The following is a 72,089-nucleotide window of genomic DNA, read 5'->3' as shown; positions in this document are numbered from 1 at the left end:
TAAACTTGAGATTGAATTTAAAGGTTCCATATATACTGTATATGGACTAAAAACTCATCTTTGTATAGAAATATCTTATAGAGTTTGTTGACAGTTTCTATCCATTTGACAAGTGTATCATCTCGTATCACCTGTGCCAACAGTTAAATGATGTAGGCAAAGAGGAGCAGTGATGGCAGGGCCACCTGGCGTGTTCGTCTGCCCAGACTAAGGGATGAGACATATGCCCATTACATGCTTTGCAGTGTACAGTAGCTGATGAAGTTTGAGCCAAATCCAAACCTATCCATGGTCGTTTACAAACGGCTGGACTGCATGTTTAAATGCTTTTTGGGCGTCAACCGCTAATGCCATGCAGGAATCTGGATGATTGCCACTATGCTGCACAACATTAAGCAGTCTCCGGATGTTATCTGGCAGATGGCGGCTGACTACGAAGCCTGTCTGCTCTGGGTGTATATATTCGCATGTCTCAAAATACATTTCATACTGTTAGATAACTAAGCTTGTGTGCGCGAGACATGCTAGTACTTCACTGTTCAGGGTAGACAGTGCCTGAAGACCAGGGCACTGGTACTTGGTGCAGTCGTTGATAATATGATCAGCAGTTTAGACTTGTTTAGAAGTTATGTGTAATTTGTCTGTAGTGATTCGTCTGTTATGAAGAGTGCAAATGGTCTGAAGGAGGCGCAATCCATGCAATCTTTATGCTTTTTAGATATCACCGAGACCACCGCCTCCCTCCAGGCCGGCAGAAGCTCTTCTTTCTCAAGAGGAAAGAGAATGCTCTCTCCAACCTAGGACTGATGAGATCAATGAAGATTCTATGAACGTCATTGGTGTATTTATCTGTGCCCGGACTTTTGTTATTCTTTAGGCTTGTAATCGCATCTTCAACTGAACTCTGATGAAATACAGTCTATTTTAGGGAGTTTGATGGATTTTTAGATAGGAATATATTATTTCTGGGATGCTTACAGTGTTGTTGTCTGAGTATGAGTCTTTGTAAAATGCTGCAAAAGCTTCCGAAATTTCTGTAGGCTTGTATAGGAATGGCTTGTCTTTTGACCGTTGTGAGGCTGCATTGTTTTCTCAAGTGAGATGCTGAGAGGTGGCCAGCTCTACTCCCATGCTCAAAGTAGTTTCATTTCAAGAATCTTTTTTTCAAGTTCCAGTTTATCTCCTTTAAGCTTGTGGAGAGTTTCAGCGAATGTATTTTCTTTTTTTGAGGTTTCGTTCGTTCCCCATCTACACTTTACTACCGTCTGCACTCACTGTGCTCATCAAGACAGCATACTGCAAAGTCATTCCCCTGTCATTGCTGGCCTATCTAGTATTTATCTGGCTCAAGAAGGGGAAGAGGGTCATCCTGGGGTTTTCTGTGCTTTGGAAAACCTTTCAATGTAACTGAACACACTTACTTTGGAATGTGTGTGAGTGTTATGCAAGTGTTCCTTCAAACATTTCATCAGTCAGGCCTGGTCTGTTCTCAGTTCAAACACTTAAACGGCAATTGGGCTTCTGCGCAAGAGTGTGTGCGTGTGTGAGTGTGTATATACCCACATTCCTCTTGGTCAAAATGAGTGGCTCATGTCCATATAAAACAAACCAGATGCTTTACGTTGGTTTTCCATGAACCATGCTGTATGCCATGTGGTGGGTGCATCCATTACATTAGTCCAGCCTCTACGGCTTTGTAAGAAATGCTGAACTTTTGTCGGCAGGTCCTCAATATCAAATCTCGATCCGGCTCTCACTTTTTTTTTCACTCCTGTTTTCTAATTCCCTCGTTCTCTCGTTCTTCTCCCTGAGCTTGGCTGTTCGGCTGTGCACAGCTGGAGTCTGAAGGGGAATTGAGAGAGGGAGAGATAAAGAGAGAAGCCAGGGAGAGACTGATACAGAGGGATAGAGAGAAAGACAGAAAAAGATAGAGAGAGAGGAAGAGACAGATACAGAGGGATAGAGAGCGAAAGAGAGAAACAGATAGAGAAAGAGAGATAGAGAAAGAGAGAGAGACTGAAATAGCGGAGGGCGGGGAGGCCAAGCCCTGACCACTGGCATGCATAGGGAAATAGCCTCTGCTCCGCTGGCAGGGATATGGTTTGTGAGCACAGAGGCTCTCAGAGTCACACGGGCCCACATGCAAGCCCACTGCTGTTGCTGCCACTGCCTCCCCACCCATTGCTATTCTGGGCCTCACTACCACTCGGGTGTTTTCACCGAACCACCACAAAGACAGAGAACACTGAGAGAGAAAGAGTGAGACAGAGAGGAAGAAAAAGTGAGAGACAGAGAGGGAGAGAAAGAAAGAGATTTGTGGAGGGGGGGGGGGGGGGCATGGGGTGTAAATGAATAATTTATTGTAAAATGAGTTAGAGTTGAGACCTTTGTTGATGTTCCAAGAATAATGAACAGCAACTCGTGCCCAGATTTTATACGTTTCCCACTCCATGATCTGTTTTGTTGGGACACTTCCCAACGTCTCTCTGTGTGTACCTTTAAGGGTGGTTGTAGTATTCCCCTTTATTGTATTTTCATAATAGATATGTTCTCACAGTAAAGTTGAAAGGCTGTTCTGAATAAACGAATATCTAATGAAGGCTCCAAATGGGAATATTGAAATGATTGTACAATCTTGCCCACACACTCTGGGATTCAAAGGAAGTCAAACAATAACAACCTTGAGAGCTTCAGTCTCTGTCACCTACGCACACAGAGCAGAAATGTCTGTATGCAGACGTGACTTTAATACCAGGTGTCTTGTGGAGGTTAACCAGTAATGCTGACACAAAGTCTCCATTGGTTTGACTAAAAACCGAATCTTTGTGTTTTCTTTATGTCAGCAGCGAAATGGATGGGTGATGGTATTGTCTAATTACACGCTGCAAACAGCCCATCCCAGCACTGAGGACACAAACTCTTTAGAATTACTAAACACTGAGCTCAATCACTCCACAACAAGTCTGAAGACCACAGAACATATAAACTACAGAAACAGACAGTAGAATTCACAAACACATGTTGAAATATCTACTTTGAGTGATTTGCGAAATTACCAGCATTATTTATCTGACGCAGATGTGTCATGATTAACTGGGATGACGACAGAAAGTACTCGAGGGAGTTAGGGATATGGCATTAGATACAATTTGTCAAGCAAAAGTCAGTAAAATGGATCACAGCAATTAGTAATTTACATGTTCTTTTACAGGCACTAACGTGTTGAGAGGGCAGACTCTGCACACTGCCGTTCTGGAGACAGCCTTCCATCCTGAACAAGAGAAGGTTCTCATACGCCACCTGCTGGCCAACTTGGCTTCATTCCAAATGATGCGAAATTCTGCTGAGAGAATTTATACCTGAATGATATTACTGTAACACAATGTGTAATAATATAATCACACAGTTAATAAAGGAAAACACAAGACAAATACCATTCCTAAGTAAATGTACAACAAATAAGTGTAAATGTTCAACAAATAAAGCAATGTGGGTTTTGCAATTATGTGCCTGTGTGTTTTCTAATGAAAACAAATGTCAATGTCAATGTGGACAAGGTTATAAATGTAATAACACGGACCTGTTTTGATGACTGGTGTTTGTTGCCTTTTGGAGATAGACGGTTCAGTTGTTGAATGCTTACTATTCTCTTCATAATACTTTGAGGGCAACAAAATTGTCTAAAATGTGTCATAGCGCCATCTGGCAAAGTTCCCTTAGAATCTCGTCAGATTGTGTGGTGAAATGTGCATACAAAGCGTGACCATCTCAAATCTGGTGAAAGGTCATTTTGAATTTTTTGAATTTATACATTAATTTAGACTATGACATTAGACTATCTATTTGCCCATTCTGAAAAATACAGACAGCCTCATGTTAGACAGCACTGATGAACAACACTCTCTCCTCGTCAGACAACAAGACCATGACATTCTGTCATACACGTCATCATACATTTTATCATCACAAGTCTTTGATAGGTAATTTATGATTAGCATAAAATAAATGAAAGACAATCTATAAACAAGGATCTGAATCTGCGGCCACATATAATTATAGGGGCTGGTTGCCTCACATGATTTGTGCTTTCCTTGATTGAAATCTAGTTAGTGATACCTTTAGGGAAATGTACTGTGCAGTTTGTGTAGTGAGTACGTGCACATGAAAGTGCTCTAAAAACACAGACACAGAAATGCAATGATGTTCAAATGGAATAACTGTGGTGCTGATAATCGGACTATCTGCCCGTCATCTCGTAGTGTCACTGCTGTGTGTCACGTAGTATCCCAGTGAGGCAGTCACAGGAGGCGTGGCACGGGTGGCATTGCCAGGTCAGCTTGTCAGCTGTTCACCAGTCTAGAAATGGTGCCAAGTAGAGAATAAGGGCTCTTCACTGTGTTATATCATCATGAGGGCACAGGATCAGGGAGATAACATCACATTTCACAGACTGCACACGAATCAACCCAGTTTTAAATACAGCCCATGCACAGAATGCACAGGAATAGGACAGACTGAACAATTAAACAATTATGACAGTCACATCTACACAAGGTCTCCTGATCCATCTTTGAAAACTAAAACTTTCATACGGGATGATATACGGTTCAGACAGTGTAAGTAGTGTAAGTACGATCCCGTATGAAAGTTTTAGTTTTCAAAGATGGATCAGGAGACCTTGTGGAGATGTGACTGTCATAATTGTTTCATTTATGAATCAATTTAATCACAGATATTTCTCCTAAACTTCATAAAATGAGATGAGGCACTACTATAACTGAGAAAATATCTTAGCTTTCCCTCTCCACAACAACTTTGAACAGTGTTCTTGTCATAGTTAAATGTACTGTATTATAAAAATGTGTGCCCAATCCCGACGCCAAAGTTATCATGAGAGATGAGGTAATATTAAGATGTCTAAACAATTATTAAAATCTTAGCAAGACTTGTGAGGGGATCTCTCCTTTAACTCCATGAGCATTTGGTCCACACAGAAATCTGAGAAGCAGGAGATTTTGAGTTCCTTTTAATCTAATTGTTGTCTGGGAGAAACTAAGGAGACAATAAGGAGATCTTTGTATAGATTTTCTTTTTTTATGGAATGGAAGTTTCTTGATGCTTAGGCATGTAGAACTGTGTTGGAACCATTGTTATGCTTATTTTTCCTGGTATGGGCAACATACTGTAAAATATCACTATTCTGAAATGTCTCTGTCACAAACTCTCAGTAGCAGAGTATGTGATTTCAGAGGATCTAGGAGGGTTTATTATTGTTGTTGTTTATTGTTTTCGCATCTGCCATTTAAATCCATTTGCTACTCAATAAGCTTGGACTGTCAGGTGTACTAATCCTCCGCAACTGCATCCCTGATCGATCACATACATGCAGTACCAGCTGTGACCAGACAGTAATTTAAGAGCAGCTTTTCTCATCATTTCAAGCCATGCTAAAAGTCACTGTTAACTCAGCATATAGTCAAATGATTAATGAACAATTGAATTTATCTGAGCATGTAGTTTCTGTCTTGACATTTTGTCAGTTCACTCAATATTTGAAAGATCAGACCCCTTCTCATACAATATGCTACTCAACTTCTTATACAGGCCCTGGTTATTTCTAAACTAGCCGATTGCAATGCATTGTTAGATAGACTTGCCTGCATGAGTGGTGAGACCATTGCAAATGATTCAGAATGTTGCTGTGCGTTTGGTCGTCCATCAGCCAAAATAGATAACTCTAGGTAATAGGTAACTCCTCAGCAAGTGACCCTTCACTGGCTCCCTGTAGCTGCTTGTATAATATTTAGATCTTTCACTCTCGCCAATAGCACAGCCACTGGACTATTTAAATGCTATGATTCAGCTCTATTCCCAACAGATCCATGTAACAACATCACAAAACACAAAAATGTTTGATGTGAATAAATCTGTTTCTATTAAACTTAGACACATTTTGTCCAATGCAAATCAGTGGTTAATACACCCCCTTCCAGTGAATATTATTATTCGACTCACAAGTTCACAACATTTCAAGCCTTTCTACTTACTTATCTAACACAATTGTGCACACAACTGCTTTTTATGCAGGGATGTAAGAACTATATTATCAATTTGACTGTAGGATACTGTCTAGACATGTGTTATCAAAAAGATCAGTATGTGCCCCTGTGTGTCTTCAGGCATCATAGGCCACAGCTGAGCATCTGGAAGGGGCCAGCTGTATCAGATTTAATCAAATACATTTCTATTTGGATTGTTCTCTACTCATACAAGGTTATTGAAATGAGCCTCCAAATGCAAGGTCCCTCACCACAAATTTGTCACTGAAATGAATAACTTTGCAAGCCATTTACTATTTCTATTACTTGGCCTCACTAATTAAAACATTGACAGTTTTTTGATTATAAAAAAAAGACCCCCTCTTCTGGAACAGGTGTGGTGATTTGATGATCGGAACCAGGTGTGCACATCTGTAAAGTAGGAGAATGAAAACAGGAGGAGACAGAACAACAACACGAACCAACAACACAAAACAGAACACAATACATGTAGGCCTACAACATGTCTACATACCAGACATACAAACAAATGCATATGTGCTGTTGGCCTATGGTAGAATAAACACATTCCTTCATGCAGAGTATGATGTCTCTCATAAAATCAGAGAATGGACTGAGACTCTTTCTTTAGCCCACAGCGATTTCCCGGAGAATGAATAACTGCTGTCATGGATACATGTTTAACATAACAAAATCATATTTTTGTAATTACATGGTTTATATGTTCAGTGCAATGGGTTCTTGGAATTCTTCAAAGCAGGTTGAATATTAAACACCCATAATAAAGTTTTTCTAAGCTTTAGTCACAACAAGATGACTTTAAATTCTCACCTCCCCTACTTGTGTTATTTTTACACTTGGTGGGTGGTTGAATTTTCCCCATTCATCAACAAAGGGTTTATGAAGACTTGTGCCAAAGTTTGTTTGTGTCATGTTGCTGTGACTACTGTAATACATTGAGAAATATTGAATGACTTGATAAAGACCCAGTGTTTAGTAACACTGAAACTAAAGTACTAAAACTAAACTAAAAAAAGTCTCCATATGAAATTACACTTCTTTTCAAATAGTCTCAATTTCTTTGTCTGGCTTGTCCGAAGGCCCCTGTTTGACGTTGAAAAAAATTGAGTCATCTACTGCATGACAATATATATTACTGGCTAAATTAGTGAACATGTGAAAAGATTCCACGGGCCATTGTGACTGCAGGCCAGTAATAGTTACTCATGGTGACAAGAGGACAGAATGTTTTCAGCAGTTTCACCCTCTCCAGCGTACTTCCAAGGGTAGGCCGTGGCCATGGCCTTCCCAGCTTTGCGAAGCTACAATCAGTCGTACACAGTTAGACAAACCGCAGGCAGCGACTCTAGGCACAGATGTAAACAACGTAAGTGCGCAATTTCCGTATTCGATATTTTACAGGCTAGCTGCTGACTGGAAAACATAAAGCTCGCAGCCAAACAGTTACGTTGTAAAAGTTCTTCTATGCATAACATGCGTTTTTCTGCGTCACCTCGGAGGTAATCTGATTATGTCATTTAATTGTAATGATTTCAACTTGATTTTCTTGTTTAGCGTAAAAAAGTGGCCGACCTAATGAACGAATTACCGAATAAATTGACTGCCTGACGCAAATATCTACGAAACCGCTTATCTGATCTGGGGTTGTGATATCAAAAAGTAGACTAACACCTTGATTGAATACGCTTTCGTGTTGACATGCCTAGATACACTAGAGCCATATGCCTGGTCAAGTATTAGCAGTGTGACTGTCTGTGCTGTGTAGCTCATCTCTCTTCTATCTCTAGGTGTATGCCAGCATGACATTTACTCTTCCATTTGTCACTGGCACTATGGCACTATCCACTGTGGAGTGAATACAGTTTCTCCATGTGTACTTGTATAGCTGTTGTGTAAGTGTTATGCTGAGACAGGTGCTATATTATCCTGTAGCAAGAAACCTGTTCAAAGTGGTTTTCTGTGGTCACAGATTGAGGTGATAGTTATGGGATACTTTCCCTACTGGTTTTTGTGTAACATGATAAACTGTTACAGCTCCTGCTTCTGTAAATGAGGTGAATTGAAGTCTTGCGGCCTAAAAGGTTGCTGTAATGCTCGGGCCATGCATTTGCTTTAGCCTCTAATCTGAAGGCTTTGAAATGATTCAAGCGAGGCCATGGCTGGATGCATAGGTGTTATCTGTCCCATCTCCCCCAGCACGGAGGAGTGGGGCAGGGTGAGCCCAAGGCTGGTGGCCAGCCCTGTTGTGGGTGTTCCTGCGGCTGGGAGCATGCAGGTTGTTGGCAGGGAACAATGGCGTGTACTCCACGAGAGGAGGGCACTGAGAAAACGGCACGTAGCCCGTGGGAACTCCCCCGCATCCTCCATCGCTTCTGGTGTAAGAATGAAAAATTAGGCCAGGGGTGGACTTTGTTCCCTGATGCGCTGCCAAAAACAAACAAAATACCACCATTCATTCCTCTTTCTTTTTTCCTTTTGATAAAATGGAAAAATAAATAAAAATAAGTTCTGCTTACAAGGAAATCAAAAGCATGACCTAAAACAGTGTTCATGGTAATTTCACACCTTTTGAATGACGCCTCATAGAGACATGCGCTATGTCATGGTGTTTCAATCTGTAGGCTTGATGTTGGCTGGTGGGACACATAAATGTACTGAATCGATTGTTCTGGAGATAAGACGCCTAAAGACATGTTTTGACATGACAAAGATGGGAATATAGCAGGTAGCTAAGAGAATTCAGAGCCTCCCACACTTATGTTTTGGGATTTTTAAACCACAAGGTGTCATACTTAAAGGATTAGTTACACACTTTTCAACCCATAACTTATTAAAATGGTCTTGTTACATCATTCATAATAGCCCCTCACAGGCACACCTATAGCAGAAAGGCAATGTAGTCTTTCAAAATCTTTTAAATATCCCTTTATTAAACAAAGAGCTAAGAGCAACCAAGATTATTTACTAAATGTGAAGAGGTTATGTCAAGAAATCCCCTACTTTGTAACTTCCTGTTGGACAAGATGACCCTGTTAATGAGGGTTACTGTGGAATACAGTAATAACTGAAAAGAAGTTTTGTTTGCTGCTCTTGAATAGAAAATCTTTCAACCTTGGAAACCCTGGCTGCAGAGATTTGGCTCGACCAGACACATATGTTGTTACACTCAACAATTAATATTCACAATCACAAATGTTATATATTTCTAATACTTTGTACTTTCGTAGTGACGATTGGTATAAGTGGTGATAAGAGTGGCACTATTGCTACAGATCTGTGTCAATAGTCTGCTAATAGTTTGCGCCACTTGGTACAATGGTTATCCTTTCATATATTAGATTATATATAGAGAAATATTTTGCTGAAAGTTTAAATTTTGACTTTTAGACGAGGCCCTCAAATAGCCTTTGCTATGAAATCAAGGTTGAAAGAAATGAGTGTTATGTCCGTTGGTGTAATCTAGGCTATTTAAGCGATGATCAGCTGACTTACATTTTATGCAGGAGCTGATATTAAAGGAAATTATATCATAGAAAAGGACCCCTGCCAGGCCTTAACTGCTGCATGCCAAATTTAGAAACTAAGTAAGTTAGTCACAAATCATTTGTAATTTTTTGCTTAGGAATGCTTAAGTTTACAATTCAAATGGTATTACCCCAGAAAATCATTCATCATATTTATAAGAATGAGTATTTACTTTTAAAAATATGTTTAACACAAGTGTCTACGATAATGCCTCTCAGATTTTGATTTAAATTGGTGTTTCAATGTTGATTTAAAAAAGAGGCCAATTTTGTAAAATATCAGTAGTTTATGATGCTGATTAAAGATGTAGTATAAACAGTAACATCTACTATTGAACATGGACAGCAGCTTTAAAACCCCTAAAACAAAAATTTAAGTTTACCTGTGTAGAATACAATTGATGATTGATTGATTGTTTCATAACTAATTCAATATAATAGACCTTTTTTTACCCCAATAGATGCCACTTTTAAGGAAGGAAAAGGTGGTTCATCACAGAGCATGAGTGAATGCTGATCCAGCTGCAAGAGCCACCTTGCCAAAAGACATGAATGATTGAAAGGTAGTTTTCACACACACACACACACACACACACACACACACACACACACACACACACACACACACACACACACACACACACACACACACACACACACACACACACACACACACACACATTTTTCCTGTAAAAGAAATTTTTAAGAGTGATGTAGTGATAGTGTAGTTTAGGTGTTCTGTGAGGTTAACCAGTTGAAATGTGAAGGTGAGGTGGTAATAAAGGAGGTAATTGGTTTTTTTAACAGTAGCCAGCAGGTTCAGTGCTGTGCAGTGAGTAATCTGATCGCTCCCTGACACCTTCAGAGATGTGCTAGCAACAGAACTCATGGGTTTGCTAGCTCGCCTGCCTCCCATGTCTATGCAGTGGTAGAGGAAGAACTGAAGTTTAGTACTTAAGTAAAAGTACAAGTACCCAGGAAAATAAAAGTGAAAGCACTACATCAACAATCCTACTTTAGTAAAAGTAAAAAGTACTTACTTTTAAATGTACTTTAAGTATTAAAAGTACTCACGCAATGGTTTGTCTCTCAATGTCTAGGCTGTGCCATTTTGATAAAGAAAGAGCTACTTGTAATAAATGCCTCTACAGATGTCACTACTAGTAATAATTATAAGCAACAACATTTGTTCACACTCTATCTTACAATTCTGCGGATGACAAGTTATCTACCAGGGTTTATTTGCAAAGTTAATACCATTAAGCCAAACCAGTAAAGACACAATGTTATATCTTTAAATCTTTTATTTAATTGTAAACGTGTAATAAAGGGAAACATGGAACATGAAAAACAAATGTAATTTAAAACTGGACACAACAAGGCACGTTAGCTTGACATAGCTAACCTACCAGCTTTATCTTACCACTACGTTAAATATATAATGAAGATACAATCATGTTTTTTGATGCTTTTGCTGTATGTCAACATACATTTTGCTAGATAACATTATAATATCATGTCAGTAAACAAATTAAATACATATATCAATATTCAAAAGTCAGGGACATTAACTTAGCATAGCAATCACTCTCGATATGCTACTTTAAATTTGAGGGGGAATTATTGGAGGCTAGCAACTCCTTTTTTGAGGGAGACAGGAAACACATTGAAACCTTGGGGCCTTAGAGCTCAAACATATATTTTAAATAGGGCCAAGGATGCCTCATATCGGAGGGCTCAGAGGGCTCAGTTCAGGCCGACTCTGGATCCATGTTGAATAGGCAGTTAGTCAGGCTGTCTGTTGAATGTTCAGGTATAACAGGCAAAGCTACCGCTAGTGCTGCTGCCAAACGCGCACTCTGATATCATTGGAGTTTATAGAGCCACCTGATTGGTTTTAACTTCCAAAACAGCAACGCAACCCAAAGTAAAAAATACTTTTTTTCATTCCACCACTGTGTCCGAGGTAGAGAGTTTAAGTCCAGTGCGTAAAAGCATGGTTGGCCAATTTGTTAGTTAGTTTCATTTGTAGTGATCAAAAGAGAAAAAGGGAGGGAAAGATTAAAAAAGTAGCTGAGCTTTAAAAAACAATAGCAGGAGATAAGGGAAAAGTGTAGGATTGAAGAAGCTCCTGATGGGGCTGTAAAATGTAATGCGGATACAGTTGTCCAAAGAGGCACTGACTTGTAAGCAGCTGAGGAAGTGTACAACTTCCTGAAGAATCAACCCTCTAACATCAAATACTATTGGATATCCAAGGAAGCCATAACAAAGTACAATTAATCAGCCCCAACCAATGTTCTAGCCTGAGAAAGGTTCACTGAACATTCACCAGGAGACCTCACAAGAGCCAGCAGCAGGTCAGTGGAGGGTAACTTCATGTTTCTGTGCAAGACCTGGTATCTGCTATGGTCCATCTGCAGTAGATTTCCGCAACCTATCAGAAAAATCCCCTCGAGATCTATCGACTGCCAGGATCTGAAAGGCAAGTCCATTCTGGTCAGGTATAAGAGTAAGCCTTTTGTGGAGCAGGTCAGCCAGTGAAGAAGTGGTTGCATGCAACAGCTGGGTGGGAAGAATGTTGAAAATTCTGATGTTCTGTCATACTGACATACACTTTTCCTTCATTGCAATGTAATATTGTGTTTTATTTTTACATAATTTGTAAGATTTAGAGATTTAGAGATTATCCTTTTAAAATATTTTTTGTCATGTGATATTTGAAAATGAAGTTATTATTTTTATGACTACTGTTACATACATTCTAGGTGAATAAAATATTTAATAGTTCTCATTCTTTTGTGGTTACACCACTTGACATTTCCAGGTGCGTTGAGGCTGAAATACAAAAAAAAAAACGTTAAAACTCACTCATATCCAGTACAGTACATGCCTGATAACATTGCCTGTACATAGGACATTTTTTATGCTTAATTGTTCTGTTCTACTATAAAAACATTTTGATTTTCAATCTGGTAAGAGTTTTTTCACCTGTTGAACCTAGCCACAACGTATGACCTCTCAAAAGACACCTAAATTAACTTCCTCGAGGCATTCTAAGGAAAACTATTTTCAAGAACCTGAAAGTGTAGCTGAGTCATTGACGTGGCACTGTGAGGTGTGGTTTTGTTCAATTTAAAAAGGGTTCAAATTTGACAGTGAACTTACAAATCACCTGCTTACATTTGTTTTTTAAGGATCTATAGTCTAAATGTTTTGTTTTATATAAATAAAAGTAATGGAACACCATTGTTCTGAACATTATAATTCATTTGCCGAATCAAGCCAGTCAAGTCTACTTCCGGAAGTGTCAGAGGTGTAACCACTGTCGCTGCACGATGTGAGTCAAAGTAGATGCGAGTCGTGCATGCATGAGCATGAAATGTTTATGGGACCACGCAAGGATATTTTAAGGTGCATTCAGTCTTACCTTTTGTAATAAAACATAAAACGGTGCAAATGTCATTTCAAAAACCTGGTGCATGCTTTTAAAACAAGTTTTTAAATTTAGTTTTGAATTGCTCATTTTGTCAATATGTCATTGACTCAGTCACCATTCACTTCATTTAGTACTTTCTTTGTCATTTCTTCTTTGTCATTTCACCAGTAAAATACACATACATGAAATGAGTACATCGGACACCATGGACATGATCTTGTATTTGAAGCTGGGAAAGGGAGGACAGTGAAGTGTGGACTGATAGCATAGTTCAAGGTCGATCAGATTATACTTATTATTCACTCCACCGCAGTGCATTGAACCTCAGTGCACTGGGAAGAGAACAGTTAGGAGTGAGGAGTACATTTTAAGTCCCAATTTGTGTAAGTTGATTTGCATGTTTGTCCTGTTTTGTATTCCTTCATTCCTGTTGATTCGATTCATAGATTCACACTTGGAGCCTGATGCTTATACAGTCCTGTAAGGTTTGCTATATTTTAGCAACACGATGAGTGTGAATGATATAATTCAGTTAATGTTTAGAAGACTTATTTTTCTTCCTTGTAAATCTGAAGTGAATATGCTCATTTCAAATCAAAATATAAAGAGACATCCCACTGAGTTATTTCACAAATAGTTTTTCTGTTAAGTAGCTGAGACTGAAGTTAATGAATGATAGTTATGAACTTTGCCTCTTTCCTTAGTTGTTGGTGTTCCATTATTGTGTTGATACAATTTGGCTGCTGAGTGTAGCTTCATTCTAGGTATGTATGACAAGTACCAGTGTAGTTTGTAGTTTTGTTTTTTAATTGAAAGAATCCCAAACTCCAATGCTCTAAATACAGCCTTTCCAACTCATTATATAATCAGTTGCAGCAAGGCTGAAAAATTGCAAAGACTTTAAGATGTTTTCTTGTTTTAGCGTTAACCTTGAAAGATTGCCTTTCAGCAAAGATATCTTTGTCTTGTGAAATTGAGAATATTTGCGTCTGAAATATAGCATATGGGCACTGATGGACACTTGCGAAAATGCGTTCTTGCTTTACAACAGCATGTTGAATTCGGGATGATGATAATGTAGGAAACATCAAGTGGTACTGTTAGTTACTTTTTGTTTTCATTTAGCACAGTGATTTATTATACTTTTTACCATATACGTATATCGAGGATTTTAGAGTGGTCTAGGAACCTACCTTACATAGCACGTGCTCGACCGACGGAATGTTTTTAGTGTAGCGCCTGAAGCTGTCAACGCCTGGGCAGGGTATCCCTCTAAGGACTGCGCTGTTTTACGCAGTAAGGTTTCTCTTCTACTTATTTCATCAAATAATGTACGTGTATGAAATTGTTCCAATAGTAATAACCTTAGTCACATCATAAAACCGGATGTGACATCCTTACCCGAGAGTTCTTCACGTTTAGGACTGACTCACCTTTAGAATGTCATGTGCGCGTTCGAAAAGGTGTAGACGAGCCCGCTATACATAGTGAATCGACGTCTTAAACATTGACAGGTGTAAAGTTGTGCCTTATATTTCCATTGAATGAAACGCTATATGGAAAACGATGGACCCAGACTAGACTATGGGTGATTCATTAAGGCCTCGTCCCCCACACCTCCACCCGCCGGTGCCGGTACGCTACTACTTGTCTGGTTAGTTTGAGTAATCTCATTAGGAGTGTTTGTCACACCCTGGAGAGATAAAGAGGACACGGCAAGTATAGCAAGTTAATCCAGGTCTGTTTTACCCATGTGGGCTCGTTTAGCAACGACTTAATTTACAGTGCCTAGTTTCTCTTGAATAGCTGTGATCTTTGCAGTGATGGGCAAACAGTTGTTGTAACTAAACTTGTCTTTACTCTTTAGATAGTTACCTAGCCAGCTAGCCAGCCAGTCAACGAGGGCACCTAATACAAGGTTCAAGTAACTGTTGATGCCCCGTATTATTTATCACTGAGAATGCATGGAAGGGTAAGGTCATTCTGTCGTTCCGTTTGTCCTGAATCTCTGCTCTTGACACTGACCCAGCGAAGACTCAAATATGCTAGCATGTTTTGTCCAGTTGCCAGGCATTGTGTTTATCATTGAAAACTGTAACTTGATGCAGAAAGTTATGTAGACAGGAAAGGATAAATCATGTTTAGAAACGGTAGAGGATAGCAGCGAATTGTCAGTGTTGTCATTGTCCTCTTCTTTTGTGCTTTGTAGCTTGGGTATGGCAACAGGTGATTTCTTTCTTTCTTTCTTTCTTTCTTTACTGTAGTGTACTGCATTCATCTTTGTGAACTGTATTTTATATTAAGCAAAGTCTACATTACAAACCTTTGATACTCAAATACCTATCAGGCCCGTAGACTGGTGTTTTGACTAGCAAATATAAGTGCATCAGTAACCATGTTAATCATGCTCTAATTAGTTTGCACTGCTTTGTTTACCCCAGGTTTTTGGGATGTCTCAGTCTGACAGCAGAGGGCTGGTGCTGGGGGCCCTGGCTGGGGCAGCGGGTCTGACCCTGGCTGTGGTGTGGTACCAGAGCCGCAGGGCGGGTGCCGGCAAGATGGTCGCCCAGGAGCTGTACCTGAACAACAACGACCGCCACGTGGGGGCCAGCGTGAGCATTGCTTGGGCTGGCCAGAGGGAGGTTCTGGACCGTCTCGGAGCACTCATACAGTGTGTGTCTGAGCTGAAAGAGGAGGTGTGTGTGTGTGTGTGTGGGTTTGTGACAGAGGTGACCTCTGTGCTAACATATTGTGTTTTGGGGATGATATTTACTACATCATATTACAGCACTGTCATGTCATCCACCAAACTCTACAATTGTAGTCAATGTGTCTCTGTAAACCCTAGACTGAAGCTAGAACATTGCACCAGTATTGTATGGTTGGTTCGACCTCGTCAAGACTTGAATGCAAAATTTCTGGTGGAGGAATTAGTCTGACTTTTTGACTAGTAATTTGCCATTGGTGGTGTGGTATTTGAGTTTTTACAAATTAAGTTTATGCCAATGTAGCTCACTCACTCACTCGCTTTTCCCCTGGGTCAGGACATCAGTGTGGGAAAAACAGTTCACCTACCTTGGTGATTAAATCCTTGACCTCAGAATTGGGAGTCTTGTGTGATCAAACTGTTGTGTGACCTATCCTGGCCATCTGGACGCTACCTTTGTTGGTAGAGCGCAGGCTGGTGACTCAGGAGGGACTTATAGCTGACATGTCTCCCTCTGCAGGTGCGCGCTCTGAAGGCGGCGCTGCCGCTGCTGCAGGAGCACGTCCGAGACGAGCTGCAGGGTGGTTCACGGCGGGGGGCAGAGTCACGCAGAGCCACTCCCACCCGGAGGAGGCGGACGGCAGGGCCCTCGGCGAGGCAAGATGGACAGAGCTCAGAGGATGCTGAGAGCGAGGGCGGGTGAGTGTGTGTGTGTGTGTGTGTGTGCGCGTTAGAATAGGAGGGAGAGTATGGCACATGTGTGTCTGAAAGACGGCTTAAAAGGCTGGTAAGTAGTGTGGGTGAGTGGAGATGCGCGTCGTGGAGTTCTTTGCCCCGCATCGTCCATTATCTTTGTAGAACTGTACAGCTCGTCGGCCGTTATCCCTTACATAATGTGCACCAATCAACTAAACATCTTATGAAACTCTTCATATAAAGTACATTCACATGATATATAATGCCTGTATAAAATGTCATTCGAAACCCATTCCTACTTCACCTACACAGCAGATCTCTGTGTGTGTATATCATTATAAGGTTGTGGTGGAGTGGTAGGTTACCTTTAAATCAGAGAGATTGCTTCACTCCCTCAACAAGTCAGCGACCATTTGGCAGACCCATTCACTCATGTTGGTTTTATTTATGCGCCAGTGCAATAACCATATCTAAAAACACACACCTCTTATTTGTTTGTGCCAGTTCAGCAGGTCTGGCTTTAATAAATCTGCATGTTGCCACGCTGCAGTTTCAACTGCACCACAGCACCTCTCACTATCTCCCTGGTCACGTTACTGAAGTTAGTTTACACGCTCCGTCTTATGGCGCAGCTCTGACGGAGAACTATGTAGGTTTGCCCAGGGCGCCTTTGGGTGAGCCTCAGTGGAATCCTGACATGCTGCACGCCCAGTCATCTTCTCCTACCCTCTGCCAAATACCTTGATCCAACGCCAGGCAGAAGTAACATAAACAACAGGTGGCTTTTTAAAATGGAGGCTATTCTGAAGAAAAAGTGCTTCTAAGGAAACAACACGTCAGAGAGTTAATGAGGAGTTAAGGCTTTTAAGGCCAGTAACTGTTTTCATTACATGGCCTCACTCAATGCACTTTGATCCCACTGTCACTCAGTTTATTTAATAATTTATTTATTTATTGTTTCATTCATTCATATATATCCAAAATCCGTGAAATGTACACTTACGCCTGTTTTTGTTATACATTGGCCTACAGGTGCCGTGAATGCATGCATTACTTGGTTGTCTAAACAAACCTTGATCCAGCTTTGTCAGTCTGACTTGTATTCCTTGATTCAACATCAGTGGCATCAGGACTGACTAGTGTTAAAGGGATTGGGGTGTGGATTGAATGTCCAAGGAGAGTACTTGTGTAGGACTCCTGTTGTAAGGGTGCACTATTTCTGCAGATTCTCATGTGCTTTTGCCACTGATGCTGCAATGCAGATTTAGTCACTTCCTGACCCTATCTGGTAGTTAACTCAACCAGAGTGACAGTTGATATTGCAGTCAGTTCTGTGAATAAGTAGTTTTCAAAAGCTTTCAGCACCAAGGTATGTTTTGACCCCAGGCTTTTGTCAGTGTTGATTTGAAAGTAATTTGTTGAACATCAGTAATATCAGTACGTAATACATGTGATCTTTTTTACATGTGGTCTGTTCTCTAGGCCAGGAAATAATTTAAACTACTTAGTCACAAATCCATTAGAAGTTTGCTCAGGGTGGGAGGAAATAAAAGAATAGAATAGGTAAGAGTAAGTAGAGGAAGTAAGAAGAAAGAAGGAACACGACAGCATCAGAATGGCATGCATTTGCAGCTGAAGATGAGCAGAGATGTTTGGAAGTTGCTGACATAGCAAGCAATGGCTGTGTATAAGTGAGTAAGTGTGTGTGTGCTCTTGTTCTGTCACGTGCTGGTGTTTTTATGCGTGCGTGTGTGTGTGTGTGTACCGAACGCTGTTTTGGAGAGTCCCTTGGCCATGTCGGAGCTGCCGTGGCTTGCCTCACACCAAAACACTCCATCCTGTCTTGACACGGATAGGCTAATTAGACGGGGGGGGGGGGGGCTGTCTGTCCCACTAGTAGGCGGAGCGTCACCTGGATTGACTCCCGTCCGTGGCGTGCCATGTTGTTTGCACACGGATCAAAGCCTGGATGCCTGTGATGTAGGTTAATATGCAGCACTCCAGTCAGTGTGTGCATGTATGCGTGCATGTTGAGGTATACGTGCGTGCACAGGGTGTTTTGGCACCTGTACTCGTGTGGGCATGGTGGTTGAGGAATCTCGGATAGAATGTTATTTCACATGAATGACTTGTTATGTTTTTTATAATGATAGAACGAAGGTTACATATAGTTTTTGCGCATTAACTCCGATTATACCGTGAGAGATCTAAAGATCACAAATGTTAGGTGTAGTCCATTATATCCGTGTATATGAGTAGTTAGTAAGAGAGTTTGATGGGAAAATGTAGCTCTAGCGCATTAACTCCGATTATACCGTGAGAGATCTAAAGATCACAAATGTTAGGTGTAGTCCATTATATCCGTGTATGTGAGTAGTTAGTAAGAGAGTTTGATGGGAAAATGTAGCTCTAGCCACTCTTCTCTGTGTACTGTTCAGTGTACCAACCGTAAAAGCCACGGCATACTTCCTCTCCAGCTGTGGGATGAGTGCCTTGTTTTCGGACGCTTGATCAGAGGGCTTTTGGCCCAGAGACACACCCCTCTCAGGTGGGTAATTACGGCTCTCCACCCAGCGGAGAAATTCCAACCCCCGGAGCAGTGATTTGGCTCAGCGCTCATCGGGACCGATCCTGCATCCATTCTCTTAATCCCGGCATTCATTGAAATGAGTTTTGCACAAGTCTTTCAGGCCATTACCAAGCAGGGGAGGTGAGCTGAGGTTGGGTGAGGTCAGGCTCAAGCTACACCATTTGCCCTGTGCCATGATCTCATTGTATGGGTCCCAAAGAGTACAGCAGAGGTGATAGTCTACTGTATCAGGAGAAACAGTAAAACAAACAAAATCATATCAGGGAACAGTAAGCGCTTCTAGATTACGTGACAAGTTAAATTTACCAGCACAAGGGATGTTGCTTAATTTGGCTGCTGTCTGTGTCACGTATTTTCACATTCCGGGAGTATTAACTTTATTAACTCTTGTGCATCTCCTACCTTCTAGTGTGCCTCTTTAATAAAAGCTTACTCTTGGCAAAGAGTTTGAGAGATTACTGCATGTTGATTCATAAAAAAGTGAGGAAAAGCGAATTGTACAAATGCAGTACAGTCATCAGTTTTCTTAAGCCCGTCAGATTGTCTGCGGAGTTTGCAGAGTATTCAGACCGTGACCGGCTTCTGTGTTTGTTTTACATCATGGAGTTGTATATACAGTGCAAGAAAAGGAAATGTGTTGGAAGTATCTCTTTCTGTGTTTGTGTGTGTGTGTGTGAGTGTGTGTGTGTGTGTGTGTGAGTGTGTGTGTGTGTGTGTGTGTGTGTGTGAGCGTGTGTGCATCTATAGCTGTGTGCGAGTGTACTTGTTACTTGTGTTTGCTTGTCCACGTTTGCACTGGCCCCTACTGTTTGTTTGCATGTGCATGCGTGAGTGTGTGTGTGCACGTAGGTGAGTATGCATACATGCACTGACGTGTGTGTGTGTGTGTGTGTGTGTGTGTGTGTGTGTGTGTGTGTAATGTAATTCTAGGCACAAAATTAGCCTGGCAACCCTACTCGAACTCCCTCTGTGTTTCTTGGTGGAACTGGACTTTGATCGCAATGCCTGGCAGTGCATTCGGCGTTGCCTCACTCTCTCATTGCGCTGCAGAACTTGACATTGTCTGTCTGTCATCTGTCAAAACAACTTCCTTCACCTTCGCTTTTCTCTTTCCTCCGCCATCAATCTTGTTCCTGCCGTGCAGTGAGCCGACATGGCCTCTTTTTTTTTAACGGCCTCGTGTCGGAACTTGTAATTCCTCTTCTGGCTCGCTCCCCTCCCAGTCCGATCTCGTTCGGGCGGCCTTCGGGCCCCAGGGCTGCCATGACTTGCATAACACACCCGTGAAACAAACCTATTCATTACGTACGAAGGACACTTGTTTAGAAATAAACTGTGATTGTTTATTTAGAGGTAGACAAGCTGTTTCTGTTCATGTTGAAGGTTTTTAGAATAAACGAGGAGAGAAATAAAGAGGGAGATTAAGACGATTTAAAGAACTCCCCTTCTGTAATAATAGGTTTTCAAGAGAAGGATTATTTTATCAGTATACATACCTGATAACAGTATTATCTTAGTAGTATAACAGTACTCATTATTATTAGAATGTAAAAAGGCAGATCTGAAAGCCATTAAACTGTAGTAAATTATAGTTTAGTTTGACAGTAGGTGTAAGGGCACAATTCGCTGAGTATTATTATTATTATTATTATTATTATTATTATTATTGTGCCATACCCCATTGGTGGATATGAGTAGTAGTATATCTATACCAGTTACAGCATGTCATTCATTCACACAAATAAGGAATGGGAGAAAAGGTTGAAATCTTACCCCATCAAGGTGTTATAATTTAAGAGTGAGGAAGTGTACAGTATACAGAGTATCACCTGACGTGTACAGAGTATCACCTGACACATTAATTGCTCTCTGTGTATCCTATTGTTGGAAACCTGCTGGCATTTTGGACAGATTTTAATGTTCTGTCAAAGAAAGCTTCCCCCGTTCTTTTACAATATATTTTTTTCTTCTCCCAAACACAAAAGAACTCGTTGTGCCAGGGTGAGACCAGGCCAAGAGGCTGAACTTTAATGACTTCACAACCCCCCCCCCTCCCCCTCTCTGTTTTTTTCCCAAGGCTGAAAGCCACCCTTTCTCTCTGCTCTCACCCCGGCCTGGCTGTGAACGAACCACTAACCCACGCACTCAGCAAGTTTCTGTTGCACAGGGCCATTATTCGCCTTGTTACCTACCTGCAGTGCAGACTGATCAGTGGAGCATTGCCCGTGGTGCTGTCAGCCGATCTGCCAACAGGGGACAACCCCCAGGGGTCGCTTTGTGCTAAGCTAGAGGGGAGGAAAGGCTGGTCAATGTCAGGAGGCGTGGGAAGCAGAATCTATTCTGGGATCAGGTGGTGTGGACGGGACGGGACAGGGGGCTATGGTGTGGTGGTAATGCTGTGAACTGAGACAGTCCTGACTGGCAATGAGCTGGGACCTTGTTCCCAGTCAGTAAGAGCAGTGTGTGTCAGCTGAATCAACCCCCCTGCTCTCAGGCTCTCCAGGGGGTGTGTCTGTGCTCCTGGGGTAGTAAAATGAAGCGCTCGATAAATGCTGGGATGCCAACGCTATTTGGATGGCTCTTTCCCTAGGTCATGTTACTGGCCTTTTACCTAGGTAACGGTTGCTAGACGCTTTCAAGCTTGCGCTCACACTCTCCCACTGTGCCACATTCAAGTCGACATCTTAGCTGCAGCTCAGAAACAAACCTCATTATTGGATTAGCTCTACTACCGAGTTGTGCATTGGTTCACTCACCAGCGCATGAAGCATAAAACAGACTAAGAGTTTAGATGTGTGGTTACCTTAGGTACGCTTGGAATGCTGAATGTGTTCTATTGCTCCCCTACCAGCTGGTCCACATATTGCTTAATCAGGAGAGGGGTGTTCAGGGGCATGAGAGCAGGCGTCTGGAGGCCCACTGTCGGGCCTCATTTTCTCTCCCAGCATGCAGGAGGCCTTGTGTGGGCAGGTTGACATGTACTGCTTTGAACACAGTGTTCATTAAGGGCCTTGGATGTAAGCCCATCTAATGACAAAGTCACGCTTCTGGTTATTCACGACTGACATGGTATTGTAGCCAGTGGTAGTCCGTAAGGTAACAGGCAGGCACGTGCACAGATAGACCCCTAGTGGTGCTCAAGCACCAGCCCTTGTGCCCTGGTTGAGAAAAAGTGCCCTTTTTGCTGGAGCCCAATTTTTTCCATTCATCAATATTTTTAGAATACAAATTAGTCCCTCTGTCATCAATTTCCCCAAATGTGTTTTGATATCTGAGGGGGCATTTATTTGAGTTCTTGTGCGAATTTCGCCCCAACATGCTCCGCGGCATAGACATAGAATACGTATTCTGTAAGGGATAACGGCCGACGAGCTGTCCAGTTCTACGAAGTTAATGGACGCTGCGGGGCAAAGAACACCACGACGCGGAGCGGAAGTCCATTAACTTCGTAGAACTGGACAGCTCGGAGGCCGTTATCCCGCTTATCTCCCGTTTACAACATCCAAAAATGTTTTTATTATTATTATTATTATTATTTAGAATTTCCTTTATCTTTAGGAAATGTAATATGCATAATAACCTGATGAATTCTTGATTTGAAGCCTAGTGCTCCCGTTAGAGAAAGCAGTGAGAAAGTAGTGCGTGGAACTGGACCTTTAGTTTCCCCGGGCGTTGCTGCAAAGTGACACTCATGAGCTCACCTCTGTAAGTAAACGGACACACGGACACAGGTATTGTTCATAAGGTTTTACTATTTACAGTTGAACTCCACGTTTCCGTTGATGGTGAAGTTGGACAGAGCAACAGGGAGGTCAAGTTTAGTAATTTTGGTCGAAGGCTCACAATCGAGCCGGCTAGTTAGCCGTGAGCTACCATCTGTTTCAATGGGTTTTTTTTCTAAGCGCTAACAGCCGCCTACAAATAATATTAGAGACTTTCAGTTAAGAATTACAATATTCTGCAACATTCGTGTAGAACATAAACAACTAACCGAGTCAATTTAGACATATACAAAGTCGTGTAGACAGCTTAATTGACATAAAACATTGCCCACTAACTTGTCCCAACACGCCGCCATCTTGGTTCAAATTATCCTAGCTGTCAAAAATAAACGTTACGTTGGTTGTCAATGGTAACCATTCAAGAGCATTGATATGGAACGGCGATTTAACGTTTCTACTGGAACTACGTCCAAGGTGTCCGGTTATACGAACTTAATGTACACCCCATTAGCCAATCAGAAAACAGTATTTCGTTCCAGAGGGAGATAAATGCCTATGCTCCACGGTGCTCACAAGCCCCCGCCGCGGCCTTCCCTCCTCATCCCCCACATCAGTGCTGAGCGTCAGGTCAAACCGGTGCAGCCTACTTCTTCACTGACCTGCAGCATCAGTCAAACAGGTAATGACTGTGTTTGTGCAATCCCCCGACGTTGTTTGTTATTAATTAACAACAACATTAGTGCCGCTGAAAACATTTTGTCTGAAAACATAACTGGTCCGACATTTCTTAAAAAAATAAACAAACAACTAACTTGATTTCAAAGCATTGTCCAGCTGTTTACTGACGTTTGTCATGTTTAATGGCATTATTTGTCTGAAAGTGCATATTATGTGTTGTAGGCTATAAATGCCGTTTAGACAATTTCGAAAGTATGTTGAATTTATGTTTATAACTGTAACGAGAATTCACAGCTAGAAAATAGCAGGTAAACTATGCTAGCTTTCGGTGTCATGCTATCCTTGTCCCACATTGTTTAACGTGATTTTTACGTATCTCTTCGTTTTGCCTGTTTAACAACGATCAAACTTGTATGAGTAATTGCAGAGGGTGAAAAAAAGTAAAATAAGGGAAATGTAAGCAGTCTTATCCTGCCAAGAGGAAACACAGGTTGAGAACAGCATAATTAGTGTAATGCTGCTTATACTTTAACCTTCAGAAAACAGTACAATTATTATCCATAACATTGATTTATCTCATTCACAAAATTTGCAGCATAATGCCCAAAAAAGACAGACTTAAGAAGCAGAAGGACAGGGAACTGCAGCAAGCAGCTCAGAGTAGCCGCTCCATTTTAACTTGGATCAGGCCATCAACGAGCCAATCAAATGAGGGAGAATCAGTTACCCTACTAATATATAAGTTGAAAATATCCTTCTGTGTTTTTTTAATTTATTATTATTATTTTTAATTTCATAAATAATTTTGGCGATGGGTGCCCTTTTTGAGCACCTGCCCCCTAAAATGTCTGTGCACGTGCCTGGTAACAGGTATCATGTCCGTGGAATAATAGTCGTTGGTTTCTTCTGAAAGTGGCAGTTATCATGGGGAAAAGTAATTCCTCGTAGCATGCCGCTGGTTGAATGGGGTTGGATGTCATGGCAGTATCTGTTTCCTTTCGCTGCTTTTTGTGGGCGTCCTGCACATTCAGTGATTGTTGTTTTGTGGCAGTGAAAGAGATGACCTCATGGTGGAGAGACGCTCCGCTCCTGTGCCATGTGTGGTCCTCTTCGGTCGGCAGTAGGACTGCTCTGCCAGTGGCTGGGTTTGGCATAGCTCAGCTTGTATCAGTTTGGCCGTGCCCCAGTGACTCACCCGTTTTAATTGACTGGGTTAGCTAAACGCTGTTCTGGCGACCTCCGCCGCATTTCTCTGAGGCCTGTTTTTAAAGCACCGTGTCAAGCTTGTTTTCACCTCAGAAAGAACCAAGAGGCTTGGTTCCTGACAACACTGTGCTCCTAACCCAGAAAAATTGGGAGCACCAGCAAATATCTAGGCGCACCACTTTAAAAAGTTGGCCAAACCAAGTAATACTACTATTGATCAATGTTAACAACCTGGAATAACATGTTTGAACAGATTATAAAAGGAAAGGCATGACCTTGCTTAGGCCTACATTGATAGGTGAAAAAGAATTGCATGGTATTTTAGGTGATTTAGATGGTAGGGGAAGCAGGGCAAATCACACTATGTGTTATAACCAAATTCTTTTATATTAAGAAAAAACGACAACGTTCAGTCAGTTAATAAGACAGAGACGAGATGCTGAACTCCGGTCTCCTGGCTCTACGGCCAGCCCCGAACCACTTCCTTACGAATGAGGGGGGCGTGTGAGAGCATATCAGCAGTGTTGTGCACGTTCACACCTCTCATGAACTAGTTCAAAGTTTAGTTCAAGTAAATATGAATCTTTCACATTCATAGTTCACCATTTAAATTCTGAACTGGTTCAGCATCTCTTCTCTGTCTAATTTACTGACTGAACGTTGTTGTTTTTTCGCTACCAACTAAAATACCATGTGTTTGTTATAGTTGAGCTTGCTCATTATTGTTACGAGTACTGTCACTTAATCACTTTTATTATTATTAAATTAATTGCTAATTTTCCAGGAGGACATAGTTTGCACAGAAAGGTACGTTTTTTTACTGTCTTTCTCAGATACACAGCCCTGTTGTACCATTTAATGCAAACCTATTAAGCAATGATATGCGACTGGCTTAATCTAAGATATACAAAAGCATGTACACTAAATGAATGACCGCTCAAAAGTTAGCAAAGGTAAACCCTGTAACACTCGTATTTGTACATTAGCAGTTTATGCTAAGCGAGTTCACGAACAGTAGCCTAACATCATGCTAGATTAATTAAGTGACAGTGCTCGTAACAATTATGAGCAAGCTAAACTATAACAAACACATAATGACAAGGTAGGCTACAAACTCAAACTTACGTATAGGCTACATGGACGCACACAACTTCAACAAAGTGCAACGTTCAATTATGTGAAAATCTTCCCGAAGTTAACTGCCACTCCATCTAAATAAGCCGTGAAGAGAAATCAAAACACTATCACATGACCAACGCAATTACCAAATATGCAGTGGCGGACCTAGTCATTTGGGGGCCTAAGGCGAACATAGCCAGGGGCCCTCTTCATCCGTCCTTTTAATGCAAAAAAAAAAAAGGGCCACCTCAAAGCAGGGGCGGACTGGGGGGAAAAAGTGGCCCGGGAGTTGTCTGTCAGAGCAGCCCACTTAATATACGGCGCGTTGCCCGCTCAATGTATGCAAAATACCCATACACTTAACATAGTTTTGGATGATTACATAGAAATAACATTATATATGTTTTTTAATAACATTTGGATCCACAAATTTGCCTGGATGGACACATGGAATAAAATGATACTGGCTATTGTAACACTCCAAGGTAGGCATAGTTTGCTAGATGAATATGCTTAACTCTGGGCTAGTATCAGATGGTTAGGCCTATATGTATAACTACAGAGCCTTTAGGAATAAATGTCAGCAGAGAAAGAGTACACAATTTTTTTGATAATGATTAGGGCGACCTACATTAAGCAATATCAATTCTTTTGTAGGCTGATTAACTCATACAGCAATACCTTTTTGTATAGTAGATGGCAGCACACAATCAAAATATTTCCCCTCTACCTACATAGCTACAGTAGCTAGTTATATGGAAGAAAGTTGCATTCAGGAACCTTCATAAGCAAACATGATTTGGCTCCACATTAAATTATCCTACTTTTTCATTATCCACATGTCTCAAATGTTGTATGATTCAACATAGCTTTACAGGACACATAAAATATGTCCAGTAACAACGTAAAGAAGGGGGCAACATATAAGTCAAAACCAACTATATTTATTGACTGATCTCGAAAGTATTGGCTTACAAAAGCTAAATAAGTCTTCACAAAGAAAATAACTCAGTGTTAGGGCAAAAAGCGAACATTCACACTGTACAACCTATGAAAAGTGACAGTGGTAGCCTACAAATAAAGAAATACAGACCGCGTTAGCCACTTCACAGCGTCCTAGCCATGATTTTCTTTCGTTCCAATTCTTGGATGTAGGATTCCACCCTTTGTAGAAACCTGTTGAATCGATACATTTGGTGTAGGAAGTCCTAATTGTTTTGTTGTCAATTTATCTTAATTAGTACGCCGACAGAGAAAAAAAATCTCCTTTTCCTCAAAGCAGTTCGTCGCCACAATCGCCCTTAAGGTCCGCCGCCACTTGTTTGAACTTTATTGTAGAAATGAACAGAACAGAACATACGATGGGGTGTAATGGTAGTGTTGCATGCTGGGTGTGTGATTATGTGTGTGTGTGTAGGGGTGTTAAAGGTGTCTACGAGCGAGACACGCAAGTATTAGGCTAGAGTGATTGACATTTAATAACAAATAAACATAGTAAATCTGACGGAGGAGATTAGAAAATAGTAAGAAAATAGTAACCATGAGTGTGAATACAGGTCACTAGGAGTAGTATAAATAGCAGACAGTGATTCCTATTGGTTATCATTAGAGGTATATAATGTATTCGGTGAAGCAAGGAAAACTGTCGCAACCGACGATATCTGCGGGAGGGCCGGTTGGTTATAGACTTGGGCCATCCCATCGGCCCATCGGTGCCTGGGTGGGCAATTTATCGGGGGCCTTCTGCTGGATGGGGGCCTAAGGCAGTTGCCTAGTTTGCCTCTATGGTAGGTCCGCCACTGCAAATATGGTCATTTACCTAAACATGCTCTGTCTTCACAACTTAACAAATAATTACTATGGCCTTTTTAACAGGTACTGAGCAATCGATTTAGACAGCGTCTTTCCTCAGTAGAAGAAAAACATTCCTGCTTATTTCTATAGGCGCATGCGTTCGACCATGATTTCAAATCAAGTCGCACGGCCAAAATTCCAGTCGCATGTGCGACCAGATCAGTCGCACTGTCAAGCCCTGGTGTTTGTGTGTGTGTGTGTGTTTGTGTGTGTGTTTGTGTGTGTGTGTGTGTGTGTGTGTGTGTGTGTGTGATGAAATTCACCAGCTTGCACTGTGTGTGTGTGTGTGTGTTCAGGTTCTACTGAGAGTGTGTGCACGCATTCACACTAGTATGTAAGTAAGCCGAGGTGCTTTTCAGGAGCCGGCACGGACACATCCCAAACAGCTCCCAGAGGCTCCCTCTCGCTCTGCTCTCCACCGCAGCTGACGTAAGCACACCCGCCGCCAGCACTTAATGAAGCCCTTTCATGTCCTCCGCCCAACTCACTCCACTTCTCCATCTCACCGACACGGCTCTATCATTACCGCCGCGCTCCGCGGCCCAAGGTGTTAGCGCACACCCAAGGGGACTTTCTCTTCTTTTTTTTTTTCAAAGGAGCTCATAAAGTATTTAAGAAAAAAATCAGACATTTAATGGGGGTGTTTCTGGGCATGGCTGACACAAACAAGTCTGCCAGTGTTTTTGGAGGCCTTCAGGTGTCCATGGTGTAGTCGTCCGTCAGGTCTTCGCGTGCCACTGGCAGTTATGGAGGCGAGGGAGGGGGAAATCCTGCTGGTTTACAGACTTCAGTGTGAAGGGGATCAGAAATGAGCTTGGCATGCAGAGATCACATAAATGTTGAGCCAGTAATGACTTTGTTGACTTTTCACGTGTTGTGTTGGGGTTGTGGCTTAACTCTATCGGAAGGTTTGACACCTGTACTTTTGCTTGTGTGTGTGTATGTGTGTGTGTGTGGCGGTCTCCCTCTTTTTGGTTGCTGACACTCACTCATGCATAAGCTCCTATCTGTTTAATTTGTTGCTGATAGAATTAACATGTCTGTCAGTCTAGTAAGCACCCTGCCTCTGTGGTGTGTGTGTGTGTGTGGGTGTGTGTGTGTGTGTGATGAAATTCACCAGCTTGCACTGTGTGTGTGTGTGTGTGTGTGTGTGTGTGTGTGTGTGTGTGTGTGTGTGTGTGTGTGTGTGTGTGTGTGTGTGTGTGTGTGTGTGTGTGTGTGATGAAATTCACTAGCTTGCACTGTGTGTGTGTGTGTGTGTGTGTGTGTGTGTGTTAGGGGTGGGTATTGCCAAAGAAGTCACGATTCGATTCGTATCACGATTCACATGCCACGATGCGATTCTATCACGATGCATCGCGATACTTGAATTATTGCGATGCATTGCGATGCGTTGCGAATTTTCACTGAACACTGTTAGAACTCAAAGCAACTCAATTCATACATAGCTGTATTTATTGAAACGACTTTTGGAGGTTACTTAACACAAATATTATTATTACTGGATACACTGCATGTTTTGTTTATGAATGACTTGTCGCAGTATCGCGCGCCCGGAAATGCTTGATGTTCGCCAACCATTCATGCAATTTTAATTATTCATTTTTTTAATTTTTTTTTATTAATAATCGATACTTGGCGTCAACAATCGATGCAGTAGATCGTGAAAATTAGAATCGCGATGCATCGTCATGACGATTATTTGGCACACCCCTAGTGTGTGTGTGTGTGTGTGTGATGACATTCACCAGCTTGCACTGTGTGTGTGTGTGTGTGTGTGTGTGTGTGTGTATGTGTGTGTGATGAAATTCACCAGCTTGCACTGTGTGTGTGTGTGTGTGTGTGTGTGTGTGTGTGTGTGTGTGTGTGTGTGTGTGTGTGTGTGTGTGTGTGTGTGTGTGTGTGTGTGTTTTGTGTGTGTGTGTGTGTGTGTGTTTCTCAGTTAATAGCTATACACTAAGAACAAATGCCTCGACAGAGTCCTCTACTCCAGCACAGTCTCTCCACATGACCTACTACTTCCTCTGTAGCCCAGTTAACATCTCTGCGCCTCCCTTTTATTTGGTCCAGCTACATGACGGCCATGACTGACTCCGAGGAGGAGGACAAGAAGGGGAGAGAGGCAAAGGAGCAGGAGGAGGAGGAGGAGGAGGAGGAGGAAGAGGAAGATGAACACCAGGAGGAGACTGACGAGCTGAGCATCCTGCTGGAGAGCGCGGACGCCCTGCACGCCAAGGAGACCGAGCGGGGGGGTGGACTGGCCCCACTGCTGGAAAGGAGAGGGCAGGTGAGTGCAGTAGACAGGATTGTAAGATGGCTGCCCCAGACATAGCAGGAGTGCCAACTGTTCGTAACGGCTTTGGTTGAGTTCAAACATCATTTCTCCAGTGTTTTTAAACTGGCCTCCTGAGAGGATTGAACACGTCTGGCCTAATTCACTGTCTGTTGTGAGACTGGACCGGTGTTCAGATAATCAGACAGCCAGTCAGGCCAAATCAGCTTTGCCATCAACCACATGGCCCACACGCCAACCCTGGAGAGTAGGTCACTGCCTGCACTGCATGTGGTTGGGTCTCTGCCCAGACAGTGGATATTCTCTGTTGTGTGGGCTCAGTCATTAAACCATTACCTTGGACAGCTAGATGATTGCCTGGTTAATTGATTTACTTCACACTCATTCATCCCAGGAGGAGAGAGATAGTGAGGATAGTAGAGAGCAGGGCAGGGATGAGACAGCAGACCAGCAGCAGGGGGCGGACAGCGCTCACCCGGAGGTAGAGAAGGGAGACGCTCAGGCCGCACCGCTGCAGAGAGGAGGCCAGGTGAGTGCAAGATGAGGTGCGAGGGGAGTTGAGGGGGAGAGGGGAGTCGATTGTGAGACATAGCCAGAGGTTGGTATGAGGTCAGACGCCGCTGCAGTTCTCTCGTCACCTTAAAGTCCCAACCTCTGCGGGTGCGCCTTCCCCACTTAGCCACCTTGTGATGGACACGAGTCGACAAACAAACACACACGTTAACTTGTGTTAGCTAGCCTAAGGCTCTTGCAGGGTGCCAACGTCACACGTAAACGTAAAGGGGGAAGGGTAGAGGGAGAGGGATCCCCAGTGCAGATACCCCACTTAGGCAGCACAGTAACAGGCCTCATTAATGGGAATGGGGAATATGAATGAGGTTGGGAATTCTGGAGGGATGTGAATGGGGTTGGGAATGCTGGAGGGATATGAATGAGGTTGGGAATGCTGGAGGGATGTGAATGAGGTTGGGAATGCTGGAGGGATATGAATGAGTTTGGGAATGCTGGAGGGATGTGAATGAGGTTGGGAATGCTGGAGGGATGTGAATGAGGCTGGGAATTCTGGGGAAATCCAGGCTCTCAGGTTTGCTTACCCTAGATGTTTGCCAGACTCTCCCAAGACTTCCAGGTTACACATACTGTGTCAGAAGCTTCATTCTAAATTAGGCCTCCCTTCTGTTCTGCCAGTGCTCTTGACAATATCAGCGATCTGCAGTTATTTAGAAATTCAACTTTATAAATACTTATGGATTATATCGTAAACGAACACACAAGCACTGTTTCATTCTTCCGCTCCCTGCTTCACTTTGTTCATTGACTGATTGATTGTTTGATTAAATGATTAAATGCTTGACTCGTTCATCCCTTTACTCATTAACTAAATCCTATCAGGAGCTTAGCGGTGATCAGAGTAGCGGTCAGCTGAGCAGGGAAGAGGTAGGAGGTGATCGGAGGGCCTTGCTATACAGAGCAGACTACTTGCATGCGGTAGAGGAAGAGAGAGCAGCCACCCTGGCCATTCTGCTGAAGAGGAGGCAGGAGGTGGGATGATGATTGTGTGTGTGTGTGTGTGTGTGTGCACACTGTGTGTGTGGTGTGTGTGTGTGTGTGTGTGTGTTTGAGTGTGAGTGTGTGAGTGAGTGAGCGAGCGAAAGCGGAGAAAATCAGGGAGTGTGTGGTTTGTTTTGGTGCGTATACTGTTAAAGGGTAATGGGGACTTTTGTCATCTATGGTTGAGTGTCTTGTCTTCTCTCCTGGCCCAGTTTGAACAGGACTATGCCTTCATGTGGCGGCTGGCGCGGGCCTACTCTGATGCCCATGACATGGCCCAGCACAGGGAGGAGAAGAAGAGCATGGCGGAGTCAGGTAATGTCAAAACACTGTCTCATCAGCCCTCATCCTCATGGTCCAAAGGTCATGTGCCATCCACCGTCCCCACTGTGCTAAAGAGCTCATCACAATAAATGATCTCTCTTACTTTGTCATGAAGGAGGATGTTGGATGGCATAAACACTAATTGTGCTTCATCTCCTCCTTGCCTTCTTTGATAAATGTGTTCTCTATTTGAATCACTGAGATGATTATTATATGGCCTTAGGACACACAGGCTCTTTGAGGTTCTGTCACAGGTGTCCAGTTCTGTAGAAGGACACCAGGGGTCAGCTTCTACTGAAAGGAGATGTAGCCTGGCATGTACTTGGGCGGAACAAGCAATTTGCTGTTATTTGGAAAAATCAGCACACACACCAAGATAGACATAAATGTCCTCTGCCTCGGTGTTGTACCAAGACAAAGCCTCTGTTTCATGCTCAGAGTGAGACCTTATTTGGTTTTTGTTTTGTGTTTGTTTTTGTTTTTGTTTTTGTTTGACTGGAAGTAGCCCCAACTAGGCTCCTTGGACAGAGGAGGGATTCTTTTTCAAAACAGCCGGCTTTTCACCAGAGTTCACACGCTTGCAAACATGTGTGGTGTCGCATGACGTTATGCCTTGGCACCAGTGGAGCTGCTTCCAACGTCAGTTCTATAAAGGACAACAAGGAGTTCTCTCACCCCTCTCAGTTTGCTACACAAACACAATTTTGGGTGATTTTGGCCACAAGCCACAACACATACATACATACACCCACCCACACTGTGCTCCATATTTGCAGAAATTTTACATTTAATCCTGCGCGTGTGAGACTGGTATGACGTAGAAACCTAACCACGTCTAGTTTTTCCATTGCATTGGCTGAAGAGATGCCTTAAATCTTGAAGCGGAAATTTTGGTCCTCAAATTAGACATTGCCCAGCCACTCTCCCGATTCATCTCTCTTAACCAGTGTTTGGTGTTCTCAGAGCAACTCTATACCCGGGGTAGGAAGACACGTGTGTGTGTGTGTGTGTGTGTGTGTGTGTGTGTGTGTGTGTGTGTGTGTGTGTGTGTGTGTGTGTGTGTGTGTGTGTGTGTGTGGGTGCTTGTGTAAGACTTTATGAGGACTGGATCTGCCTGTTCCTCTATAATCCCTTTGTCATTGAGTAGCCGTTAATCAAGGCCAGGCAGGTGCTTTCCGCGAAGGCTTTCATTGTCAAAGATGTGGAAGGTAATATTCTCACCACTAATTTTAGTCCACAAGGCGCACAGAAAGCAATGCAGTGTGTCTAAATATAGATGTGGGATGAGAGTGTTCTGCTTTTTCACGGAAGTGGCAGATATGTGGATATAATTGTGTGTGTGTGTGTGTGTGTGTGTGTGTGTGTGTGTGTGTGTGTGTGTGTGTCCTCTGCGCTAACATGACAATCAGATGACAGATATATGGAGGTGCGAGTGACGTCTGTCTCCTTCTCATTCAGGGAAGAAAGCAGGAGAGGAAGCAATCGCACTGAACCCCAACTGTTCTGATAGTCATCAGTGGTGAGTATTAAAGAAACACAACTTTTGGATCCCACACACAGACACACACACAAACACACACACATATATACACACACATACTATGATACTATTTTATTTTTCATTGACATGAGCATCATTGTTTCGCCCGAAATAAATGATCTTCCTGGGGACAAATAACAGTAGCAGGAAGAAGTAACCCCAGCAATATACACAAACACACACACGCACGGACGTCTAGAAGCGGTAGCCTTGGGTGTCTACATACCAGTAGCACCTGTAGTTGTTCCTGTGCTGGTAGTAGCTGTTCTGATAGTATCATAGGCCGGCAGGAATGCTAACTGCAGCCGCCTGTCTCCCGATATCCCAGTACAGACGCCTCTGCTGCTGTTGACTTGATGTCGGGCCAGTTTGAAGTCCTAAACACATATGACATGGTTTATCTCGGTATGTCAGTACACACCACACACCAGCACCAAACCCACTGCAATCTGCAACCTCTGTAATCTCTTTTCTTAAGTGTCAGTCTGCCCTTGGTGTCCCCCCAGTAAGGACTTGTAGTTTGATCTATGAAAACTACTGACTATGCACCTAACCCTCCCATCTCAGTGGCAGGTTCAGTACTGAACAACAGCATGCCACTTTTTGGCTCCCGAATGCATTATTCTGAGTTTCTGTGTGAACATACAGGAAAAGCTCCTGTGACCTATGGTCTGGCCGAGACGGCCTGGCTCACACCGTGAAGCCATTTCCATCAGCTCCTGCACGAGCTCCTTTCCGCCAGCCAGCTGAGAGGAGAAGGCTGTGTTTGTTTAGTTCATTAAAAGTGGCATTTAAAGAAAGCAAGCTTATGGCTTAAGGCATATCCTCAGGCAGGAATGTGTAAAGAACATTATTGGCACAGAGAGTGCAGGCTTGTTGTGCGGAACAGCGCGACTGTGTAAGGCAGGTATGTAGTCAGACGAGGACTGAGAGGGACCTCCCAACATGCGTGTGATTAATGGAGGCCACTTCCTTTCCCTTGAAAGATTGTATCACATGGCTAATGCGTCATGCCTTTCTTAATTGTTTGTTTACCTGCTTTTTTGTTTTGTTTTGTTATAGTTCCCCCCTCATACAAATGATTTCAGTCCATTCCATCCACTCACACACACTGTGAAATGCACACACTAGTCCACACAAATCTGTATGCATGCAGGTGACATACCCACTGTCAGCTGCACCAGTTTTGCTCAACACAACTTTCTGGCTTGGGGCATATTGCATTGTACGTGATCGGAAATCCACCACTGTGTGTGTGTGTGTGTGTGTGTGTGTGTGTGTGTGTGTGTCTATCTGTCTGTGTGTCTGTATGTCAGTGTGTGCTTGTGTGTGTTGTAATGTGCAGCGGCAGCTGAGCGACTGCTTTTCCACCTATAGGGCGTCTGATCCCAGCAGGCTGAATATAGCCCTGTGTAAATCTCAATGCTGGCCACAGGGATTAGCCGGGCACAGCCATGTCCACACACTCACACAGGTCACTCTCACCTTCACACACACACACACACACACACACACACACACACACACACACACACACAGGTCACTCTCACCTCCTCACACACACAGGTCACTCCTCCACACACACACAGGTCACTGTCACCTCCACACACACACACACACACACACACACAGGTTACTCTCACCTCCTCACACACACACACACACACACACAGGTCACTCTCACCTCCACACACACACACACACACACACACACACACACAGGTTACTCTCACCTCCTCACACACACAGGTCACTCCTCCACACACACACAGGTCACTCTCACCTCCACACACACACACACACACACAGGTTACTCTCACCTCCTCACACACACACACACACACACACACACACACAGGTTACTCTCACCTCCTCACACAAAGGTCACTCCTCCACACACACACACACAGGTCACTCTCACCTCCACACACACACAGGTCACTCCTCCACACACACACACACAGGTCACTCTCACCTCCACACACACCTCCAGAGCAGCGCAGCCCTACTGATTGGCACAAGGGCACTCAGTGCCACTGATGCAGAACAGCACACACACTAGAGCCCACACTCTAGCGCTTGCCCAGCTGTGTGTACGCCAGCACAAGGTTAGAACTTCTTGAGTGTTTTGGATTGTTGATAAGTGGATACACACAGATCCAGTTCCAGTTCTTCTTGGCTACAAGATGGATGAGTTTGCGAAGAGTTGAAGGGGAAAGATCATCTCTGATAAGTTTCTGATACAAGCACGAAGATAAAGAGCCTGTCCTGAGACAACTTGTACAGGGTGATCACAGTCCTCAAGAGCTGTATAGTCTAAACATTTCCAAATGTGGATTTCCTATGTGGATTGTGTCGGTTGGAATACACATTGGCCTTCGCTGTGGCTGGTGGTTCAGAGGCATGGAAGCATACTATGTGACCATGACAACGTGTGTGTCCTACTAATCAGGCAGCAGTGAGCCGAAGGCAACAGGAGAGATAAAGCAGCTTCTCCTGCACCGTTGTCTGGATACATCAGGACCACACACACACGTCAAATGCCTGTACTCAGAAAACCACACAAGGACTCGCATGCATAAACACGCACACGCTCTCAAACGAAGCAGTGTTTTATACACAGACACACAAACAAACACACACACAGACATCAAACACTACCACAAACACAGACACACACATACACACACATACAGATAACTGTCCATGTCTTTGCTGCTGCTTGAGAGGTGCTCTATGAGGTTAAATGGATTCTCGCTGGAGTTGCTTGGTGCTCAGTAAGTTGAGCAGCTCTGAGGTGCCTTTAGAGGCACAGGAGACGAGTGTTGCTCTGAGGCACAGGAGTGTTGCTCTGAGGCACAGGAGTGTTGCTCTGAGGCACAGGAGTGTTGCTCTGAGGTACAGGAGTGTTGCTCTGAGATACCTTTAGAGGCACAGGAGTGTTGCTCTGAGGTACAGGAGTGTTGCTCTGAGGCACAGGAGTGTTGCTCTGAGGCACAGGAGTGTTGCTCTGAGGCACAGGAGTGTTGCTCTGAGGTACAGGAGTGTTGCTCTGAGATACCTTTAGAGGCACAGGAGTGTTGCTCTGAGGCACAGGAGTGTTGCTCTGAGGTGCCTTTAGAGGTACAGGAGTGTTGCTCTGAGGTACAGGAGTGTTGCTCTGAGGTACAGGAGTGTTGCTCTGAGGTACAGGAGTGTTGCTCTGAGGTACAGGAGTGTTGCTCTGAGGCACAGGAGTGTTGCTCTGAGGTACAGGAGTGTTGCTCTGAGGTACAGGAGTGTTGCTCTGAGGCACAGGAGTGTTGCTCTGAGATGCCTTTAGAGGCACAGGAGTGTTGCTCTGAGGCACAGGAGTGTTGCTCTGAGGTACAGGATTGTTGCTCTGAGGTACAGGAGTGTTGCTCTGAGGTGCCTTTAGAGGCACAGGAGTGTTGCTCTGAGATGCCTTTAAAGGCACAGGAGTGTTGCTCTGAGATGCCTTTAGTGTCACAGGAGTGTTGCTCTGAGATACCTTTAGAGGCACAGGAGTGTTGCTCTGAGGCACAGGAGTGTTGCTCTGAGGTGCCTTTAGAGGCACAGGAGTGTTGCTCTGAGATACCTTTAGAGGCACAGGAGTGTTGCTCTGAGGTACAGGAGTGTTGCTCTGAGGCACAGGAGTGTTGCTCTGAGGTACAGGAGTGTTGCTCTGAGGCACAGGAGTGTTGCTCTGAGGTACAGGAGTGTTGCTCTGAGGTACAGGAGTGTTGCTCTGAGGCACAGGAGTGTTGCTCTGAGGTACAGGAGTGTTGCTCTGAGGTACAGGAGTGTTGCTCTGAGGTACAGGAGTGTTGCTCTGAGGCACAGGAGTGTTGCTCTGAGGCACAGGAGTGTTGCTCTGAGGTACAGGAGTGTTGCTCTGAGATGCCTTTAGTGTCACAGGAGTGTTGCTCTGAGGTACAGGAGTGTTGCTCTGAGGTGCCTTTAGAGGCACAGGAGTGTTGCTCTGAGGCACAGGAGTGTTGCTCTGAGGTGCCTTTAGAGGCACAGGAGTGTTGCTCTGAGGTACAGGAGTGTTGCTCTGAGGTACAGGAGTGTTGCTCTGAGGCACAGGAGTGTTGCTCTGAGGCACAGGAGTGTTGCTCTGAGATGCCTTTAGTGTCACAGGAGTGTTGCTCTGAGATGCCTTTAGTGTCACAGGAGTGTTGCTCTGAGATGCCTTTAGTGTCACAGAGGAAGTGTTGCTCTGAGATGCCTTAGTGTCACAGGAGTGTTGCTCTTGAGATACAGGAGTGTTGCTCTGAGATGCCTTTAGTGTCACAGGAGTGTTGGCTCTGAGGTACAGGAGTGTTGCTCTGAGGTACAGGAGTGTTGCTCTGAGGCACAGGAGTGTTGCTCTGAGGTACAGGAGTGTTGCTCTGAGATGCCTTTAGTATCACAAGGAGTGTTGCTCTGAGGTACAGGAGTGTTGCTCTGAGATGCCTTTAGAGGCACAGGAGTGTTGCTCTGAGGTACAGGAGTGTTGCTCTGAGGTACAGGAGTGTTGCTCTGAGATACAGGAGTGTTGCTCTGAGGCACAGGCTAGTGTTGCTCTGAGGTACTGGAGTGTTGCTTCTGAGGTACAGGAGTGTTGCACAAAGTCCTGTTCTGTTCCGTGCACCCACACTTGTCACATCTTTTCTTTTTTTTCCTCTACCTCTTGCTGGCTTTCACAACTCATACATTCATGCTTTCGTTCGTAAGTTTTATTTTCGTTGTATCTTTCTTTTTTACCCTCTGTACATGTGATACTGAGATTGCAGTTAGTTTACAGTATTGAGAAAGATCTCAAAGCAAACAGAGGAGAGGCACAGGAGGCAAGAATAACGTCTTTCACCAATACCTCAACTCTCTCTACTTTTTCCTCTCTCTCTCCCATAGTCACTTTGTCCTTAAGAAATTATAGCTATTTTTACCCACAGCTTTTTAGAAGTAACATAAACTTGTACGTAACTGTTTGTATTCTGCTCAGTCTTGAAGCCTTAACAACACTCCCGAACTTAGTTGTTCACAGCTGAATAGCCCCCCCCCCCCTCATCTCTTACGACTAGCTACGAAACCAGATACATACCTCTATCACTCAGTCCTTGCTACAGCAACCCCAGACTACTCTACACTCATGTCCTTGCTACAGCAACCCCAGACTACATCTACACTCATGTCTCTTGCATCTTATAAACTCTTTAGCATGTCTCCTGTAAGCTCTCTTATATGACTGACTATCCGGGCCCTCTCTGTTGTCACCTCGCACGTTATCAGTTATCTCTCCGAAACACAGAGACCTATGGTCTAATGCAGAGGTGTCAGACGAATTTTCACACTGGTGCCACATCAGCATTAGGGTTGCCCTCAAAGGCCGTTGTAACTCTAAAGCTTAAAGCAGCACTAATGGTACGGCACCATTGCACACAGTCACAAAATGTCCTCAACTGGATGGCAGCTCAATTAAAGTGCTCCTTCTTTACACGTGACATTTAGGGCCTGATTTACTAACAGGATTGCGCCCATTTCAGGCGTAAAATAGCGTCTGTAAACATAAAACGGTATTTACAAAGGGAGCGCATTTGAGTAGAGGCGCATTTTTACGCTGTGTGAGGCGCAACGAGATGGGAGGGTATAAGAAACGTGGGCGTGAAGCGCATTTATATGTTAAGTGCGCCTAATGATGTATTGCGTGGTATTTACTAACAACTGCCTGGCGAGCGCGCGCGTCTCTAATTTGCGGGCTAATTCTCCGCCTTATAAAAGCACGTCTTAACCAGAAGCGCATTTCCATTGAGTCTGAAAACGTTGATATGGCAGCAGTTATTAGAGCAAGGCGAAGAAAGAAGACAGAGACAGCGCACAGAAATAATTTTTTCAACTCGTATAACAATTTTTCAGTTAAGCGAACCACAAATCATTAGACGGTACAGGTTAACCAGCCACGCAATACTTCAATTACTGGACCAGATCAGAGACGACATCGAACCCTACACCCGGCGATAACATTCCATTCCATCAGTTGTTAAACTCCTGGCAACATTTGCAAATATTGCCCTCCGAATAATTTCAAACAGTTATAGCATCTGCAGTTGGTCTCATCTCAGGCTTCACTCTGCCAAATATTCACCCGGGTACTCGACGCATTGCTACGGCGCACTGGTCAATATACATTTCCCCACTACGATAGCTGAAATTAAACTTTCCGAAAGTAATTGGAGCCATTGATTGCACCCACATGCAAACAGTCCCACCTTCAATCCACGAACACATTTACCGAAACAGAAAGCACACATATTCAATGAATGTCCAGGTCATATCTGATGCCAACATGACCATTACTAATGTGGTAGCCAAATACCCTGGATCTGTCCATGACAGTTTTATCTTCCGGAATAGTGCCATCTATCCATAATTGAGCAAAGGTGATTTTGGAGAGGCCTGGCTACTTGGTAAATGTATTTGTTTCAGTGGGGATATATTGTAGTGAACCCATGTCCCTTGTAGAACTTATTAATCTCTCCATGTACACATCTATATTGTTATAATAGAGAGTTTATGCATTAATGCCACCAATAGCATATTCTTTATAATCGTGTTCTTTTAAACATCTCGCTGTAGGTGATGGCGGGCAGAACAACAATATAACCGCGTGCACATTGAATCAGGTTCAGTGATTGAGCGAACGTGAACCAATATATCTATCTACTCTTCGCTGAACCTTAGTTTTTTCTTCCTCGAATCTCCATGGTGGCAGTAACTTCCAGGCGATTTCTCCCGTCTTTTAAAGGTGCGCTAAATAATGATTGCCCAGTGCGGATCTGGTTTGATAAATACCATGGAAAATGCGGAAAAACACTGTGCGTTAATGTGCGCCTGGCAAAGGCGCAGATTAAGCTGCGGTCGCAATGTTAGTAAATCAGGACCTAAAGGGCGGAGTAAGCACAGATTGCCCAGCGCGGATCTGGTTTGATAAATACCACGGAAAATGCGGAAAAACACTGTGCGTTAATGTGCGACCGCAGATTAGGCTGCGGTCGTAATGTTAGTAAATCAGGCCCTTAGCTTAGGAAAAATTGTATCTTTCATGTTTTTAAAAAATTCAGGCACAAGCAAAAATTTCTGTCACATAAAATAAAAGCCTACCTTCTATCTTGACTGACTCATATGCTCATTCAGTTGAGCATGCTGACAAGTATGGCCCATTCCGAGAGACTGCCATTCACTTTCCCTCTCCCGCAGTGTTTACCCATAACACTCTTCCCATAGGCCATAGGGAAGCCCCGCATTCCTCAGCCAGGGATCATGCCAAGGCACTCATCATGCCTGCTCGGTCAATCAGGGAGCCGTCTCTCGGCCCTGCAGGGCACTGCCAGAACTCTTATCACACCGCTGTGCACGCCATGACAGTCTGTGGTGCACCAATACATGAGGCAGACGAGCTGATGGGGGGGGGGGGGAGGTTGGTGGTTGTAGTGTGGATTGTGTGTGTGTGTGTGTGTGTGTGTGTGTGTGTGCCTGTGTGCGTGTGTGTACACAGTAAAAAATCTACCTGTAGGTCCGTTGAGCAACCTTTCCTGCTGTCAGTCTTCTTACCTGCCTGTTGATGGGGAGAATACTCCCTAATCACCTCTGGTATGTGACTTTGTTATTGCACACGCCTCCCCCTTCCATTGGAGATTTATTGCCTGTAATCACATTACGGACGGATCCAGCCCGCGAAGCTGAGGCAAATAAAACCTCACGTTGGCCCCATTTCCTCCCATCTCTCCTCGCCCTGTTTGCCTCTTCATTCCTCTGCTTACCTCTCTTTCATCCTCCCTTTCTTTTGGACTCTTTGTCTTACTTGCCCCCACAGCTCATCCCTCTCTTCATTCCAGTCTTGAAGATAATACACCCCTAGCTTCAGTATGGCCTATTACTTTGTTAGATGGAACTGTTGGATCTTGGAGTGTGATGACCTCCGGGGCCTGTGGATGGGTCTGCTGGTTGAACTGTGTCTCTCTTGCTAGCCTCCTGTTGCATAGTGAATAGTAGCAGGACATGGGCAGGGCCAGACTGCCAAACCCAGGTGCCGTGGAGTGTTTTTGTTGGCCGTGGGTCAGGGCGTTGTGCCATGCACACAGCGTCTGGGCTCCTGTTGTGGTGCTGAGCTCACTACACTAAAATACACACACACACACACACCACCACACAGAATACACATACAGACACACACATCATACACTCTAACACACGCACAACACACATTTGCACACACAGCAGTTTCATAATAATGCCAGTGAACAATTGTATGTATGCTGCAGGGTGTGATTTTTATACCTATATTAGTCATAATATTTTCAGTAGTCACAGCATATTTTAGATATGTAGTGTACACGTAATGGAGATTTATATCCTGAAAAATGTATGCTAATATCAGCAGGTGCTGCATGGGATAGGAACCCACAGCTTTGGCTTTGAGCATGGCATTGTTAATCCAGTATAGTAGCCCAGGCTGTTTTGGCACGGATGCCATCCAGGCCGCTCGTGTGGGCCCTGGGCAACATGCCCAGTCTGTTTCGCAGGGGTTAGGTAAGGTTCATAAGTAGCATAATGTCATCATCCACGCATATTATGTTCAATAAACAAAAACAAAAAAATGGCGCCCTTCCGTTTGGGAAAAGTGATTGCTCCAAGACATCTTTTAAAAGTGAGAGCAGCTCATGGTCTGCTACTGCCAAAAATAAAGTTTCCTCCATTTTGTTTCTCAAACATGATCTCAATGAATAAACAATGCTGATTGGCTGATCAAATTTCAGTCCCCTCTACCTAAAAAGTTTCCCAATTCTTAAGTCTCAGGACTGCGACGCCACCCAGACAGCCCACCCAGCTCATGGAAAATGAATTGAACACTAATGGGTGTCGCTTCCCATGTGAGCAGCTGGTAAAATAGACAGAGTGAGAATGAAAGAGGACGAGACTGAGAGTGAGATAGATGGAGAGGGTGAGAGAAATAGAGAATGGAAGAGGACTAGACGGAGAGTGAGATAGATGGAGAGGGTGTGCGAGATAGAGAATGGAAGAGGACGATAAAGATGGAGATGGTGAGAGTGATGGAGGGATACGCAGAAGCGGACAGACCCACAAAACCTTGTCTGAGTGGCTTCAGTGTGCAGCAGGACACTGGCTGCCTACCAAGGTTCAAACAACAGCACACAATTTCCCAGTACACCCCTACCCCCATACACACACACACACTTACACAGTTACTCACACCACACACACCCCTACCCCCATACACACACACACACTCACACAATTACTCATACACACAAACACACACACACATACACACACACACACACCCCTACCCCCATACACACACACACTTACACAGTTACTCACACACACACACACACATACCCCTACCCCCATACACACACACACACACTCACACAATTACTCACACACACACACACCCCTACCCCCATACTCACATAGTTACTCACCCACCATCACTTCGGCAGAGTAACTTTTAAAGTTTAAAGCTACACACACACACACACACACACACACACACACACACACACACACACACACACACACAGAAGGTGTTTGTGTCCTGCTGCACAGTTTAAAGCTGCAAACACACACACAGACAGACACACGCAGGCACACTCAAGAACACACACACACACACACACAGACAGACACACGCAGGCACACTCAAGAACACACACACACACACAAGTACACACACGCACACACACACACATATAAAAGGTGTTTGTGTCATGCTGCACAGTTTAAAGCTGAGTACCAGCAGGATTAGGGAGCTCTGTGCCGAAAGGCCTTTGATCACCTCATTCCTCCCATCTCATAACACTCAACACCAGGAAAGGAAACGCACACCTGCATACACACACAGACACACACACAAACACACACACACACACACACACACACACACACACACAAAAAAAGTACATAGTCATGCATATTCACACGTGCACACAACCCCTTATGCACACACACATGTAAACATCCAAATATGTACTCACTAACACGTGTGCGTGCCAGCACTCAAGTCTGCGATCTCAAAAATCTGTATGCACAGACACAACTAAGTCTTAAGCACCTAGATACACACATAAGGAGACAGACTGACATACACACACACACACACACACACGCGCACAAAGGAAAATACTATCCAAGCTTGCTTTGATTACTCATCCAGCCCTTAACTACATTTTTACAAATGAACTTGGAGAAGTACTGGAGGAGATCAGGGAAGTGGTGCCTTACAACTAGCGCTAATGAGGGGGGATGGACCCACTGGCACTGACCCCCTTCGGTGTGGTTTCCTTGGAGCTGGTTGGTGACCCGGGGAAAGGGTGGCGTGTCTGGTGCCCCCTGCTCAACCGTGGCCTGGTCATGCCCACTGGACCTTATCCGTGTTGGGGTACGGGTCGCTGCCCGCGGTCTTTGCGTGCCGGCACCAAACAGAGAGGGCGGGTTCTGCTGGGGGATACGAGGCAGTTATGGGCGTCATGACTGCATGCCTGGATAGTTGGGTCACTCTCCTTAGAAAACAGCAGGAATGGGGTGCCTCGTGCTGAGTTTAAAACCATTACAGAAGTGTTGAGGGTTGCTGGGTCATTGTTTTCATTCTTTCTTTCTCTTTACTTTTTCTTTTGCAGGTTTGCCATTTTGTGTGGACAGTTATCTGAGTATGACACCATCCAGAATAAAATCAAAAATGGCTATCTGTTTAAGGTGAGTAAGTGTGTGAAGATCTGTTTGTTAAGCTGCTCAAAAAGATGACTCTTAGTCATCTATTAGCAATTTGCTCTGATGGCAAAAGCATATACCCCTAATGTTCCAGCAGTATATGTTCTGGACATCCCCATGCAAACCCCAGGTGCTGTATTCTTGGCCTGGAAAAACATTCTTGGAATCATTATTTATGATCTTTCATGGAATCATTAAACAAAAATAGCACTCTCATGTATATATTTATGCACTAAGCTCTGAATGAGGTGTGAAATTATGTCTGGCTTTATTTATGTATTTATATATATTTATAAAATATCTGTATCTGTGTATATCTCTCTCTATATATATGTATAGGACATTGTGTGGACATTCGGCACATAGGACTGTATTTAGATATGGGACTGGAGAAGTGGGCGGGAGTTTTCTGTCGTTCAGTAAGAGCCATGTGCAGGCAAGGATCAGGCAGTGGAGCACCACGGCACGTAGCATCCATCATACCTGTCAACCGGCACCCAAAACATTGTTTATCTGCTCGACAGGTGAACAATGAAAGAGGAAAAGCGGGTGGAGAGAAAGAGAGAGAGAGGGAGGGAGGGAGGGAGGGAGAGAGGAGGGGAGGCAGGGAGAGAAGGAGGGAGTAGAGGGGAGAGTTTGTGCAGGCGTAAGACAAAGTAAGTGGATTGGCAAGAAAGTGGGAGTGTAGGAGAGGGAGAACATAAAAGAGTTGTGTGCTGGTGTGTATCAAGCTCTTCAGTGATCATCGGAGACAGAAGCCGAGACTTTAGAGCACGACTAAACTGGCCAAATAAAGGCTACCCAACCCCACTCTATAGACATGCTAACACAGCATCTATCCCCCAACCACACACACAAACACACACACACACACACACACACACACACACACACACACACACACACACACACACACACACACACACACACACTGAGCTGTGTTTCTTCACCATCTCTCCCTAGGATCATCTCGACCGAGCCATTGAGCTGAAACCTGAGGACCCTCTCTCCTATTACCTGCTGGGCCGCTGGTGTTACGCCGTAAGTGACTCGTAACCCGGCCATTAAAATCCCATCACAATGCAGCTGGAGCCGAACAGATTTTCATCGGGCCTTTTCAGCCATCTTTGTCATTTAGCTGCTGTGTCCACCATCTCCACCCACCGCCTTCCTCCCTCTCGTGACATGAGCACTGACACACAAGCCACTTTTGGCCAGCCATTGTGTCTTTGAAATCAGACAGGCTCTGTTTAACTTTGGTGTTTGCCCCCTTGATCGCAGTCCCATTATTCTTCCACACAGGGAGCACATGTAATGTAAACACACTGAAAACATATAAACACTTCCCAATGCCGACAGCAACCGACCACCCATCGACTTTTTTTTTTTAGTTGTTGAAAAGATTACTAAAAAGGAGGTGTTTCAGTAATGTTTGCGCGTTTGACATGGTGAAGTGAGCTGCAGGGGTTGACCTACGACACGTTAAGAGAGAGATGTGCATATGTTGGAAAGGAATGGACGCAATAGCTTCATCCATCCGCGCTAAAACTTCCATTCAGCCATCACCACCTCTGTTGGCTTTGCCAGTGCCGCCTCGTTTGAAAGAACCTGTAATGACACCGGGCCAACAGTACACCTGCAATTAGCAGACTCTTTCCTCCCTCCTTTAAAAAAAATATCCTTCCCCTCCTGTTTTTTTTCCTTCTGGCACGAAAGGGTGGAGAGGGAACATTTCATACACCCTTACAGCCGTTCCTGCCCCGAGCCATTATCTAATTCCTGGAAATGCGTGCTCCGGCGGAAAAGGTGGGGGCCGGTGCAGTGCCCAGTGTTTGCAAGATAACACGAGTGTGTGGGTGTGTGGAAACAAACTGTATATGCCTTGCTGTGCGTGCTTTCTAAACACAAATGTTTGTCAGGTTTTATGTGTCTGTCTCAGAAAAACAGATGGTGTTTTATGATTGGTTGATAAGTGCTTTGATTGGTCCATTTTGGGTGAAGGACAATGAATGTCCAGACCGAGCAGGAAGAGAACAATGGAAAAAACGTAATTCATTATGATTAATCTGTGGGAGTGGTGCCTACTGCAAACGATACGGGCTAAGCGCTATTTGGTCAGGCTTCCTAGTATTATTCGGAGCCATTAATGAATAGTGAAGTCCTTGGGGTTTGTTGAATAAGTACCAGTGTCATTCTGTTCATCTGGTCCTGGTTTTCTCTTTCTCCCGACTCTTCACTTGATCTCATTCTCTTCCCTCTCTCCTTTTCACCGCTCTTAAGTCTCTTCCCGGTGTCAACATCTCACATAAGGCAGCCATTATGTCCCCTTTACTGTTGTAACATTACATTTGATTAAGTGCCGTGATATTCACAACCCCTATTCACTTTCTTGCCCTGTGGTTTGGTTAAGCAATAGGACCCCGTCCCCTCTGGGTACCACGGCAACAACACACCACAGATGTTACTCCAAACACGGGCACTTTCTGTTGTAAATGTGTGTCTCAGTGTCAGATTTGTGTTTTAATGTCTCAGGTTGCTCAGTGCACGTGGATTGAAAGGAAAATTGCTGCTACTCTTTTCGGAGAGCCTCCCAACGCAACCGTCCAGGACGCCCTGAAGAACTTCCTGAAGGTACGGCATCATCACAGGGACATGTCACAGTCTGTGGCGGGGTTCTTCAAAGCTAAATCTTAAACCCAGATTCAGTTTTGGCTTGTCTGTCATCATGATCTAGAGAATGACTCCTGGGTAAATGTCATACCAACACACCGTGAATGCCTGAGCACATGTCATACCAGCACATCCTAACATTACCACTCAGTGACCACCTGAGCACATATAATACCAGCACATCCTAACATTAACACACCGTGACCACCTGAGCACATGTCATACCAGCACATCCTAACATTAACACACCGTGACCACCTGAGCACATATAATACCAGCACATCCTAACATTAACACACCGTGACCACCTGAGCACATGTCATACCAGCACATCCTAACATTAACACACCGTGACCACCTGAGCACATATAATACCAGCACATCCTAACATTAACACACCGTGACCACCTGAGCACATACCAGCACATCCTAACATTAACACACCGTGACCACCTGAGCACAAACCAGCACATCCTAACATTAACACACCGTGACCACCTGAGCACATGTCATACCAGCACATCCTAACATTAACACACCGTGACCACCTGGGCACATACCAGCACATCCTAACATTAACACACCGTGACCACCTGAGCACAAACCAGCACATCCTAACATTAACACACCGTGACCACCTGAGCACATGTCATACCAGCACATCCTAACATTAACACACCGTGACCACCTGAGCACATACCAGCACATCCTAACATTAACACACCGTGACCACCTGAGCACATATAATACCAGCACATCCTAACATTAACACACCGTGACCACCTGAGCACATGTCATACCAGCACATCCTAACATTAACACACCCTGACCACCTGGGCACAAACCAGCACATCCTAACATTAACACACCGTGACCACCTGAGCACATATAATACCAGCACATCCTAACATTAACACACCGTGACCACCTGAGCACATGTCATACCAGCACATCCTAACATTAACACACCCTGACCACCTGGGCACAAACCAGCACATCCTAACATTAACACACCGTGACCACCTGAGCACATATAATACCAGCACATCCTAACATTAACACACCGTGACCACCTGAGCACATGTCATACCAGCACATCCTAACATTAACACACCCTGACCACCTGGGCACAAACCAGCACATCCTAACATTAACACACCGTGACCACCTGAGCACATATAATACCAGCACATCCTAACATTAACACACCGTGACCACCTGAGCACATATAATACCAGCACATCCTAACGTTAACACACCGTGACCACCTGAGCACATATAATACCAGCACATCCTAACATTAACACACTGTGACCACCTGAGCACATATAATACCAGCACATCCTAACATTAACACACTGTGACCACCTGAGCACATGTCATACCAGCACATCCAACGTTAACACACCTGAGACACCTGGAGCTCCCCACTGCCAACTTTGTACATTCACCAGGGCTTAAGTTTTCCTTTTTATATTTTTCACTCTGAAACAACTTGTACTACAAGCTCGAGGGCAAATAGACAATCACTGTTCTTTCAGGGCAATCTTGAACACTGCTGCAGGAAAGACTCAAGACAAAAATCTTTTATCAAAGGCTGCTAAGAATGAAGTGAATCTGTGAGACAGCTGCCCAGTGATATGTGTGTTACCCAAGGTTAGATTGTCCCTCCGTGAAACATATTGCCCTAGTTCCAAGGGCGCCATGGAAGATTGAGCTGAAAGGGCTGCTCTCACATGAACTAAGGGGACTGGAGTCATGGCAACGTACTTGTGCTCGCTTTTTCATCCACCCTGGACTCCAAGCTGTTGCCTTTGGTGCACAGGCAGGGGATGTGTTTTGTGTGTGTGTGTGTGTGTGTGTTTTGTGTGTACAAGCGGGATATGCCCTCAGGTTGCTCCTTTTCCCTCTCTTTTTAACTCTTCATTCCCTCTCTCTCTCTCTCTCTCTCTCTCCTTCTCTCTCGCTCTCTCTCTCTCTCTCTCTCTCTCTCTCTCTTTCTTGTCTTGTTTCTTAAAGTCCCCGGTATTTAAAAAGGGCTTAATCTATGTTCCCTCATTTCACATGTTTATATAGAGAATTGAAATTGCTCCTGGCCAAGATTCTCTTGCATGCCTCATCTTCATGTTGTGTATATCTCACCCATCAATTTGATTTAAGTGGTGTGTGTTGTAACTTGTTTCTCCTTATTGCCATGACTCTGGGGGTGGTGGTGGTGAAGAGGAGGGATTTCTCGCTTTCAGCAAACAATTCTTGAAGAGTTATACAACAGCTGTGGCTGTGGCACGTGGTTGGCCTACAAAAACAGTGGCTGCAAGTGCCCAGACTTCCAACCAGGGGTTAAGTCAAAATAAATACAAAAATAAAGAAATGGAAGCTGTTGGCCACGTCTCTGTGTCCCCTGGAAGTAGTGCAGGTCCAGTCCCTCTGTGTGTAATTGCCCAATTTGCCTGCGAAAGAGTGCCCACTGCCCTGCCACATGGGTCAGAGATGGGCCTCTGGGCTTTGCTTTGGCAGCCAGGGCAGATATGAGACCAGACTGGCACTTCTGGATTCTCTCTCTTGCTCTCCGACTGACCCTTTCCTCCAAGGCTAACTGCCACCAGAGGGGGCATGTCAGCAGAAAGCTCACAGCTTTTCTCTGGATGGAATCACTGAAGTCACAGACTGTTTTAGATTGTCTAGGTGGGAGAGCTTTCGCTAGACTTTAAAAACAGCTTGGCAAAATGTGCTAAATTATTTCCTAAATGCTCAAAACATCTTTTCAGATGTCCCACTGTAATAAACTGTATATGTCTGAAGAAGTCATTTTGTTCAGTTTGTCCAAAAAACAAACAATTGTACATATTTTGTGAATGACGCATGTACAGTATGCACCATGTACATCTTCTAAGTAGATCCTTTACACCAAAGTTTGTAATTTAAACTATTTGATTTTGAGGTTTGAACATAAAATGGTGGTCTTGAGTGAGAAGAAAAACAACCTTAATTGTATCCTGCCTTAGGGTCTAAATCTCTTACACAGACAGAACATGTATCAGAGGGCTGTGTTGAGACGAGTAATTTATATAGATGAGGAATTAAAATCATAAAATGGCGTTGGAATGTCCCTGTAACATCTGATTTGTTTTCATTGGCAGTCTGAAAACCTTCTGACAGGACTGTGATGTGACAAGACAAGTGCTCCGCAGCATTTGGTGCTGGAGATGTAGAAAATTGTTTACAAACACCGCCTCAGCCCTGTGGCATGCATCGTTTGCCATTTCATTGATTTAAACAGCCGCTTAAAGCAGCATTCCAGCAATCTTCGGTGTGGGTTGTTGTTAAAATGTTCCTCCTAAGATCACTCTGCCCTGTCATTAACTCTGGCTTTAACGTCAGCAATCCCCAAATCATTTGTAGTTAAGAGGAATAATTGTCTGCTGCTTGTGCCATTTAAGAGTACAACATACATACTGTACTGTACATGCCCCGATCTGGAGATTCTTCTCCAGTAAAAGTGATTCACTGCTTATTCCTGAAATGCCTTGTGCAACACAGAGGCTGTTTAGATAAGTTAGAAGTGCGTACATGTTCCTGTCTAAAAGTAATAAAGCGTGTAAAAAGATCAAAGATGCTTCACTAATAGCAGGACCTCTGCCAGTATTTGATCCAACTGCTGCACTACTTCAGCACCTGGCTAATGGCTGAAGAAATAAAACTTCTTGAATTCAGTCTAGGAGCTGAATGGTCAAAATTAGGGGTGTGCTGTTAGGAATAATGATCCTGTCTGTTTTTTCTTCATAGAGCTCCTGCACTCTTCTCTAGTTGCCCTCACCTTACTTTCCCTCTCTCTGTATTCATCTTCAATCTTGAATACATGGGCCCCTTGCTGTTCATTCAGCTCTCCCTTCTTTGTCAACTGTCTTTGTTTCATCTCCTTCTCGCTCTCCTCTTCCTCTTTCATTGTCCCTTTCATTGTCCCCAATTAATATACTCATTTTGTTCATTAGGCTGATGAGATCTGTCCAAAGTACTCAAAAGCCAATCTCGTCTTCTTGGCAAAGGTCAGTGGTTGCCCTTTTTAAAATATGTTAGACATAAAGGTCACAGATAAGGTAGTGTAGCACATTTAACCTTGATGTATTTCTCTGTTTGAACAGTGTTATAAGGACTTGGGCCAGAAACAGCAAGCTAGAGAGATGTGCAACACAGCATCCTGCATGGACAACACTACTAAAGAGGTAGGGCAGTGTATATCCAGCTCAGACAAAACTTTACCTTTCAATGAATTTGAGCTACAGCTGTCAAATGCCCTTTCCACCCATGCAAACTAGCGGCTAGTTCTTGGCTGGTGCTAGTGAAGCTTCAGAGTTGGATTTGAACTTGTTTGCTTTTCCACGGCTAGAGAGCCACCATAGAACCATGTCATTACGTCACTGTATACGTCTCCGCTTTCCAGCAATGCCAGCTCCAAGCATAACAACAACAACAACAACTGCAGACTAGCAAGCAAACATAGCTACTAATGTCTCACATCAATGTTACAAACGTAACTAATAATGTTACGAACCTAACATAGATGTGACAAATTAGTATCTATGTTGGCTTGGGTTTAATTTGATCTTATTGACGTCCAAACCAGCAAAGTAACGCTCTGGAACCAGTTTTCCTGTTTGAGAGCCAGGTTTCTTGCTGATGAAACGCAAAGAACTGGTTCGACATTACCAGTTACAAACATGCCCTTGAACTGCCTTGGTGGAAAATGGGTATTATTATCATGACCTTATCAAACCTGTTCTCTCTCTCTTTCTCTCTCAAACTCTCTCTCTCTCTCTCTGTGCCCCACTTTACCCCCCCCCCCCCCCCCCCTCTCTCTCTCTCTCTCTCTCTCATCTCTGTCTCAGGATGATGAGGCCCAGAAGGAGCTGGACTCCCTTCTTCCCTATTTGTAGCCAAGGAATCTCCATTAAGCTGATGCTACCTTTAACATGACGTCTACTGCTTCAGCCCCAAGCTGTCCCGAGCTTGACCAGGGCGTGGAGTTGAATGTGAAGAAAACTATGAAGATTTTATTTTTTTGTCAGGGTGCTTTTTTTTAAGTTAAGTTTTAGCTTTTACATCTACACACAAGAACTAACTCCACTGTCACGTATGCAGATGTTAGATTATAATCATGCACATCATCTTGGTAATGGACAATAACTGACAGAAGAAATCTGATTACAAGTGTGCGGCTGGAGTGTGCAAACAAGGAAAGGGGACCCAAATGCTGACTGTGTATTTGTCTGGGTCACACCCGATGGTGTGATGACTGAACAAAACAGTTTCTAGAAAGTTCTGTGAAAGAGTGTCACTGTACCTGGCATAAGAAACAGAAGGGAGGCAATTCTTCTCTTTTGCCCCACACAGTTGGTACCCATCACCCAACACGGCTGAAGAAAAGTGCTGTCTATCGGTGAAACGGTTATCTGCATCCAACCCCTCTCCTTTGCCAAAACAATCCTGTTTGCTTTTGTCATTTTCAGCACATTTTTACCTCTAGTGACAGCCGTAACAACAACAACCGGAAAAGGACAAACATGTGACCCAAACAATGGAACACCCAAAACAAGGATTTTCATTCAGTGGCCACCATTTGACCTCTTCCGTCTGTCTCTCCCTCTCTCTGTCTTTCTCTCTCAGTCCCCATTCATGAGGACAGGGGGGCTCTTTCCCATTGGACCATTGACATTTGTGGCACCTTTGTCCCAGTTGTGGGATCAATAGGGCAGCGTTCCTGTCCTGTGTTTGGGGGTAACAAGCGGTTCTGTCTCCCTCCAGTGCACACCAGCACCCCGGCGCCTCACCCCCACATCTCACCCCCACGTCTCACGCCCTCGCTAATCCCAGCAGCAGTGGCGTGAGGGGATTGAGGCAGCTCGTCTGACATTTTGTCCTTTCTTTTCCTTCTTTCCGAATGAGGATTATTGTTTTTACATTCCCGTTGCATGTCATGTCATGTCACATGTTTTCATCGCAGTGACTGGATTATTGTCATTATTAACGCTGTAATCAGTCATTATATTGTTATGTAGATCTGTATTGAATTAAGAAGCCTGATTTATATAGCTCTGATTTTATGGACATTTATCATGAAAAGGAAGAAAATTGATTGATGTACTCGATACTATGAAAATGTAAATGGTTACTATGTATATCATAAATTGTGCTATTAAGGGGGAAAAATAGAGGAAGTTGAAAGCAAGGATGCCCTGTGTTGTTTCAGAAGAATTCTGGGACAATCTTCTCCTGAGGTCATGTTTGGCCTTCCCAATGTCAACATGAAATAAGTGGTTTTATGTCTTCATGTTCCCTTTTATTGAGTCTTTATTTTTCTTTAGATTTTTATTGTTGAGCAATAGGAATGTGTTGTAGCATTTAAAAGAGCTGCAACATTTTCTGAATTATATTACAGGGAAATTGTAACGAGAGTAAATTAAGTTAACAAAATCTATACACAATTGGTGGTAAAGTTTAATATGAACATATTTACATTTTACCATTAAAACGTGGTCATTATCTTTGATTCCTCCCCTTCTTTGCTTCATTCCTGGGATTATCACACGATCTAACTCAGGGGTCTGCCGTCCAGTCAGATCGGGACTTTAGTGTCTCCCGCCTTCGTAGGCACGTCTTTACACAAAAACGCATTCAGCAACACTAGAAATGGCGTCAGACTAAGATCTTCATTTTCCTTAATCAGAGATGTGATCAGTACAGAAAGGGTACAAACATAAAAAATGAGTTTGCCACATCCTACCCGTTTCTCCCTCTGCTCATTCTTGCCTAGTCTTTATGATGGGGATGTTTTCGTTTGGGAAGTGGTTGGCTGATAACAGCACTGGGCAGAGTTGGGATTTTTTTCCCCAGGTGCTCCAGCATCCTCTCGCCTTCCTCTCACGCCTACGCCACCTGGAAAGATGAGCAAATGAGAGAGTGGGGACCACCGGCCAGCCTCTCCTCTCCATCTGAGAAAGGGTTCAGAAAAGCAGCTGATAAGCTTCACATCCAAGGGTATACCCTGAGGAACAAATGAACAGACCAACGAGGAAGCACCTCCTCTATAGTCTGCTGCTGTGCAAAGGATATTCCATGCAGTTGAATGATTCCTAGCGGGCCAAATTTAGTATAGTATTTGGGACAGTGTGAGGAAACGTATGGACAGTCGGTGACAGGGATGCATGTTCAACCTAAGCCTCAGTACTTATATAGTTGAGTTGAGGGGGATAAATATTTGCCAAAATGGTTTTGCCTCCTTGTTACCCACTGACACTGACTGAGTTTCACATTACACTGTTAACACTGATGCGGACATCACTGCCTCTATGGCATCAACCTGTTGTGTTTAGTGAGCACTCTGTAGATGGAGGCAGTATTTACACTGCATACCTTACAACAATGCACATGGTGGTGTTTTGGACAATTAGCCCGTTTTTCAGGCCTGTGTGGATAGTTTGTAGTAAAAACAATGCAAGTAATGAAAACAATCCAGTGTAATGCACCTTCTAGTGAGATAAAACTTGCTGCCAAACAATAGTGAACCCTGATTAAAAAAAAAAAAAAAAGGTTTTCCAATGAATGTTAGTTTAGAATAGTAATTGGGTAAGGACAGGATGGGATAATGAAATTAAAATATGTAGAGTATATTTACTGAGAGTATTGCAGTGTATTTGAGAGATATTATTTTGCATATATTATATACATTTTCAATTGGCTAACAGCATACCAATATATTACTTTATATAGCCAAATAGGACACACAGAGACATTTGTTTCTACATTGGATGTCTCTTGGTGTGATTTTTCTCTGTATATACTCCCTACCCCTTCAGAAGTAAATAGACATTGTTCCCTCCCCTGTTCAATCTAGAAGGCAGAATGTCTGCAGTACGCAAAATTCCCTTTGCAGATTGCCGCTTCACATTCTTGGCCTGCATTTCAGTGTCATGACTCATGTTTGACCACTGGCTTAAGGAGGCCCAGCTGGCAAATCCACAGGACAACAGAGTTTTATCCAGTGTCTGCGTGAGCATTGTTTGTTATGAATGAGCGTGGCTGCTTTGAGTACTAATCAGTGGACAAAGCCGGGCCACGTGAGACTCCGGTGGCACTTCATTCTAGTGGCGGCTCCCGGGGATGGTGTTTGTTTTTGTGCTGTTTGTGAAGCATGCCACCCCGTCACACCAGGACAGAAACAGCTGCTCCTGCCATGAGGTCGAGGGGTCAGACCGACTGAGAACGATCGGTGCTTGTCCGCTCCGCAACACTTCCCTTGCCCTCTTTTCCTGCCTTTGCTTGTGCATTCTCTCTGTCTCTCTCTCTCTCTCTCTCTCTCTTTCTCTCTCTCTCTCTCTGTTTGCCCACTTTGATGCTGTGTGGGAGACCAAAGCAGTCACACGCCATGCACCATCACCCACTTGCATAACACACTCAGAGCATGTGCCTGCTCACACTCGACCAGCTCTCTCCACCTGCCACCCCTGGCCTCTCCTTGAGGAGGAGATGTACCCAGCAGACCGTGGGTCTACCTCTGTTCCCCATTAAGAGGGAATCCAAGCCCCTTCTGGGTGTCTAGGTCAACCAGAGGTCATTTACCACAGAGGAAAACACTGAAGGAAAACTCTCAGTAGCCCCCTGCTCAATGCATAGTAGGTTTTTGTCCAGTGACTAAGATGAACATTGCAGTACAATGCTGAGTGAGTTTGTTACACCACTAAATGGCTATTGGCTATTCCAGAGAGTGGACCAGACACACCTCTTTCATTATGGGTGACAGATGTATCAAGAGGGGGGTTATACAATCTGGTGTTAAATTGGTCTCCCCCCAGCCTTAACTCATCGTTCCTTACAACACAATCCCCTTTAACTTTTGCAGGAAACAACACTGAACCTTGTGTAGATGAAGGCCTTTCGGGCTCAGCTGGAAAGACAAGGCTGGTGTCCTTGAAGTACACTCGTGTCCTTTATCTCTGCGGACACTGGAGTAGGAGGGTTGTGTGTTCTGGTAATCGGAGAGGGGAGGCTTAGTCTAGTTACCATAGTGTTCCGGCAATGACCGAGCCCCCCCCCCCCCCCGCCCAAACCCACCCCAAGCGCTGTGACATTGTCTCAGGATAGTCCGAATGCTGATCCTACCCCTACCACATCTGGGTACAGTGCAGTGCAAAGACACACGTGGCCCGTGTGAGATTTTCATAACAAGTTTTCAGTTCAGGAATATAGCAAACAATACAGATGTTTCTTCATTCTCTACATTTTCATTCTTTCTTTGTTCCTTCCTCTTATAAAATTTGGGTAATGAGGGGCATGTGGGTGTTGGCGTATCGCTAATCAGCTGGCTTTATCTGCACTTGTCACGCACTGCGCTGGCTGGCTGTGAGCCCTGACTGATCAAGAACAGGATGTTCTGTGAGAGCAAGATAAAGAGCAGCGCAGGCAGAGGTTTATCCCAAACACTTTCCTTTTGTTCCCACACCGCATGGAAGCTCCGGCCAGCCAGCCGGCAAGCAAGCAGTGTTGCACTGGGTAAAATTAGAAAGCAGTTACTCCCACACACACACACACACACACACACACACACACACACGCACACACACACACACCCCAACCCGTTGCTGTTGGTTCCTATTTAGGTTCCTTGCCACGCTAAGGGCTAAAAGTGTTTATAATCACACCTCGGGTGAAAGTTTGTGTTTTTGTTGGCTGTTGTAGACACTGTTAAAGCTGTCACCCAGAAAAAAAATTCAATTGACATGAGAATAATTACAACACCCAGCAAGATTCATAATCTGAGAAACATGAGCAGGTTTGTAAACATGAGATCCCTCTGGGTTTAATAAAATTGGAAACACTTACACACCAGATCTTTCCTAAAGTTCACATTTTATTCAGTGTATCCTCAGTCAACATATGAAGATCCAGACTCTTTATCTGTGTCTGTCTACCCAACAGCTGGATATAGGAAGTAGAAATGCCCAATCCCTGAAAGTAGCACATTTATTATATGTATCTAATTTCTTTGCAAACCCAAATTCAAATATTGAGGCATACGTTTTAGCAGGATTTGGGGTGTTACCTAATCATTTTCATGTGTTAGGCAAGAAAAACATGTTATGTAGTTGATGATAAATCAGTTTGAATAACAAAACATACAGTACAGAACAGAAAAGAGCAGCGGTATGGTTGGTCAAGCTTATATAGAACAAATTATAGTATAATTTGCATTAAGTTACAGTTTCTTAATTGTTTTATATAATAGAACTTTATGATCCAGAAATAATTCCATGATTTATCAGTGTAAAATATAGAAAATAAACAGATCTAACATAGATCAATTGTCTATGACAAGTCGATAACAAGTTAAATTCTACACGTATACACATGTATATTACATTTAAATATAATAGTTATGCCCTGAGAGTCTATCTTTAAGTTTCCCAAGGTGAGCACTGGAGATTCGGTGGAGAAGAAACCATGGATTAAGATCACAAGCACCTTTTGACATTGTATAGTGTAAAACGGATTGAATATGCTGGAGTATAGATCGTAGGCCTACATCAATGTAATATGCCATATTGAGCGACACAATCAAGAAGATGAAGATATGAAACTGAATTATCCAAATGAGACTGGTGTCATCTGAATGCAGACCAGTCGGTGGCTTTCTGCTAATGAAGAATTTTTTTTTTCTTCATTTTAAATGTGTCTTGATGTTTTACAGCCTGACAGCAAGGAGCTGGTGACACAAACCAATCGATCGCGAGCTGGTATCATTAACCAACTGATCGTGATCTTCGAATATTAATTTAGAGATAACGTGTCTTCACAGAGGTTAAGGTAATCGAGTGTTTGACTTCCTTGAACCCCAGATTGTCCAAACCCGAGTTCTCCTTTCTGACGGAATATTTAAGCAATATAGTAGCCTACGAAGATATTGCTTTTATAAAACAATTCTACCGTCAATAAATTAACATTTCAATACGAAGTTATTGATTAAAAATGTTTTTTTAATTTTAAGAACTTTGAATTAACGGTTATCATCAACGCGCTAAAGAATGTTTAATCGCGGAGTGATTTATTATTAGCTGTGAAAAGTCCCAGTTGGTATATTGACGGATAATCCAACTCATGGAACGTCTCTCTCCCAATCAGAAACAGCTAAATAACGCGATAGAACCCAATTGTTTTATAATATGCTTCATCTATTGTGTAGTTTACAATATCGTTCAAACGTCCGTTACGGGGTTTTATCTCAGTCCTTCATTGTAGAGGTGCAGTTACAGACATTTTAATTTGAAAGATAGTATCAAATTGTCTTAATGTCCATTCATCTGTGCACATATGATAACAACAGGCCTGAGGCATGTTCCTTGTAAGCCTGTTGAAAATAACCCTAAGTTCTTTAACATAAATTGTACTTTATGTTCAATTTGTTTCCCCAGCTTCATCGGTCTGCGCATGAAGTATGGAGACCACATTATCCAGTAGCTTCAGGTTGTCCCGAAGAGAGATGCCCACTCGGTACGGCCTGGGCTTCAATGTCAAGCCGTAACCGTAGTCCATACTAATAGGACGACTTGGGTCGGCTTTCAACTCGCACTGGTGTACCATCAGCGAGGTGAATAGGAAGAGATGCATCTTAGCCAGATCCTCGCCGATGCAGCGCCTCTTGCCCAGAGAGAAGATCAAAACGTTGCTCGTCTGGTCCTTGTCCAGAGCGCCACTCTCGTCCAGAAAGCGCAGCGGGTCGAAAACCTCAGGTCGTGTCCACCTCTTCGGGTTGTGGTTGCTGGACCACTGGTTGACAAAGATGACCGTGTTCTTGGGGATACGGTAGCCATTTATCGAGGTGTCCGACGTGGTGCTGTGGGGGATGGTGACGGGAACGAAACTGGTGTAGCGCATTACTTCATAGATGAAGGCCATCACATACGGCAGTCGTTCCTGATCGTCAATGGAGGGCAACTGTGTGCGTTGGACCACCTGGTCCACTTCATCCCGCAAGCGCTTTTGTATCTCAGGATACCTGCAGGGGAGATGAAACGGGGGAGATTTAGGAATTGTGAGGTTCGGACCTATACTGAAGGTAGGCTATATGTATGATCAGAATGTAGCATTGGTTTTTTTGGTCAGTGACCTACAGACAAATGGTTTTCCTTTCCTGACATTCTACATGATGCTTAGACTAATATTTGGATTTTTATTTTCAGTTAATGAATGAAATAAACACATAATGTTTCGCCTAAAATATAGGCTAGTTATGAGTAGAAATAGAAAGGATACTATCCAGGGACACATTTTCTAGCCGCACTATAGGCCTACACCTCCCGTGAAGTTGGCAGACTTCCTCAACTGTAATGGCGCGTTTCCTCCAGCTATCGGCTGTAAAGATCAGATTTCAGTCGATGTGGGCTCGTCTTCTGTACAGCCAATAAGGCCAATGTAGCTATGCGTTGCCACCGCCGTTGCTATTCCTCAGACGTTACATAACATCCTCCTTGTGTCCTACTCTTGCCTAGGAAGGTGGCGAATCCTCGTTTCATTTATTTCATTCATGCCTATTCATCAATTGACCTGAACAGTGTATTCTAACAGGAAGCTTCGCATATCATAAAGATGTCACTAAAGCGCCATCGAATATAGAAAAATTCACTTCACTGTGCGTATCCGATGTAGACCAGACAAGATACTGAGACCGATTTTGCAGATTCGTTATGCATAAGACAACCAGTACTATGCACACTATTAGATTCACATCAATCATTCTAGACTACTACAACTCATTTGTAACCACACACTCCCCAATTAAAGATGAGGTCTTCGATTCATACCCCAAAACACGTTTTGCCAAATACATTGACTCACGGTCTTCTATCTGTCCGTTCAGTTATTGCGCCAAAAAAAAATCAGATGTTTTGCTCTTGGAAACTTACACAGTGGCTCGGACCGAGCCAATAACTATCCCAGACAGTCAACAGGGTGCTTCAGCAGTACGGAAGGGAGGTGTGTAATTTGACTGGCTGTTGAGCTCAAATATCACCCAACCTTTCCCAAAGTTGAATCGCAGACTGCTTTAATGCAACCTTTTCCTATAATTAGGCAACATCTCACGTATCCAGGAATGCTACAGGATCTAAGCAGGCATAGCATATCTAAACATTTTTCATGGCAGTATGAAGATATATTTGTGAGAATAATGAATAGTTACCTCAACAGTATTAACATAATCCACTGTAAAGCAGTCGACAGCGTGTCTTGGCTTGCCCCGAAGATATCGCTTATAGTGGGGCTCACATATTCTTTACCCAATACCATTCCCACGGGTCCGCTAATGCCTTTGTCCAGCGCCTGAATGAAAGCATCGGTCATGTCACGGATGATGCCAGCCTCTATAGTTTTACGATGCTCCGTAACTTTCCCCATGATAAAGTCATGAAATTCCACATTCAGCTCTCTGAATTGTTCAAAAAGGGTTCTGATTGGGTTGGGAAAGTACTGTAGCCAGGGCATCACATCCACCATGCTCCCAGCTCCGACAGTTTCGGTAAACTTGTCATTGCGTCCCACCACCTGCTGAAACTCCTTGTCATCATATGAATACCTGTCTCCGAAGCACACGGCGCTCATAATGTTCGCTGTAGAAATGACAATATATTGATGTGGTATAAAATATCCCTGCTCCGCGGTTTTGCTCAAAAAGATGTTAACCAATTCCCTCATCTCGTTCAAGGAATGGTTCTCGAATGCTTTCTTAGTGTGCGTGTTCCCGGTGGAGAAAGCACGTACCGTGGAATGCGCAATCCGTCGATGCACCCTCCACCATTCATTATAATCTCCAAATGCCATGCTCTTGCCATTGGAAACGAACTTGAAGGAGGTGAAGTTAGGTCTTCCCGCAAAATCGGCCCCCTTCCTGACGAGTGCTTGCTTGATCGCGTCGCCGTTGAGCACCACAACAGTGCAGCTCCCGAGCTTGATTTGGAAAACATCGCCGTATTTCTGCGCCATGCGGGTAAAACTCAGGTGAGGGGAGTTGCCAAGCTGGGGCGCATTACCGATGATCGGCCACGGGAAAGGTCCCGGCAGACCCTCAGTATTTAACCATTTCTGCATCAAAAGCCACAGGTGATAAGCGACTAGGAGAGCCAGTGCCGCCAGGAGCATGTTTCTGGAAGATGACCGAGTGAGGTCCTCAACCATGCCTTGCATGCCCATCTCAAAACCTGTAAAGATATCGAGAAAGATCAGTGAAAAACTGAAGGCAAATTATCCTAGAATATCACATGTAAGGATACATTCCCTAGAGGAGAAAATGTCACCCTTTTATTCTTATAATAACTCACATACCTGACCAATCTGGAAACATTTTGAAGTTAATACCCAATTCCGTTTTCTTTATTTCTCTTGAAAAAGTGTCGATGGTCGTCGTTTTATTGTATCCAGTGAATACTGCTTAGAAGTCAAGGTTATCTTGACGAGTTTCTGTTGCCCAAGATAATGGATGGAGCACAAATTAAGCGCTCTTTCTAGAAGTCTTGCACGGAATTCCACGTTCAAAGGTAGCCGGGGTGTAAATCCCACACATACAGATATTCCTCGCTGCAGTTTATTGACAGGATTGGGTATAAAAGCTTTAAAGTGTCCCTGCGTTTTCCACATCAGGCGCATAATGGGTAGAAGAGTAGTTCCCGGACAGCTATTTCTCTCTGTCTCTCTCCCCCCCTCTCTCTCTTTCTCTCTCTCTCTCTCTCTCTCTCTCTCTCACTCACTCTCTGTCGCACGGAAGCTCCTATCCAGAGCGCACACCATTTATATTCGGAACACCGCGAGCCGCGAATTTACGCTTACGTGGGAGAAAGGGAGAGATCGAACGATCGCTGCCCATGTGAGAGGACGGCCCCCGTCATGGGCTTTAATTTCTGAGGAGGCAGTTATTTTCCTTTTGCCACCAGCAGCCAAGTTCAAAACACGACTATATACAATATATGAGATGACCTACTGAAAGGTCCAGCAATATAGCCTACAGAGCTGAGTACGAAGAAGGTCAATTCCATACATTATTTCGTTCATATCTTGCTATTTCTATCTCTTTCGTGTGTTCACTATTTTTCGTTAAGGTAAGTATTATTCATGTATCAATGGTTCCACATAAACGATACATTTACACTTTTTTACATCCCCCTTAGCTGCTGCCTATCTCGTAATTGATTGATTGATCTTGTGTTGTAGTCCTACATTGAATATGCGAAAAGTTAAAGGGACTTATTCACCAAAAACACATGGTCGTGTAAAGGAAAACGTCAACAAGTTTAACCTTTAACCTAACGAGGATAAAACATAATACATTTATCAAGCAATGGAGATTATCCACGTATGCCACACTTCTTAATATTAGCCTATAAAAATCGTTTCTATTTTACCCACCCGCAATTTGAGCGTTTCATCTCTTCTATGTCCACAAACAAAGTATAGCCCACAATACAATGTTTAGCTATTACAGTGATTATTATTGTGTCATTTATGGAGAATGTAAAAATAATTTCATAAAAGCATGTACCTACATGAAAATATTTGTATTTGTTTGAAGAGGTGCATGCTATAAACTGTGACGTAGGCTAATGGAACCTGCCGGGACTGGAATATTTTAATTCCTTTTTTCAGTTTTATTGAGGAACTTCTTAACATCTGATCAAAGCTAGAATACTATGACCATCATTTATAAAGCGGACCACGTCATTAAGTAGCCTAGGCCTACATGCTATTTCCTGATTTCCAGCCAAAACAAAAACTCACATACCTGACCAATCTGGAAACATTTTGAACTTAATTCCCAATTCCTAATTCTTTATTTCTCTTGAAAAGGTGTATATGGTCGTCGTTTTATTGTATCCAGTGAATACTGCTTAGAAGTCAAGGTTATCTTGATGAGTTTCTGTTGCCCAAGATAATGGATGGAGTACAAAATAAGCGCTCTTTCTAGAAGTCTTGCACGGAATTCCAGGTTCAAAGGTAGCCGGGGTGTAAATCCCACACTTACAGATATTCTGCTTTGTCCTGTGTTCCTGTGTGCGGCCTATGTAGTTTTGTTTAGTTATTTGTAAAAGAGGAAATATAAAGTCTAATTCGAAACAACGTACCCTAAAGACAACCAGTTTCATCTATGAAAAAACCTAGCCTAAATGTCACCTGCATCCAGAGACATTTCAATTTCTTACCATTACCACCAGGAGGACACAATGCTCCCTTTTAACGCTGAAATTAAGGGCGTTTTTTCAGTGTTGTGTCAGACTGGCTAATATTTCGTGTGACTTCTCTTTGAAAAGAATACATTCGTGACTTTTCATTTTAGCGGTAAAATTGAGACCAGCATATGCAACGGCAGATTAGGCATTTAAAATTAATGACACCTCCGATATAACTTCTGTAGCCTACCCTTTTGCACTGTACAATAATAAAGAGAGCCTACGAATCCATTTAAATTCGATATTATATATATTTCTCAGTGGGTGTGTATTGATCTGCTTACATCAAACAGTGTGTTACCATAGATTTTAATGATATGCCTATTCTTAGCCTACTTCAATGTTTTTTTTTTTCGAATTCAGTATTTAGAGGAAAGACAGTTGAAAGCTATTTTTGACTTTCCGATTCTGAAAATACTTTTTGTTGAATATAAACAGGATTGCGTCGATGTGCACATTAAAAACACATTTGTGGGAACGTATAGGTAGATTTTGTTTTGGGCAACCGTTTCATGCAAAACACTATTTCCAATAAATGTAATAAAAAAGATCTTATTAACTAAAATTACAATTGCCTATCTTAGAAAAGAACGTGTGATAACCCGGAGGAAATGTGTCATGTTGACGACATGATCTCCGTCGTGCACAACGTTTAAGAATCAAGCAAATCTATTTCATTTAAGAAATAGGTTGGTACCGTCAGCTTTCGTGCCATTCCGTTGCTGTAATGTTCTAAATGGGCAATCCACACACATACAAAAAATTGGGAACAGAATGTGTACTGGATACTGCATACCAGCACTGGTGAAACTGATGTGTCCTGCATACTGCATAACAGCACACTGGTGAAACTGAAAGCACAGATTTGACCCTGGCTCATGCTTGCACTCATATGTCATAACTATGCAATCTTATAACATTCCAAATTAAAATACACATATGCTCACACAATGTATATTGCTCGCTATCACTTGGTCGATATGTTAAAGCCTCAGTCTGATATTTCCCGGCATGACCTCACTCTCGGTTAGTAAGTTATTAATATCAGCCACTGGGAACAGCTGTTTAAAATTAAATGCGTCTGGCAACGCAACCCAAAGTGTTCTAATTCTGTTGCAGCTCCTTCCCATGACGCGTCTTCTATTTTTTACTATTTAACACATGACTGAAATCCTCAGACAATGGTAAATTAGTGATCTCATCAAGGAATGTTTAGGCTTTTCCTTCCCTGGGACGTGACTGGTAAATACGAATTTAAAGCAGCTTGAAAGAGACTCGGTCCCGTTTGACTGAGAGGGTGGGAAGTAGCCGGATTCCAATCAGGGTGCAGATTCCTTCGAACACACAAAATGAAAAGCCAGTGTCTTCAGTACCACGGACAGCGCTTGGATGATAACCCCATGTTCGTTCACGACCTCTTTGGTGGCGAGAACTATGGCAATCAAAAGTTTTCTTTCTATGCCTTGAGGATTTTGAAGAGAGGGATTGGATGAACTTCATCATAAACTGAAATATTCAAATTACTTGCTATGGGCGGAGGGGGCGTGATGTTACACAAAACGTGTTTTAACAAATGTACTGTCGCTGTTTGTTGACATGCAATTTCCTGTATGTAAGAAATTAAACACTAAACGTCTTATTTATAAGGTGTTGTCTATTTTATTCAGCCTGATGTGTAAAATAAGTTTCACATTAAATGATTAAAGCCTTCCTTTCCTATTACACGAAGATGTTATTAATTAACTTACCATGCCATATACTGTTATAAAACCTGTCTAGTTCTTTATTTGGTTACGTCCCTGCTGAAAATACCAGCCTGACCAGCTTATGATGGTTTGCTGGTTGACCAGCTTGTTTGACCAGCTTATGACCAGTTTATGATGGTTGACCAGCTTTAAGCTATGTTTTCACGAGAATGTTGCTGGTTAAGCTGGTTGACCCAGCTTATGATGGTAATTATGCTGGTTATGCTGGTCAAACCAGCTCAGGCTGGACATTTTAGCTGGTGTTGCATTGCTGGTTTTTGCTGATTAAACCAGTTTAAGCTGGTCATTCTAGCTGGTTTTGCTGGTCATATCTAGCTGGTCTAACCAGCTACCAGCTTATGATGGCCACCTAGGCTGGCATTGCTGGTTGCTACTTTGCTGTTTTTCACTGTTCAAAAGAAAGACCTTCACAAATACACTGCAGTGGACATTTTAAACAATTTATTAAAATTGAGTGTGTTTGTGGATAGGCGGAGATGTTATGAAGTGTGAGTGGGTGCGTATGGTGAGGGTGCAGTCGTTCTTTTTTCCTTTTCCTCCTTCTTCCTTATATCCACAATTTTCTGGCTGATGTAATGGCCAATGCTGCGGAGCCGCTTTTCTCTTCTCCTCTCCCTCCACTCCTTGTTTCTCCATAGAAGATACAGATAGGAAATATTTAATAATTATTAATAATTAACAGCACAACAGCCAGTATCATCCATAAGTGCTGTTAAAATATGCTAGTTGTGGTTCTTCTCCAGTGTTATTTTCTCCTCCATGCATGTAATAGATCCTCCAAGCTTTGTCAGCTGCTCTTGTGTGGAGGAGAAAACACCACTGCATGGGGCAGAACCACAGCTAGCACTTAAAAAACATACAGTAAGTGTATTTCCTGTAATCAGGGTTTTTCCTGCATAGAGAAATTTTCTAAGCCGTTTTCCCTTGCGCCTATGAAAAATCCCGAGCGCCTAAAAAAAAAAAAAAGAGTCTGCGATTTAAAAAAAAAAAACTGTCATCCAATTCAGTTTAACGGTGTTTTGAGCCCTCACGTTGAATTCAAGACAGCAGCAGCAGATCCCGCCTCCCACCCCCTCAGCCAATCATTGAACAGAGGCTTCTCCAAGTTGCCAGTTTAGAGAAGATGTTAGTTAAAAATGTTGTCCGACCTATTAGCACCATAGACATCCTATTAGCACCCACGACCTATAAACACCTACGCGCTGGTACACGTTACTTAATATAGATTTCGGTGTCAATCAGGATAACGGATTTTAAACAATATACGCTCCAGCCCAAAAGGGGTATTTAAATTGTATGTGTGCAAAACATTACAGTTTTAGAACGTTATTAAGTGTACTAGACAGCCATTTATTTCTGTGTGTACAAACTGTAATGGAACGAACTGAGCGAATTCGATTTCGCAACGAGAACTTGTGAGGGTCATACAGTTTTTAACCGACACCGATACCTCTATCCCTCTTTAAATTGAGGTTTACCCGCTTATCACAGGGACGACAGCTGACGACCTAGTGAGGAGATGTTCACGAGAGATTACGGATTTTGAGAGAGATCATACTTGGTCATATCGGTAATGTTTGGCTAATCTCTTGACACGTACCACAGGTAAATCACGATTGGATCTTGATACACAATACCTCGTGTATCAGCTCATTTTGCGTGTTGGTCTACTACACAACGGGATAAAACCGAAAACATGTTTCAGTTGAAATCCAAACAAGTTACTTGTCGTAATCTAGACACCCACCGCTACTGAAATATTTAAAATTGATTGATTAAAGATTTTTCTATCTATCAAGGTTTATAACTGTTTGTCACCTTTTTAATAGCTTGGGTGTTAATAGTGTTTACTATAACATTAATAAGTGGTGTTAACATAACGTCACTTATTGTATGGCATAAATATTATTCTAAAACACCTTCACTAGTTGTTTTGTGGTGTTCTTGGACCTCGCCAACGCCTTTGGTTCTGTTCCTCATAGTCTCTTGTGGACTGCGTTTGACCTGTTCAGCATCCCACAGGCTATCACCACTCTTGTCAAATCCTACTTCCAGGACGTTCAGCTATGCCTCACCACTGAGGAGTACACCACAGCATGGCAGCGTTTGGAAATTGGTATTATGGCAGGATGCACCATCTCCCCTCTGGCCTTCACCATGGCAATGGAGGTCATCATCCGCGCCTCCCGATGGGTCGTAGGAGGTCAGCAGCTCAAAGCTGGTCTTCGTCTACCCCCCATCAGAGCGTACATGGATGACATGACCACACTCACAACAACCATGCCATGCACCAGACGACTGCTGAAAAAACTCCAGGAGAACATCGAGTGGGCCCGGATGAAGATTAAGCAAAGGAGTGCAAATCTACCAGGGATTGTAAAACCTAGTCCTAAAACAGAACTATGGCATAAATATTATTCTAAAACACCTTCACTAGTTGTTTTAAGCAGATTTGTAAGCATATCATCACGTATGCAATGCATGTCAGCGAATATGTTCTGAATAGTAGCCTATGTTTCAAATAGGCTACAGCCAAGCCCTCGTTCTGTTTTCATCAATAGTAATTGAGTTGATAAGTCTGATCTATACGCAACTGTGAGGTGCGCGAATGGACAGAGCGGCCAGCTGCCAATCACTTAATTACTCAACCTGCGTATGCAACCTGACTTCATCAGTCGGCGGTTTCAATATTTATGGCGCTCCATTTCTGACCACTGGTTAGTCCTAGATTCTATTGATATAGATTTCAGTAGTTTGCATATATATATGAGGTAAACCTTGATAATCTTTGAACCATACATGATAGCACCATGGGGCTTGGACTATTGTCAATGTATTAGCCTATTGTCTATTTTGATTTAAAGTGGAAGCAAAATGATAACCTCAAGCATATCCTCCATTATTTATGAAATGTAAGAAAAGGGAAAAAAAAGACTTTGATGTCTGCTAATACGGTGATAGATAAGACAGACTGTGCGCACGCAGTGCGCAATTTTTTTTGGGGTGCACCGAAGAGCCATTTTGACCCAGGAAAAACCCTGGTAATATTTCCTCACCTTAACATATGCTCCTTCAGAAAAACGACTGATGTAGTTGGGAATAATGAGACAGTAGTGGTCTGGGGGCAGGTGTGGTCCGGTGTAGGGTTTGATTCTTCAGCCGCTCTATTTCCAGCAGAAACGGCAAGGGTAGAAATGTCACAGGTTTCAGAGTGTATTGAAATGGTACAATCTAGTCTAACATATTCGTGTTGCAGTGAAGATTTGTTAAAGTTTTGTCAGCTGGTCTCGTGAGGGGGAGAAAACACCACTGCGTGGGGCAGAACCACAGCTAGTACTTAAAAAACATAAATGTATTTCCAGATATATGGTAATTGGGATAATTGTACAGACTACTAAACATACCTGTCGATAGTGTGTGTCTCATAGACGAGGGGAAGGTGCAGCTGAAAGACAAGTTGCTGGTGGGGGCTGTGCTGCTGGTGGGTAGCATATTGACAATGTGTCCGCCTCTTTTCCTCATCAGCACATTTCTGGGAGATGGCCCTCTTTACCTCTCCTGGTCGACAACGAATCGTTCAGTGATGTAATCTGTGTAAACAAAAACAACAGGAAAGTTGGTCAGTTTTTGCATCCTCCCAGAAGATGTTTGCCATCGCCAGAAGTGGCTCAGTAATCAACATAAACTTGGGTAAATAAGATATAGCCATATTGTGCCTTTCAGTGCCCTCTACATGTACCGGCACCCATGTTAAAGTTAAAGTAGACTAAAAAGACTTAGTTAAAGTTGCTGCTGATGGTGGTTGCACTGGTGTTGGTGGTGCTGCTGATGGTGGTTGCACTGGTGTGAGGAGAGGACAGAATCACATACGTTAGGAAACACTGATCATAGGACACAAATAATAGTCCACATACAGCTCTGAAAACCATCGGAGTTCACTTACTGAATCGCCAGAGGACTTTCCCAGACCAGCCTGTGGAGAGGAGAGGAGGACAGAATGACGTTATGTTAGGAAACACTGCAACCATAGGGCACAAATAATAGTCCACATACAGCTCTGAAAACCCACAAACAAGTAGTCATTTAGATCCTGAGGTCTATGATGGTGATGTCAGAGGCCTGGCTCTTGCACATTTCAAAGCATCGGAGGTGCTCCACAAACCATGCTGCTAAAGGTTCAACAATGAATAAAGTTTTTTGAGAAACAATAAGGTACAGTGACAGTCTATGTATATGCAGGGCAAAGGGCAAGAGCTTCCATAATGTCCATGCTTACATTTATAATATCTGATAAGAATGCGTTGATTTCCCGAAGAAAATGTGCAAAACTTACAGCTACAAAACATGAATCAGCCAGTCTACCAGGTCCAGTACAACCATATATTTCTGTTGAAAAGAAAATATAGTGTTAGCATATCTAAAGTGCAAAAAATACCAGAATTTAATTTAAAAGATAGCCATACACATACTTTCAATTAAAAGATGATAAAGATTAAAAGACCATTACAAGCATTGAGATATCACCTAGTGGCCAATGCATTTTTCTGCACTTCAATACAGTCTAGTCTTTTGAAAATAACAATACAATATTTAATCAATGGATTGTCATAAAGAGCCACATGGGTTCTTGCAGGCAAATCCGTGCCATACAATACTTTTTACGAGGCTATGTGTTCCCAATAAAGTTTTGTTAAAAAGAAATAAAATTATTCAGTTATCCATAAATTATCCATCATTCATTTATTGCTACATTGAATCATTTTGGGGCTTTCAATTGTGGTGCTTGAGCCAAATGACGACATGGTGCTCTCTCACATGCACATGATCATGAGTAGCTTAGCTAGCTAACTTAACCACAACTTCTGCCTTATGAGCTAGAATAAAAACACTGCATTAAAACTGCCCTCAAACGACCAAAACTGCCCTCAACAGCCACAATTCAAGCATAACAGGCTTAACTAGGTGAAAATGCATTAACATGAGCTAACTTGGCTAACCAGTCCTTCTTGCAACCAGCTAGCTAGCATGAATGGTTACAAAGGAATGTTATAAAGCCTAATACTTTGCCGTTAATTATTTATTTATTTATGCGTTTATTTGAAAAGAGACAGTGTACATTGATAAACATTTCCTTTAAGTGAACAAATATATGTTTCAAACCAATTTTAAGATAATGTGATCAGGGCTCGAAATTGGCACCCGCCAAGCGCCAATGGCGTGTAGATTTTTGGGCTGGCGAATAAATTGTCTCCGATGCTCCGCCACTTGGCGAGTGACATTGCGGAGCAAATCTCCCGACTATTGCGCCCGTCATGGTTAAAAATAGCTTGCAACGCCAACAGGAACAGTGGGAGAAGTGAAAGGGTAACATAAAGTTCTTAGAATTTTAATAAAACAATAACAATTTGCACGCGAATACAATGTTCTAATATTTTGCCAGCGAATACAAAGTTCTAATACTTTGAGCTTATAAAGTTCTAATATTTTGAGCGCTAATCAAAAGTTGAAACCGACTTAGTTGACCACACGCAAGTTAACGCAGTTAAACGAAAGCTAAAATAATGTGCCGATTCATTGCCGTTGCATCACCTCAAGCAAAGGTGCAGAGAACATCTAAAGGAGGAAGAAACAACAGCCACAACAGCAGCTACAGCTACACCAAGAGCATGTTGCAGTAGGTGGCTCATAGCGAATAATGGGGAGCCACGGCAGTGGATGAAATACGTTGACGGTGGTAGTATAAGCGTATAGAAGAGCAAATTGAGCAATGGCTGAATAAGCTTATCGCCGACTTGTGGGCTCTCGCACGCCCCCTTCAGTGAAGCATAGTTACTGTTTGCCTTCCCTCTGTTTTTTCAATGCGGTTTTTTGTCAGATCAGTAAGAATATAGTATAGAGCTCCTGCGTCACGTGACTTTTGATTGTCGGACGCCATTTTGGCAGTAAACATTACGACCGGCGCCAGCCTTGAAGAGTTCATACCGAGCGAATATACGTATATAACTAATAATAATAAATAAATAAAATATAAATTAAGGTTGAAAATGACAGCCACTTAGGTTGGGTACGTTCAAAACACAAACTAGCAAGTTACAGATGCACTGTAGTAGCTACCCAAGATAATAAACAAACATGCTAACGTGACACTGCCGTACCTAGTCAAGCTAATAAACAAACAATGCTAACGTGACACTGTCTATCAAACTGGGATAATTTAATACTTACCCTTGCAGTGATGATGCCAAAATTACAGAGATTAAATATAAGTGACCCATATATCGCTCCTGGGGTGCTTTTCAAGAGCATAACATCCTACAACGAAGAATATATTTACCTGACTTGCGCTACGCTGACATCCACAGCTATCTGCTCAATTTTCCCTTAGTTTATACTGGGGACTCCCTCAGAGCATACAAAGGCTTGGAGGCTTATAAATGGTGTCAGTCCGGCTTCGTAACACAACTTCGACTGTGGAGTCTTGCATCCAAAAACTTCGGCATCATCACTGCAAGGGTAAGTATTAAATGATCCCAGTTTGATAGACAGTGTCACGTTAGCATTGCTTGTTTATTAGCTTGACTAGGTACGGCAGTGTCACGTTAGCATGTTTGTTTATTATCTTGGGTAGCTACTGCAGTGCATCGGTAACTTGCTAGTTTGTGTTTTTGAACGTACCCAACCTAAGTGGCTGTGATTTTCAACCTTAATTTATATTTTTTGAATTTCATACATAGGTTAATCACTCCCAACGGCTAAATGACAGTCAACTGAAGCCGTGACTGCCAGTCAGTGCCTGTCAGATAACTGACGCGATTACTGCCAAAATGGCTACGCCCATCGTTTTTCGGCACGCGACCAGCAACTATGACGACAGGCGCAGGAACTCTATAATACGCTTTTGAATATCTATGCTGTAGTGTTAGTTGGACAATATTTATCTATCATATAGGTGTAATTTAAAAGCTTAATTTAGATTTTTTTTTAGTAGACCTAATGCAGCGCTTCTTATGAGGTTAAATTAATTCATCTGAAGGCACATTTTTAATAGCCAACTCTTGAATGTGCTTTAAAAAAAAAGGTCATGCAAAAGTTAATTAAATAATTAACGTATTGTGAAGGAGGGCCTTTAAGGATTCCCGGGTAGAGCATGATACAGCACGTGTTGCGGCTGTCACCAGCCAATTGACCTATCGCTAAGCCCCGCCCCCCATTGTGACAGCTGCTAAATCGGACACTTTATCAGAGCTGACTAGAGTTTACAATGGCAGCTATCAGTGACAAAACTATATCCTAAG

General features: G+C 43.2%; 2 protein-coding genes across 2 annotated transcripts; one reads left to right on the top strand and one right to left on the bottom strand.

Moving 5' to 3' along the window:
- Positions 1 to 15,493: 15,493 nt before the first annotated feature.
- On the top strand, positions 15,494 to 51,742 carry rmdn2 (regulator of microtubule dynamics 2; the record flags this gene model as incomplete). Its single annotated transcript, XM_080849514.1, has 11 exons — positions 15,494 to 15,739; positions 16,271 to 16,449; positions 29,686 to 29,902; positions 31,672 to 31,774; positions 33,242 to 33,302; positions 44,006 to 44,081; positions 45,060 to 45,137; positions 46,629 to 46,727; positions 50,759 to 50,812; positions 50,909 to 50,989; positions 51,653 to 51,742. 11 exons carry the CDS (start codon positions 15,494 to 15,496, stop codon positions 51,698 to 51,700), a joined length of 1,242 nt encoding a protein of 413 aa, XP_080705640.1. The 3' UTR covers positions 51,701 to 51,742.
- Positions 51,743 to 56,652: 4,910 nt separating this feature from the next.
- Positions 56,653 to 61,515, bottom strand: cyp1b1 (cytochrome P450, family 1, subfamily B, polypeptide 1). The gene is made up of 3 exons (XM_080848354.1): positions 61,134 to 61,515; positions 59,995 to 61,009; positions 56,653 to 58,812 (listed from the first exon to the last, which is right to left on the bottom strand). The coding sequence occupies exons 1-3, from the start codon at positions 61,150 to 61,152 to the stop codon at positions 58,212 to 58,214; spliced, it is 1,635 nt and encodes a 544-aa protein (XP_080704480.1). The 5' UTR covers positions 61,153 to 61,515; the 3' UTR covers positions 56,653 to 58,211.
- Positions 61,516 to 72,089: the final 10,574 nt, after the last annotated feature.

Source organism: Sprattus sprattus (genome assembly GCF_963457725.1).
Source record: "Sprattus sprattus genome assembly, chromosome: 12".
In the NCBI taxonomy this organism is placed as follows: Eukaryota; Metazoa; Chordata; class Actinopteri; order Clupeiformes; family Clupeidae; genus Sprattus; species Sprattus sprattus.
The sequence above is the reverse complement of the archived record's forward strand: the minus strand, read 5'-3'. Positions and strand labels throughout refer to the sequence as shown.

Coding starts and splice junctions, on each gene's coding strand:
- cyp1b1 (XM_080848354.1), bottom strand. Junction 58,813..59,994: donor ATTATGTTAATACTGTTGAG/GTAACTATTCAT, acceptor TCTCCCCTGCAG/GTATCCTGAGATACAAAAGC.